The sequence below is a fragment of the Bubalus kerabau genome, chromosome 6 (genome assembly GCF_029407905.1).
Source record: "Bubalus kerabau isolate K-KA32 ecotype Philippines breed swamp buffalo chromosome 6, PCC_UOA_SB_1v2, whole genome shotgun sequence".
NCBI lineage: Eukaryota > Metazoa > Chordata > Mammalia > Artiodactyla > Bovidae > Bubalus > Bubalus kerabau.
The window spans coordinates 39,984,802-40,056,890 of NC_073629.1; the positions used below are offsets into that span (position 1 = coordinate 39,984,802).

The 72,089-nt window shown below is 37.3% G+C and overlaps 1 pseudogene; it reads right to left on the reverse strand.

Annotated features, from left to right (window-relative positions):
• Window positions 1–14,776: 14,776 nt before the first annotated feature.
• LOC129656428 (mitochondrial fission factor-like) lies at window positions 14,777–15,441 on the reverse strand (annotated as a pseudogene).
• Window positions 15,442–72,089: the final 56,648 nt, after the last annotated feature.

Consider the following 72,089-nt stretch of genomic DNA (forward strand, 5'->3'; position numbering starts at 1 on the left):
TAGAAATGAGGAGGCCTATATTACCACTAAGCTATAAGAATGCAGAGGAGGAGGAGCAGAGTGCAGAGGTGTGCTGGTAAATGTGCAAACTAGCTCAAAACAATGCCTGATTTGTAGCAATGGCCTAATTCTGTAGTGTGTAAATGCCCCTACCGTTGCCAATTACAAACTGCTTTACCAACTTCAAACTGTGTGATCACTGAAAGCAGAGTTGGGAAGAGGTGTACACAATCAGCTCTGCTGAGCTAGTATCAGCTAGCTTCAGAACAACACTAGAGATATCTGAGGTACAATCAATAAAAGGTGGACATTGATGGAATGCAGTAGATAATGGAAAAATGCTTGTATATAAATCCAAGATTTCCATTTTGGGGAAGAAAATGTGTCAATATTTTAAAGCTTGTATTTTATTCTCAGATGGCTTTGTTCTCATCTAAAAAGAAACAGCAACAACAGTGATAATGTTTGCAAAAAGAAACCTTTCAAGTAAATATTTGCATTTAAACTGACATCCTCAAAAACATAGTATCTTAGAGACATATAAACAATAACGTGAGGAAGTTTAGTAAAGCACACCTAATTGAAAGTTTAGCTGAGTTGCTTCATAAAATTGCTGCCTTTGCATCTGTTTTGTGTGGCCAACCAGGTCACAGGGCTTGAACTGACACTGGCCCCTCCCAAATAATGGACACAAAGTCACAAGACACAAATGTAAGTTCCTGATATGATTTTCCCAAGATGCCCTTTTAATAAGCACTCTCCTGCCTCCCAGGCTTCCCTCATAGCTCAGTTGGTAAAGAATCTGCCTGCAATGCAGGAGACCCCGGTTTGATTCCTGCATCAGGAAGATCCACTGGAGAAGGGATAGGCTACCCACTACAGTATTCCTGGGCTTCCCTTGTGGCTCAGCTGGTAAAGAATCAGCCTACAATGCAGGAGACCTGGGTTCAATCCCTGGGTTGGGAAGATCTCCTGGAGAAGGGAAAGGATATATACTCCAGTATTCTGGCCTAGAGAATTCCATGGACTGTTATAGTCCATGGGGTGGCAAAGAGTCAGACACAGCTGAGCAACTCTCACTTCACTCCTACCTCCCAGGGCCTTCTCCTAGTCATCCCTTAGGTAAGACTTAGGGAACTCACCAAAACCCCACACATTTTGGTTTGAATTGACAAATCTACCCTTAATCCTGGTGGAATGAGTGGTAAAGAACCCATCTGCCAATGCAGGAAACAGAAGAGATATGGGTTTGATCCCTGTGACAGTAAGATCTCCTGGAGGAGGACATGACAACTCACACTAGTATTCTTGTCTGGAGAATCCCATGGTCAGGGGAGTCTGGTGGGCTACAGTCCAAAGAGTCGGACACAACTGAAGTGACTTAGCATGCACCCTTGACCCAGGAGCTTGAAGGAACTCTACACATAGATCCTAATACAGGTATGTGCCCCAGGTCCTGCCCTCTCTGACTGCACCTTGCCTTGACTGGTTCCTCCAAGTGTATAGAGTACCTCCTCCAGGACTTGCAAGTAATAACCTTCCATTTTACTTTCCCTTTGCTCTCTTTATTGAACCATACAGTCTGTCACTCTTAGGCTCTATTTAATAAATATTAATTTAATAGAGTCACAACATCAGTTGGGAAATGTTTGGTGTTGAGGGTAACAGAATTTAGGCAAACTTCAATGATTCAATTCAGATCAATAATCTCCAAACCATCTACCTCTAGCTATTAAGGGTGTTAGTAAAGGTTAAATACTTTATTCATTCAGGTTTTGAAGATTTTATATAATAATTTACTTTGTGAAACTAAAGCAGAAATAGACTATACAGTATTTTCCAAAATTAAGTTAGAAAAATTTGTTTTTACTATCTATATTGAAGGGCCAGTGTTCTGGGGAATAAAAAGTTGATGCAGGCTATTCTGTTAATTGAATCAACATTCACTATATTACCAATTTCAAAATTCAGTAACTTACTTATTTTAGAGCTTCCCTGGAGGCTCAGCTGATAAAGAATCTGCTTGCAATGCAGGAGACCCAGGTCCTATCCCTGGGTCAGGAAGATCCCTGGAGAAGGAAATGGCAACCCACTCTGGTATCCTTGCCTGGGAAACCTCATGAACAGAGAAGCCTGGCTGGCCACAGTCCATTCAGTTGCAAGAGTCAGACATGACTTAGTGACTAAACAACCACCACTGTTTATTTTTAAATCATGAATAAGTATGGGATTTTATTGAACCAGCCTAGCAAAGTATAAAAGTTTAGATACTGAGTCCATATATTTTCTTGCAGGTCTACACCAAAACCAATTGTTCACTTTGTAATTTGAACTCTGGAAACTGTATATATAATATTACTAGATATCCTAATGCAGATATTGCCGCTACCAAAGGTATCCTCTTCAAGGGATCTTAAGAGATGTCAGTTGTTGAAGGCATTTTCTTTCCATACCATGTTATAAGTGAACTAATAGATTAGTTTTGACAGTATATACATTCAAAAACAAGTGACCAGGTGAAACATATGAAAACTGACTGTTATTGAATCTTAAATGCTATCCTTGACAATTGGATAGTACCTTGTCAAGGACTTCCCTGGTGGCTCAGACAGTAAAGTGTCTGTCTACAACGTGGGAGACCTGGGTTTGATCCCTGGGTTGGGAAGATTCCCTGGAGAAGGAAATGGCAATCTACTCCAGTACTCTTGCCAAGAAAATCCCATGGACGGAGGAGCCTGGTGCAGGCTGCTGTCCATGGGGTCCAAAGAGTCGAACACAACTGAGCAACTTCACTTTGCCTGAAGAAATAATAAATTCATAGAAGGATACGTGCACCCTTTTTTCCAGATGGAAAACAATAAGAGCAAAGAACCAATAATAGTTATGAGGCACAAGCAAAGTAACATTAATATTTCCTCATCTAATTCTATAACACTCTTATGATGAGTTATATGTATTATTACCTCTATTTTTATATGAAGAAATTCAACTTGTGGAACTTAAATACTTGATATATGAATTGATTTCTGTCAGAATGATAAATTTTAATGTTCTTAAGCAGTGTATTCTATGCATATTCTTATCAAAAACAAAAAAATTACTCAGCATTTTTCTCTATATGGAAATGTATATGTTCAATCAAGGATACACATTCTAAGAGGGAAAGCTAACAAATTCTTAATGAATGAATGAATGAGCATTGCAATGTTTCTCAGTGCAAGCAGTATTTTTTGCCTATCCAATCCCAGTCTTTCCTCTTGACACATTCTTTTTTAAAAATGTATTCATTTTTAATTGAAGGATAATTGCTATACAATATTGTGTTGGCTTCTGCCATATATCACCATGAATCAGCCATAGCCATACATATGTTCCCTCTCTCCTGAACCTCCCTCCCAACACATTCCTTTTCATTTCAACTATGTTGTCAATTTTGATAGATAGGTAGATAACCTGTCTATCTCTCATGCTATGATTATTACTTCTTTCTGTTGACTATTATATCTTTCCTATTACTTTTTCTTGTTTTTCTGCTCTTGGCCTTATTTAACATATTCTTTGGGACTGTTAAATGTGGTGTTTTTTCATTTTTCAAAATTATTTAGGGGAAATATACTTTGCAAATATTCAAAATGATAAAATACCATTAACAGTAAATGTGGGCAAATATGTGAACCTAAAGGAAATGGCTCTGCTTTGGGTAAAGCAAAGTGAGGTCAACCATGAACATTATTCCAGAAGAACCTGTTATAATTGTTGAAAGAGGCAAATGTCTCCTAGCTTTATTTATCAGAAATGGAATTATAAGACTGTTTTTTTGACTGCTGGTGTCCACGGATAATTAAAAATGAAACATAGAAAGTCCTTTCACCTAGAAATAATTATTCAAAGCTGACTCAGACTTGAGGAATTATTTGCCTGGTTTATAAAGAAGTTCAGTGTACATATTCTAACACTTATAAAGGTCCCCATTCCTATTACCCAGATAATTAAAGGCAATTCCTGCTATGAAATCTAGAACATATTTGCTTGAGACCAAAATTTCATGATATTAAATGAATTCAACCAAAATTTACTAACTTGCTAAGAAAACTGAAGTTTTAGACTTAAATGGTTATCTTTTAACTAGATATCTATCTTTTAACTATCTTTATGCACAATTTAAAAGAGCACAGTGTTAAAATATTACTTAAATATTTCTGCTGTATTTCCTGTTCCTAAAAGACATGGTCTTCAGTAATTCCTATTTGTACCTCCAACCCATAGTTGATTCCCTATAAATGCTTGCTTGTTAAAGTATTGTATAGTTGAAACGAACATTTATGAGGTTTATGTAAATGAACGGTCAAAAGTATGTGAAGGATACAGATCTTGAAGTGAGAATGCAACAATTAGTACTGTGTTTTCTAGGGGGCACTTTAAATGGCATCAATAGACACTAATAATTTGACTTTTTATCTATGTTTATTGATTTCTGCTGGTAGCAAGTCTAATGGCAGTACAAAGTCATAAAGAGAATTTAGAGTAGGACTTGGAGAGCTATGACACTGTTTAGGAGACTCTCCATTTTAAATAGGCAATTTGTCAGCAACGTGACCTTTAAAATGGCTTTTTTATGTTGTTTTCTTGTTTGCCTTTTTAAGCAATTCACCTAGAAATGGCATATTTTTTTTCAGGAAAAATCTATCTTTTCTTGACTAGAACATTATTCAGGACAACTAATCTTAAGGGTACAAGGAAAACAAGATAATGAAAATAAAAATATGGGAAGCATGTGTTAGATATTACACTGAGAGTTCAGAATTTAGCAACATAGTTACTAAATAATTTTAGTTACATTTAAAATCTCTACTTGGTCTTCAAACAGATAAAATAAACCACACCCTTGATAGGAACTGCATACATAGTTAGTGATAGGATTAATTAAGATTATTCTTAGAATAAAACTCTATTCATTTTCTGAAAATAATATAACAGCAATGTACCACTTTTGAAATGGAGCCAAACCCTATGGGGCATTCCCAGGACAGACTCCACCCCTTCGTGTCTTCAGCCTTCCTTTTGTCTATAGAGAAACTTTAGTCAAAGAATAAATTTAATCAGAGATGTGAGAAAATGCAGACTCAAAGGAAAACAGTCCAACAAGACCAAATAACAGAGGTTGAGTCATTAAATAAAAGGAACTTTTGTTCTTCTTCAAAGACTATAAATAATATTCTGAACTGTTTTATAGGTACTGAAACCCTCACCAGGTGGAAGAAGTTAACCACATGATGACCAAACAGTAGCCATGATATAAGCTGCCACAATTCTGAAAACTGGCCTCGGAGAAATGGAAACAAATTGACCTTGGACCTGAAGGTTAACTGTACTTAAAAGCAATCAAGACAATGTTGATTAGACGACTGTATAATTATTTTCAAGATGACTGTTAGAGCTGACTGCTGGGTCTGCATGTAATCTCTTCCCGCTGCCTATACACCCCTGAAACTCCCCTTTAAAAGCTTTTGCTTTTATACAGGGGAGGTGACCTTTGGATATAAGTCCACCCTCTCCCTCAGCTTTCACCCTCCAGAATAAAGTAAAATTTCCTTTCCACTAACCTTGGCTCTTGAGTATTGGCTTGTGAGTGACCAGCAGTTGGACCTGAGTTTCATTAATACTTTAGCTACATCTTTTCAATATGAACAAAAATTATCTGGTGTTTTTAATGCCTAAAATCATACCCATAGTTTCTATTTTGTCAGTGTGTGGGGCATATTGCCATTAACTAAGCACATAAGCTATTCTGCCTCATTTTGGGGGGTATTCATCATACACATGGCCATGCAAGAGTCTGTGGAAAATGTCTAAGTGTCCAATCCACATTGCCAGTGCACCTCCTCACAAAACATCAAAGACTGTCATTATTCAACACTGTGAAACATGTTACCATGAGAGTGCCTTTTAAAATAGATATTAAAATGGCAATTTGATTTATAAATTAGTCCATGCTTAATAGCTATAGGATAATTCATGCAGTTGTACTAATGAAGTATTCATAACTCTATATAAACACTGCAGAAATGAAAAATCAAGATTATCCTTCATCCATTTTAGGCAGTTGTCTGCAGCCTTTGACATTGCCATTTGGCCTAAGAACATTACTGAGGGGACAATAGAGACACACAAATCTATCTACTTTATCTATGTGCACAGGAAAAGCATTCTGGGTAGAGGTTTCAGTTCAGCACATTCGTTACCTTTTAATTGCTTCTAAATTGCATGGTAACCTGTCATATCAATAGCCAAATGTATTTAACTGAAATCAGCATGGTTTGAGCAACACGTGCTGTGAAAAACTTTTTCCTTCACTTAAATATATGTATGTGTGTCTATTTGAGCATGCTTGTGTGGTTACACCTGCTATTATAAAACCAGGTAGACCTAATAAAAGAGAAAAGCAAATATATTCTAGAAAAAACAATTAAATAATGAACACAGACAAATTCCATCCAAACATTTCTAATGTTATACATGATTAAATATTATATAACCTGGTACAGGTTATATAATAAAAGTTTTGTTCAACAGAAACTATTTACAATGCCAGATGTTCCACATATCAGAAAAAGCATGAAAAGATACTGTGCAGTTAAGCAATGTATTTAAAATTTTAAGCTATATAGAAACATTTCACTAAAAGAAAATATAAATTTGAGTATCTTAGGCTAGGCCACAGTGAGCACAGTATCATAAAAAATTTAGCACCACATCGACCACTGTGAGCACCAAAGTATACAAATTATTCCCTTAGAAGACTTACTAAAAGTTATTTCACAGTCACATGTAGAATATACACACTTCATCCTTACTTCAAAATAGTGCAATCATAAATCTCACATTTCTAAGCTCCCAAAGAAAAATACCATCATTCAGAACCTTAAGTAGAGCTTTCAGTCCATCTTACCAGTTTACAATCTTTCCTATCTCCATTTACACAGTTCTGTAAAACAAAATAAAAATAACACATTTTCTCCTTTCACTTCTTTAGTCTGCTCTTTATCCCAATGAAACTTATTTTCAGAAAAGGGGTTGGGAACAGTGAGAAATGTAAATGCTTCCAAAATGAGAAAAGCCCAGCATAACCAGTTGGTTCAACATCTGACGAGAATACAGTGGTACTGTGATAAACTTGGCTATCGTGGGTACCGTGTAATATGACATTTGGCATCACATGAGGAAGTTTAAATCAGCCTCCCTTCTCTTTAAATATTGATTTAGTGGGGTGTATAGAAGATAAAGCAGAAATAGATGCTTTTCTGGAACTCTCTTGCTTTTTCCATGATCCAGTGGATGTTGGCAATTTGATCTCTGGTTCCTCTGCCTTTTCTAAAACCAGCTTGAACATCAGGAAGTTCACGGTTCACATATTGCTGAAGACTGGCTTGAGAATTTTGAGCATTACTTTACTAGAGTGTGAGATGAGTGCAATTGTGCAGTAGTTTGAGCATTCTTTGGCATTGCCTTTCTTTGGGATTGGAATGAAAACTGACCTTTTCCAGTTCTGTGGTCACTGCTGAGTTTTCCAAATTGCTGGCATATTAAGCTCAGCACTTTCACAGCATCATCTTTTAGGATTTGGAATAGCTCAACTGGAATTCCATCACCTCCACTAGCTTTGTTCACAGTGATGCTTTCTAAGGCCCACTTGACTTCACATTCCAGGATGTCTGGCTCTAGGTCAATGATCACACCATCGTGATTATCTGGGTCGTGAAGATCTTTTTTGTACAGTTCTTCTGTGTATTCTTGCCATCTCTTCTTAATATCTTCTGCTTCTGTTAGGTCCATACCATTTCTGTCCTTTATTGAGCCCATCTTTGCATGAAATGTTCCTTCGGTATCTCTGATTTTCTTGAAGAGATCCCTAGTCTTTCCCATTCTGTTGTTTTCCTCTATTTCTTTGCATTGATCGCTGAAGAAGGCTTTCTTATCTCTTCTTGCTATTCTTTGGAACTCTGCATTCAGATGTTTATATCTTGAGAAATTTGTATGCAGGTCAAGAAGCAACAGTTAGAACTGGACATGGAACAACAGACTAGTTCCAAATAGGAAAAGGAGTTTGTCAAGGCTGTATATTGTCACCCTGTTTATTTAACTTATATGCAGAGTACATCATGAGAAACACTGGACTGGAAGAAACACAAGCTGGAATCAAGACTGCCGGGAGAAATATCAATAACGTCAGATATGCAGATGACACCACCCTTATGGCAGAAAGTGAAGAGAAACTCAAAAGCCTCTTGATGAAAGTGAAAGTGGAGAGTGAAAAAGTTGGCTTAAAGCTCAACATTCAGAAAATGAAGATCATGGCATCTGGTCCCATCTCTTCATGGGAAATAGATGGGGAAACAGTGGAAACAGTGTCAGACTTTATTTTTCTGGGCTCCAAAATCACTACAGATGGTGACTGCAGCCATGAAATTAAAAGACGCTTACTCCTTGGAAGGAAAGTTATGACCAACCTAGATAGCATATGCAAAAGCAGAGACATTACTTTGCCAACAAAGGTTCGTCTAGTCAAGGCTATGGTTTTTCCTGTGGTCATGTATGGATGTGAGAGTTGGACTGTGAAGAAGGCTGAGCGCTGAAGAATTGATGCTTTTGAACTGTGGTGTTGGAGAAGACTCTTGAGAGTCCCTTGGACTGCAAGGAGATCCAACCAGTCCATTCTGAAGGAGATCAGCCCTGGGTCTTCTTTAGAAGGAATGATGCTAAAGCTGAAACCCCAGTACTTTGGCCACCTCATGCGAAGAGTTGACTCATTGGAAAAGACCCTGATGCTGGGAGGGATTGGGGGCAGGAGGAGAAGGGGATGACAGAGGATGAGATGGCTGGATGGCATCACTGACTCGATGGACATGAGTCTGAGTGAACTCCGGGAGTTGGTGATGGAAGGGAGGCCTGGCGTGCTGTGATTCATGGGATTGCAAAGAGTCGGACATGACTGAGCGACTGATCTGATCTGAAATGATAGAAGATAAAAAGTAGTAAGTCCAGAGCATTTAGTTAGAAATGAAGAGAACCATCAGAAGGAACTGTGATCATCAGCTAGTGAAGTGGGAAGAAAAAAGAGAGTGAGATTCTGGAGGTCAAATAAAGATGGACTTCATAAAGTTGGGACTTATGCTGCAGATAAGTCTAACACAGAGACTGGCAATTTATCCTTGAATGTTTCCATATCTAAGTTATATGTGATTTGGCAAAAATCTTTTGGTGGGGTCCTGGAGGCAACAGGGCATTAGGAGTTAATGTGAAGAGGAATGCAGACAATCAGTATAGAGAAATCTTTCAAAGTATTTTTATGTTAAGAGCAGACAGTTTGTACAATGGTTACAGGAGGTTCTGTGTCAAGACATAATTTTTCTTGAAGATGAGGAATATGTTATTTGTAATGGTGATGGCGAGAATAAAATTGTGAGAAAAACTGATGATGTAGAGATAGTCAGATCAGATCAGATCAGTCGCTCAGTTGTGTCCGACTCTTTGCAACCTCATGAATCGCAGCACGCCTGGCTTCCCTGTCCATCACCAACTCCTGGAGTTCACTGAGGCTCATGTCCATTGAGTCAGTGATGCCATCCAGCCATCTCATCCTCTGTCGTCCCCTTCTCCCCTTGCCCCCAATCCCTCCCAGCATCAGAGTCTTTTCCAATGAGTCAACTCTTCACATGAGGTGGCCAAAGTACTGGAGTTTCAGCTTTAGCATCATTCCTTCCAAAGAACACCCAGGGCTGATCTCCTTCAGAATGGACTGGTTGGATCTCCTTGCAGTCCAAGGGACTCTCAAGAGTCTTCTCCAACACCACAGTTCAAAAGCATCAATTCTTCAGTGCTCAGCTTTCTTCACAGTCCAACTCTCATATCCATACATGACCACAGGAAAAACTGTAGCCTTGACTAGACGAACCTTTGTTAGCAAAGTAATGTCTCTGCTTTTGCATATGCTATCTAGGTTGGTCATAACTTTCCTTCCAAGGAGTAAGCGTCTTTTAATTATTAAGAGGGTAAAATTCTAGGAATATTCTTGAGCAGACCAGAAGTGTGCAGATCTAGCACGCAGATAGAAAAGTTCTCAATATTTTGGGACAAGTGATATTTATCAATTGAAAATGAGGACAGGTAGACAATATGAGTTGGTTTTGTTCAGTCACTCAGTTGTGTCTGACTCTTTGTGACCCCACAGACTGCAGAATGAAAGGTTTCCCTGTCCTTCAACATCTCCCAGAGCTTATGCAAACTCATTTCCATTGAGTTGGTGATGCCATCCAACCATCTTGTCCTCTAATGTACCCTTCTCCTCCAGCCTTGAATCTTTCCCAGCATCAGGGTCTTTTCCAATGAGTTTGCTCTTCTCATCAGGTGGCCAAAGTATTGGAGTTTCAGCATCAGTCCTTCCAATGCATATTCAGGATTAATTTCCTTTAGGATTGACAGTTTTGATTTCCTTGCATTCCAAGGGACTCCAAGAGTCTTCTCCAACACCACAGTTCAAAAGCATCAATTTTACAGTGCTCAGCCTTCTTTATCATCCAACAGTCACATCCATACTTGACTACTGAAAAACCATACCTTTGACTATATGGACTTTGTTGGCAAAGTAATGTCTGCTTTTTAATATGCTGTCTTGGTTGGTCATAGTTTTTCTTCCAAGGAGCAAACATCTTTTTATTTTGTGGTTGCAGTCATCATCTGCAGTGATTTTGGAGCCCAAGAATATAAAGTCTGTCACCGCTTCCATTGTTTCTCCAACTATTTGCCATGAAGTGATGGACCCGTTTCCATAATCTTAGTTTTTTGAATGTTGAGTTTTAAGCCAGCTTTTTCACTCTCCTCTTTCACTTTCATCAAGAGGCTCTTTAGTTACTCTTCACTTTCTGCAATAAGGGTGGTGTTATCTGCATATCTGAGCTTATTGATATTTTTCCCGGCAATCGGATTCCAGCTTCTGCTTCATCCAGCCCAGCATTTCTCATGATGTATTATGCATATAAATTAAATAAGTAGGGTGACAATATGCAGCCTTGATGTACTCTTTTCCCAATTTTGGACCAGTCTGTTGTTCCATGTCCAGTTCTGACTGTTGCTTCTTGACCTGCGTACTGGTTTCCTAGGAGGCAGGTAAGGTGGTGTGGTATTCCCATCTCTTTAAGAATTTTCCATAGTTTGTTGTGATCCACACAGGCAAAGGCTTTAGTGTAGTCAGTGAAGCAGATGTAGATGCTTTTCTGGAATTCTCTTACTTTTTATTTAATCCAACAGATGTTGGCAATTTGGTTTCTGGTTCCTCTGCCTTTTTTAAATCCAAATTGAACATCTGGAAATTCTTGGTTCACATACTATTGAAGCCTAGCTTGGAGAATTTTGAGCATTACTTTTCTAGCATGTGAAATGAGTGCAACTGTGCAGTAGTTTGGATATTTTTTGGCATTGCCCTTTGGAATTGGAATGAAAACTGATCTTTTCAAGTCTTGGGCCAAATATGGAAAACTCAGCAATGGCCACAGGACTGGAAAAGATCAAACAGTATGGGTAGAAATGCAAATTGAGATTGCTTATAGGAGAGTGTGGAAATGCTGATTTCTGCTACTTTTCCCAATGTAATAAAAAGCAAAATCATAATTGTGAGGAAGAAGGAAGGCATACTGGATGTTTGAGGGGGAAAGTAAAGAATGGGTCTCTTAGAGAATGAGAGAGTGAAATGTGAAATTTTTTCTTTGACTTTGCCCACTTGGATGGGAAAATGTAACACCATTGCTGGACAAACTTAAGGTTTCACCTGTATTTAACTGCCAAAAATTGAAAATGTGATCAAGTTCTATGATTGTATTTTTTCTGCAGCCAGACTTAGTTTCTAGGGTGTTGAGTGAAAGGTAATAAAGCTGGATTTAATCCGGGATGAGATTTTTTAGATGGTGTAAGGAAACAGATTGTTTATGAGGCAATGACTGAGAAACTGACTAGACCATGAAATCTAAGTTGATGAAGTTCAGTTCATGCATGAACTGAACTGAACTTTTGTGACCCCATGGACTGCAGCATGCCAGGCTTTGCTGTCCATCAGCAACTCCCGGAGCTTGCTCAAGCTCATGTCCATCAAGTCAAAGTTGGCTAAGGAGGGAAAGAAAAGCACAAGGAGTTAACAGGGAGTGAAAAATATAGAGAACACTAACAAGGAGGTTCTAGTGATATCAAGAACTGTGAGAGGATTGTGAGATGGAATGATAGGAAGCTGTTGTCAGAGACTAGAAAACTTGAGAATAAGATCATGGGGTGAGCAGTGAATTAAACTATCAATGACTAGACTATGATTATGAAGTAGGTGACTAAAATAGTGTCTAGGAGAAGGTCATTGTAGAAGATGAGATCAAGAAACTAAAAGGCCATAGAGGGAATATTTAGGTGATTCTGGAAAATACAAAGAAACATGACAAGAATGTCTGCAATTGACAATGTGCCCAATGAAGGAAAAAAGCTTAAAACAGTGAACTCTGGAGGCAAGCTGGGCTCTTGGAGGTCAAGTTCAGTTTCTAAGACATGAGACAAGAAAACATAGCATAGAGGAAAACAAACTGGATTGGAATTCAAGCTGGGGTTTCAGTCCCAGCTCTAAACCAAATAGTTTATGTTCTTGGACAATATATCAATATTTCTGAGTCTCCAGAGTGTGATGTATTACATTGAGGCACTAAATTACATGATTACTAAGCCACCATTCAATGCTAAATACTCTAACTATAGCAACTATTTTTGTAAAATAGAGAAGAAAGAGTTGGTGAAAGAAGGTGAGGCAGGATAAATCCATTTGGAAAAGAGTTAAAATTCTCTCTATAATCTTCTTTATAAGATAGTAAAGAAGCACTGGAACTTTGAGTCCACACCAAGTAATAATTGTAATCACCACAATAAACACTGCTAAAAATTGGTACAATTGACTACATTACAGAACCTCCCTCCTCCCATATATAAAATTAATAATATCAATTTAAAGTGTTCTGTGAGAATTAAATGAGAAAATAATGTCCAGTTGTAGTTTCATGAGAATATTATATCAGCCCTTCTCTCTCCTGCCTACATGATCATTTCCCTCTTCTACAATTAGTTGACACATATTTTATTTTTCCCATTAAAACAAAATAAACAATCTGAAAAGGCTATATTTTATATTATCCCAGCTATAAATATGACCTTATGGAAAAGGTAAAACTATGGAGACAGTAAAAATATCAGTAGTTGCCAAGTGTTAGTGGGGTGTTAGTCATTCAATCGTGTCCAACTCTTTGCAATCCCACGGACTGCAGCCTTTGTCCATGGAATTCTCTATGCAAGAATACTGGAGTGGGTTGCCATTTTTTTTCCCCTCAAGGGATCTTTCTGACCCAGGGATTGAACCTGGTCTCTTGCATTTCAGGCAGATTCTTTAAAAAAAAAAAAAATTATTTATTTTAATTGCAGGATAATTACTTTACAATATTATGATGATTTCTGCCATAGATCAGCATGAATCAGCCATGGGTGTATATGTGTTCCCCCATCCCAAACCTGCCTCTTACCTCCCTCCCCACCCTATCCTTCTGGGTTGTCCCAGAGCCCTGGCTTTGAGTGCCTGGCTTCATACATCAAACTTGCACTGGTCATCTATTTTACATATGGTAATATACATCTTTCAGTGCTATTCTCTCAAATCATCCCACCCTCACCTTCACCAACAGAGTCCAAAAGTCTGTTCTTTACATTGATCTCTCTTGCTGCCCTGCACGTAGGATCGTCATTACCATCTTTACCATCTGAGCCACAGGTATAAACAGACAAAGCACAGAACACTTTCAGGGCAGTGGATGTATTCTGTATGATACTATAATGGTGGAGGCATGTCATTATACATTTGTCCAAACCCATAGAATGTATAGCACCAGGAGTGAATCCTTATATAAACAATGGACTTGGCTGATAATGATGTATCAGTGTTGGTTCACTGATTGTAATAAATGTACCTCTCTTGTGGGTGATGTTGATAGTGAGGGATGTAGATAGTGGGCTATATGGAGAGTGGAGGATGTTGAGAATTGGGGAGGCTGTGCATGTGTGTAGGCTGGGGAAGATATGGGAAATTTGATTAACTTTCACTCAGTTTTGCTGTGAACTTAAAATTGCTCTAAAAATAAAGTTTATAAAAACAAGAAAAAACAAAACCCGACTGATTAACAGTCTTGACAATCTCTTCCCCTTTGATGGATATACAACTCACCTAACATTTTTATTTCTAGCCCAACTTTCTTTTCTATATCTTTACTGAGATAATTTTTTGGTCCTATTTGCACCAAAATTCCTTACACAGTTGTCTATACTTATTGCTTCCAAAAAGTCTCCTCAATTTCTCTTTTAAACCAACTCCTAATGGAGGGATTTTCTTTCTTCTTGAAATTATTTTTTCTAAAAGTCATCAATAGTATTTATGTTTCTAAATCTAATGACTAACGTTTCTATGGTTGCTGACCTAGCAGCAGCATTTAGTACAGTTCTTCATTCTCTTCTTAAAACATTTTATTCTGTGGCTTCCTGAACACCACATTTTCATTGTCTTCCCCTTATCATTTTGGTTGACTATCCTCAGGCTCTTTGCTGATTCTCCCCACCCGCACCTTTTTTTTTTTTTGGTTTGTTTGCAAATTCTTTATATTTCCAGTTGTTGAAACAGTATTTCTGAGGGTTGAGGTTACCTCTAGTGGCAAAATTAGAACCAGATATTAAGCAGCTAGAATGCCACAGTAAATGAATACATAATCAATTCTCTTTTAGCACCTTCTGTGTTCTCTTACAGAAGTTGTAGATGTCTATTTAGTTTATCTGTTGTCTTAAGGAAGCTACATTTACAACAATTATGTCATCTGAAGTTGTTCCATTCCTTCTATCTATATTTGAAATGCTATATGTGGAGTAAGTTCTGATAAGCTATTTTGGCCAAAAGCATTTTCACTCTTAGAGCAGCACTTTATTTTTAGCCCATGCTTTGTATGGATTTTTTTTATTTTGAGGGGTTGGAAAAGATCTTTCTAAATCCAGAAAATCTAATGGTCTTTCAGTTAGCATCTACAAACAAAGTGGTGTTTTTAGTGCCAGAGGTTTAAAGGAAGAGACTGTATAAGGTCAAGGTGTGCCAGTCCTGAAAACGCAATCTCTTCGTTAGTCCCTGCTACAATGGTTCTTGATGCTCTCTGGCACCTGCAACATCACGCTAGCATTTGAAACTCCTTCTTGAAATCATTGTTCCAGGTCAGCATTTGGTGGCGTTACCTTTAATTTTTCCACAAACCTGGTTTGCTCACTAAGATGTTTGGTGTATTCCATTTTATACTGAATTTGATTAATTTCTGCCATCTCAGCTGCAAAGGGAGAAGGGAATGCTTCCCCACGCACTAAATGTGGACCAACTACTGCTTGCTTTTTAGCATTATCTGCTCCTGTGCTTCATATGAAATCCTTTAAACTTGCCTCCATAAGCATGTGCTGGATTTAGAGTTACTTTTGTCCCCTTGGGCCTGGTGGAGGGTCGCCAGCAAGTGCTGCTGCCCACAGGCTCCCACCCACAGGCTCCCAGGCATGGGGGTGGGCGTTGTCAAGGGCTGTTGGCCGAGCACACAGAGGCCCTCCCTAACTTTGAAAACTGAAGTGCCCTGAGGTTCAGTCCATGTGTGTTTTCCCTTCTCTATTTATATTTACAATATTTTATGTTCTTGGTGATCTCATCTAGCCATATGTTTTAAATTTTCTTTGTAGGCTAATGGTTCCTATATTCCTATCCCTTGTCCATTTCCTATTCTTGAGCTTCAGTTATTACAATTATTTCTCATCTCAAAATGTGCCACACTTATAGTTTCCCACATTTCATTTAATGACAAGTCCATTCTTTAAGTGGCTCTAGCTAGAAGTATTGAGATCATCTTTAATTTCATTTTTTTCTCACACTTTATTCAAACCAGTATGAGTCTTTGGATTCCCTTTATAAATATACCTCAAACTGATTCTTCCCATCTATGAAGTTACAGCCTATACCAGAAAACAACCCTGAATATAAGAAAAACTAAAAACTGAACCAACACAATACACACACTACTTTTGTAAGCATCAGAGAACTGTAAGTTAGAATCTGAGGAGGAACGAAGATCCCAAAGAAAAAGGAAAAACTGCACTGCATTCTATCCCTTAAGGAATTTGTCAACTTTAATAGAAGAAGCTGAAAATAGTAGTTCAGATTTGCTAGCAATTGCATAGGTCCAGGAAGTAGAAGCAAAAACCTGTTTGCTACTGCTAAGTCGCTTCAGTCCTGTCTGACTCTGTGTGACCCCATGGACTGCCGCCTACTGGGCTCCTCTGTCCATGGGATTTTCCAGGCAAGAGTACTGGAGTGGGTTGCCATTGTCTTCTCTGAAACCTGTTTAGGACTCAGCAATTAGGGGGTATTTTGGAAGAATCAAGTTATTTGAAAATTCTGGAGGAAACTAGGAGTTAAGGAAAATTGGAAACAAGTTCTTCAGGATGACTGAAATTCAGTCACAAATTATATCAAACCTTGTTGGATCAAGGTTATCTACTCTTCTATAACTACCTGCCAGGAATTCTTAAAAAAATAAATTACATCTTTTTTTGTTTTCTTTTTTAAGGAAGGTAGTAACATCCTGAATCTCTGCAACTTCAAATACAATCTCTGGAATTCAGCCGAAATGTAAGAGACATGCAAAAATAGAAAAGATCCACAAAAGAAACAAACAAAACCAAAAGAAACAAACCAAAAAACAGGAGCAAATAGTCAAATCCAAGAGAAAAAATTGGAGTTATCATACACAGACTTTAAAATTACTGTAATTAATATGTTGGTGATAATATATGACTAGATGGAGAATATCACCAGAGAATAAAATCTGTTCTGAAATATAAAATTCATATTTTAGAACTGAAAATTACAATATTTATGATAAATGACTTCAAATATAGATTTAACCTTATATTTAGCAAATACAAAATTAGTAAACTGGACTTTCCATGAGTAAAAATTTTCAGTGTAAAACACAGAAAAGAATTACAAGAAACACCTAATGTGTGAGACTTGGGTAAAAGTTGTAATGTATGTATAAGGCAATCTTTGAAAGGGATGAGTGAGAGAAGGGGAAGAAAGAAATATGAGAAAAATAGCTGGGAATTTTCATAACTGGCAGAAAAAAAATTAAACTACAAATTAAGGAAGACCTACAAAAGCAAGAAGGAGATATAAAAGGACCTCTGCACCAAGTTACATCATTAAAAACTGCCGAAAACCAGCAACAAACAAAACATCAAAACCAGAGAAAAATAAAAACATAACACTGTTAGGAAGAGTGCTAACTTTTCAATCAGAAGGACAGTAACCAAAAGAAAACAGAATGATTTTTTTCAAAGACTTGAAAGAAAATACCTACCAACCCAGATTTTAAGTCTCTGGAAAATATCCTTCAAAATGATAGCTATGTAAATAAAGACTATTGAAAGACTGTTTGGCCTGTGAACTTAAAGAAAAGAAATATCAAAGGGAATTCCTAAAACAAAACCTAAATGATCTGAAAAAAATTTGGCAATGCAGGAAGAGAGACTAAAGGAGAGGAGATGTTTGGGTAAATAAGAAGTAACATTGGTTATAACAAACACAATGTTTTAAGAGGTTTAAAATATATGCAAAATTAAAATACAGGAATATGATAAGATAACACATAAGAGGGAATGTATGGAATTAAAGATTTCTAAGTCTGGGCAGTGGTAAAATTATAGGTCTAAAGAAGAAGTGAAAGTTGCTCAGCTGTGTCAAACTCTTTGCAATCCCATGAACTGTAGCCTGCCAGGTTCCTCTGTCCATGGAATTCTCAAGAATACTGGAGTGGGTTGCCAATTCCTTCTCCAGGGGGTAGAGGAGACTTTAGTAAATAAATTTGATTTTATAAATTCATTGTTTCTCAAATTTATGTGATCACAACATTTCTTCCATCATTTAACATTACTGAAAATACTGTCAGTGGAATGTACTTGAATAAATACTGATGCTACACTTACCAGGGCTGCTGTAAATCTATAGTCACCAATGCCATTCATGAGAGGGAAAAAATAAATCTCTGAAAAATTATGAAAGATGATGTTCGGGAAAAGCTCTTAGACCAATTTTGCAGGCTTGACTTTATGTAGGGTGGGTGAATCTCTATTCTGTATCCCTTCAGCATAGATATCTTTCTGTGTGATATGAATATTGACCTAATTGCTAATAGACATTGCTGTCTATGCTCTCTTAATTTTTTTTATCCACAAATGCATGTAATTTATGTTAGGTTTATATAAGGTTGCTGGATCACATATGTCTAATTCATTACTCTTTATTGTAGAAGGAAATTTAAATAAAGCTTTCAAAATCAATGTAAGATATTTTGAAAAAAAATGTAGGTCTGTTCTTCCATACATTACAGGCCAAATTTTTATCTGGATATAATTTCCTCTTCACCTAATTCAATTTTTGATTATATGGTTCTTTTAGAGTACGATTATACTAATTACAGAGATTATTCTTGAAAATCAGATTATGCTACTTCCACACTGCCTCAAATTAATATCAGTAATATAGCTATAACAATTTACTCAACAAAGTATTAGTAATTCAGTGTAAATTTCATAAGTAAGGACACAGCATACTTCTATTATTTTAATTATCATGTGCTTCAAGAGGATAAGAGAAAATTCTTAATTTTTTAGTCAACTTTTGAGAAATTAGGCAATTCAATAAGCTACTTAATACTATTCATAAAAAGCAAAACTAAACAAGTGGGACAAGAGCAAATTAAAAATCTGCATAGCAAACGAAACTATCAACAAAATAAAACAGCAACCTACTAAGTGGGTGAAAATATTGGCAAATCATATATCTAACAAGGGGTTGATATCCAAACTATATAAAGAATTTATACAACTCAATAGCAGAAAAGGAGTCTGATTAAAAATAGGTAGAGGACCCGAGTAAATATTTTTCCATAGAAGACATGTAGATGGCAAACAGGTACACGAAAAGATACTCAATCATCTTTTCATTAATGGCATTAATGAAATCATTAATCATCAGAGAAATGCAGATTAAAACCACAATGAGATACCTTCACACATTAGGATGGCTGTTATACAAGAAATAACAAGTATTGATAAGGATGTGAAGAAAAGGGAATTCTTTGTGTGTTGTTGGTGTGAATATAATTTGGTATAGCCACTAGGGAAAACAGTATGGAGAATCCTGGAAAAAATAAAAAGATAAAAAATAGAACTACCATATAATCTAACAATTCTACTTCTGGGTATTTATCCAAAGAAAATGAAAACTCTAACTCTTTGCAGCATTATTTACAATAGCCAAGATATGGAAACAGCCTAAGTAAGTGTCCATGGATGAGTGGATGGATAAAGAAGATGTGTTATATACATACAAAGTAATATAGTCAATCATTAAAAAAGAACAAAATTTTGCCTTTTGGGACAATGCAGATGTTCCTCAAGGTCATTATGCTAAGTGAGATGTCAGAGAAATAAAAATGACAAATACCATATAATCTCTTTCATATGTGGAATATGAAAAAAGAAAGCTCATAAATACACAGAATAGATTGATGGTTGCCAGAGTTGGAAGGTGTGAGAAATGGGTAAAGGGACTCAAAAGATAAAACATAAAAAGTAAAATATAAACAATGACTTGGTCTTCACTGACAGGTTTGCAGGAGCTAATCCAGTATTAAATGAAGGTATAATGAGTGATCCAGAATAAAAGCCAATCTCATTTTTTTTTCAACATTTGCTTTGGAAGATAATGGAGAAAATAAGGATCTCTTTCTTTGACATTCTGAGGCCAGAAAGAATACCAAAATTAACCAACAATAACTGTGTCATCTTTGTAGTCAATTCAGAAAATATTTGCAAGCAAGTATGCAAGCTTCAGAAAATTATCAAGATAGAAATAATACACAGAAAACCATCTTATACCAGTAGAGTAAGGCCAAAGATAGCTGAGTAGGTGAAAAAAGCTACTTTATGATACTATGCCCTAGTCATATACTATCAAGCCCTTAGGGATTGAGATTAAACTCCAGTTAAGACTAAATTAAGACTAAACCCACTACAAAGTCTTCATTTGTTTTTATGTTTCAAATTTAACTTTGAAAAGTAAGATTATTTGGTGATAAACTATCAGGTATAAAGATAATAAAGGACTCAAATCTATCTATCTAATTTGCTTAAAATGGAAAATGCTTTAGTTCTTATATTTTGTATATAGTTCTTGTATTTCGAAAATTTTTATATACTGGTAATATACTTCCTTAAAGAGACTAAAACCACTTACCTAATAAAAACATTGAAAATACAACACTGAAAATTCTGACCTTTCTAGTACCCAGTTACATTCAGGTAAGGATAATTATTAATGTTGTCCTGAATTTTTTGGTTTTGGTGCATTCAATAAGCAATCTTAGTCTCTGAGCAGAAAAACATACCAGTTCAGCAAAATCTATTTTTCCTTGAAAGGTTCTTTGATTTGCTTTCCCACAGATACATGGGAAAAAACTCCAAGGCCATTAATGCTGGCATTAATATACATTAGTCATTGGAGTAGACCATTTCCCAACTGGGCCCCACCACATTTCCAATGGACACGCAATTAATGACTGTCTAATTGACTCATCTGCAAATCTTACAAAGCAATACTTTTGCTAAGTAAATTGAACCTGCCATTGCAAAGTTCCACAAAATTGAGGGCATAATTAACTCTACTGAGGCATACTCGATCTTAGAAGCCCTGGGGATAATCAATAATTAGTTTCATTCTGAAATGGTTCTGTTGCTATATCTGTGGCACAAGGTTTCTAAATTACTTTTGTTTTGATGATGGTTGCTTATTTGGATCAGAACAGAAAAACTGTAGCTAACTCAAGCTTTATAGCATAATAAACTTTCCAAAGTACCTTGAGATTAAAAACAATCAAAGTAAATGAAGCATCAAGTACTATTTATCTTCCAAAATATTAGTGCTTCCAAAAAAAAGGAGGCCAAACAAACAACCACTCTTTATCCATCACATTCAATGTTATATAACAGCAACATTTCATTTTATAAAACAAAGAAAATGAGGAGATCTGATTGGCTGATAAGCATTCTAACTGTGACTTCCTAGAAACTTCATGGTCTAAAATTTATGAGCATCACCTCTTAATTAAGAGTAAGAATTCTGAGCACAGAGACTATAATCAGTACAACTGACTGGGTTCAATATTTATGGGACCCATCAGTTAGCAAAAAGGGTAGAAGGAATTGAACAGTCTGATAGTCTAATAAGAATCCCAAAACCAGAAATTCTAAATGAAGTAAATTCATAAAACTCAAAATATATGCTTAGCATATACTACGTAAATAGGCTTTTAAATACAATTTTCTGGAATTATAACACCCTTTTGCTTTAAAGTTAGAAAAAAAATGTTAAATTATTGAACCAATCTTTCCATTCTAATTCAAGAAGTGATATAAGCAGCTTTATCTGTCTGCTTCCCAGTTTAAGGAAGTGTGCCTTGCCATTTGTACATTAGGTGACATCAGGTACTATTCTAGAGACATATTAAGAATTTATCCTAGATTTAAGTGTGTGTGTGTTCAGACACTCAGTCGCACACAACTCATTATGGCCCCATGGACTGACTGTAGATCACCAGGCTTTTCTGTCCATGGAATTCTCCAGGTAGAAATACTGAAGTCGGTTGCCATTTCCTTCTCCAGGATTTAACTATATGTAATAATAAAGGAAATGTATACAAATTGTTTCCTAAGTCATAACCACTTTCCCCTTTAGTCCTGGTCACAATCTAATGTTAAAACAGAGTATGCACAGAGGTGTGACCAAGATGGTAGAGTAGGAAGACCCTGAGCTCACCCCCTCCTGTGGGAACACCAAAATTCCAACTGTTTACAGGTAAATTATCAATGGGAATGACCTGAAAAGTAGCAGAAAAAATCATCTCTGACTATAGACACACACACACAAAAACAACCAAAACAAGATGAGTAGGGAAGACAGAGGCAGAGTAGTTAAGACTTATGCCCCTGAGGAGGTAACCTTCAACTAGGAGAATGTAGAGGTTCTCTGCAAGAAGCAAGGTGTCCAAGACCACATTAGGCTCCACAGCCTGGGGTTACTATACCAGGAAGCCATATCCCCGGAACATCTGGCTTTGATGGTGAGTGGGTATAGATACAGCAAAGTTGGAGCACTGTAGGAAACAGGGACTCTGCTCTTAAAGAATCTCCACACACTCCAAGTTCCATTTCAAAGACAGTAATTTGAAAGAAGTCTGGGTTAAACCCTATTGGTAGAGCCTCACAGAGGCAGGAGGCAACTGTAACTGCCCCTGGGTATATAGACACGATGGCAGCTATTTCTGGGAGCTCATTCTACCAGGAGAACAATGGTACAGGCATTTGGGGGTCTCATCGAGCTTATTAGTAGTCAGGCTTACCCATCCATGAGTGGGCCAATGCCAGCCTCAACCACCACTCTCCCCAGGTCCCACAGCCAGTCATATCAGAACCCTGGCCCAGCCACTACCGGGCCAGCAGCTACTGAAAAGCAAGGCAGGGCCTGGCAACCAACTGGGCTGGAGACCAGACCCATGTACTCGTGTGCCCACATTTGTTGGCCCTGCCAGAACATAAAGGCCCACACAGCCCACATAGGGGGCACCATTGTAGAAGAGCTGGTGTCTAGAGGGGAGTATGCTGCTGTCTCCCATAAAACATCTCTACATAAGACTGTTGTCCAAGATCAGGAAATGTAACCAAGCTTCTTAAGATGTAGAAGTAAATAAAAACAATTAGGCAAAATGAGGAGATAGAGGAATTAAGTTCAAAATGAAGGAAGAAGATTAAAACCTCAGAAAAAGAATTAAATGAAGTGAAAATAAGCAATCATTCCAATAAAAAATTCAAGGTAATGATCATAAAGATGCTCAATGAACTTGAGAAGAATTAATAAACACAGTGAGAATTTTAACAGAGTTAGAAAATATTATACAGAGAAGAATCAAACTAATGCTTACTATAACTGAAATAGAAAACACATGAGAAAAAAATCAACAGTAGATTAAAGAGGAACAGATGAACAAACTTCAAGATTGTAGTGGGAATTACCCAAGATGATCAACAACAACAACAGAATTTTTAAATATGAAGAGAGTTTATAAGACCTCTATGACAATATCAAGTATACTAATATTCACATTATAGGAGTCCCAGAGGAGAAAAGACAGAGGAGGGGCAAAGACTTTATTTGAATAGTTAGTGTTAGTCACTCAGTGGTGTTTCATTCTTTGTGACCATATGGACTGTAGCCCTCCAGGCTCCTCCATCTATGGGATTCTCCAGGCAAAAATACTGGAGTGGGTTGCCATTCCCTTCTCCAGGGGATCTTTGTGATCTAGGGATTGAACCTGGGTCTCCCACATTGCAGGCAGATTGTTTACCATCTGAGCCACCAAGGGAAGCCTGAATATTATTTGAATAGTATTAGTTAAAGTTTTCCCTAGTCTAGGAAAGGAAACAGACATTCAGATCCAGGAGGAACAGAAAGTCTGAAACAAAATGAACCCAAAGTGGCCATGCCAAGACATATAATAATTTAAAAGGCAAAAAGATAAACAGAAAATCTAAAAGCTAGAGAAAATCTAAAAGCTAGAGAAAATCAACTAGTTACATACAAGTTATGTATGCTCCCATAAGCATAAGCTGACTTTCCAGTAGAAACTTTACAGTCTGGAAGTAAGTGGCACAATATATTCAAAGTGCTAAAAAGAAAAGAAAAAAAAAAAAACAACAACTTACAACCAAGAATGGTCTACCCACCAAGGCTCTCACTCAGCTTTGAAGGACAGATAAAGAGTTTTACATATCATCAAAAGCTAAAAGAATTTAGTACCACTAAGCTGGCTTAATAAGAAATGTTAAAGGAACTTCTCTATATGGGAAAGAAAAGACCACAGCTATAAAGATTACAAAAGGAAAAATCTCATTGACAAAGACAAATGTACAATAAGGTTGATTAAGATCAAGCACCTATAAAGCAAGTAGGTATATAATATTCCATCCAAAAGCAACAAAATAAATGTTCTTTTCAACTGTGCATGAAACATTCTCCAAGATGCATTTAAGAAGATTGAAATCATATTATTTATAACACACATCTTTTCTGATCACAAAGATATGAAAACAGAAATAACAAGAAAAAACTGCAAAAACCACAAACACAAGGAAGCAAAACAATGTACTACTAACTACCAGTGGGTTACAGAAGAAATCAAAGAGGAAATTAAAAAATACTGGGAGACAAATGAAAATGGAAACACAATCATGTAAAATCTGTGGGATACAGCAGTAACAGTTCTAAGATGGTAGTTTATAGCAATACAACCCTACCTCAGGAAAAAGAAAAATTCTCAAGCAATCTAACCTCACACCTATAAGAATTTGAAAAAGAAGAATAAACAAAATCCAAATTAGCATAAGGAAAGAAATAATAAAGATCAGAGCAAAAATAGCAACTAAAAAATCACCAGAAAATATGCATGAATTTAAAAGCTGGTTCTTTGAGAAGATAAACAAAATTGATCAACCTTTAGCTAGATTCCTCAAGAAGAAAAGAGAGAGGGCCCAAATCAATAAAATAAAAAATGAAAGAGAAGTTACAATTGACACGAAATGATCATAAACTTACTACGAACAGTCATATACCAGTAAAGTGGACAACCTAAAAGAAATGGATATGTTCCTAGAAACATAAAATCTACCAAGGCTGAATCAGGAAGAAATAGAAAATATGATCAGATCAATTACCGAAATTGAAATTGAATCACCAATCAAAATATTCCCAACAAAAAATCCAGGGCCATATAATTTCACAGGTGCTTCTATCAAACATTTAAAGAAGAATTAAGACCCATCCTTCTCAAACTATTCCAAAAATATTGAACAGAAAAGAATGCTTCTGAATTTATTCTATGAGGCCGGCATCACTATGATAACAAACAAAATCCAGGATGGTTCAGTATCCACAAATCAATGAGTGTAATGTACCATGTTAACAACTTAAATAAAAGTAAGATCATCTCAGTCAGAAAAAGTTTTTGACAAAATTCAACATATCATAAAAACTCCAATAAAGTGGGTAAAGAGGAAACATACTTCAACATAATAAAAGTCATATATATATCAAATTCATACACTCAACAATAAAAAGCTGAAAGCATTTCCTCTAATATCAGAAAGAAGATAAGATGCTCACTCTTACCATTTTTACTCAATGTAGTACTGGAGTTCTGTGCACATAACAATCAAGAAAGAAAGAAAAGGAATCCAAACTGGAAAGGAAAAGAGTAAAACTTGTCACTGCAGATGACATGATACTATAAAAAGAATATCCTAAAAAGGCCATCAAAAAATTCTAAGAGCTCAATGAATTTATTAAAATGTCAATACAAAATTAATAGAGAAATTTGTTGTGTTTCTATACACTAACAATGAATTGTTAAAAAAAAAAAGAAATTAAGAAAACAATCTCATAAGAAAGAATAAAATACCTAGGAATAACTCTAACTAGGGAGGTAAGACCTATACTCAAAAAAATACAATACATTGATGAAACAAATTACAGATGACACAAACAAATGAATAGATATACTGTGCTCATGGATTACATGAATCAATATTGTTTAAATGACTGTATTACAGAAGGTAATTCTCAGATTTAATGCAATCTCTATCAAAATATCTATGGCATTTTTCATATGACTAGAAGAAATAATTCTAAAATTTGCATGGAAACACAAAAGATCCCAAATAGCCAAAATAATTTTGAGGAGAAGAACAAAAACTATAAGCATTACACATCCTGATTTCAAACTACACTACAAAGTCAGGTACATCAATGAAAGAGAATAAAGAGCCCTGTCTACGGCCATACCACCCTGAACGCGCCCGATCTCGTCTGATCTCGTCTGATCTCGTCTGATCTCGGAAGCTAAGCAGGGTCGGGCCTGGTTAGTACTTGGATGGGAGAATACAGAGCCCAGAAATAAACCCACACCTACATGATTCATTAATCTATTGTAAAAGAGGCAAGAATATAAAATGGGGGAAAAACAGCCTCTTCAGTAAATGGTGTTGTGAAAACTAGCTACACTCAAAAAGAATCAAAATGGTCTTTCTCACACCATATACAAAAATAAACTCAGAATTAATTAAAGACTTAAATGTTAGACCTAAAACTACTAGAAGAAAATGTAGGCAGCGAGCTTTTTGACATCTTAGAAATATTATTTTGGGTTTATCTCCTCAGGCAAGGAAAGAAAAGCAAAAAGAGACTACATCAAACTAAAAAGCTTTTGCACAGCAATGGAAACCGCCTACAAAATGAAAAGGCAGTCTACTGAATGGGAGAAGATATTTTCAAATGGTATATACAAAGAACTCAGACAACTCAATAACAACAACAACAAAAATATTAATAAATAGGCAGAGGATTTGAATAAGCATGAATCTAGAGAAGACATATAGATGGCTAATAGGTATATGAAAAGATGTTCAACAATCTAATCTGGGAAGCACAAATCAAAATGACAATGAGATAGCACCTTACAAAGAATGGCTATCATCAATAAAATTACCATATGACCCAGCAATCCCACTACTGGGCATATACCTGGAGCAAACCACAATTCCAAAAGACACATGTACCCCAGTGTTCATTGCAGCACTATTTACAAAAGCAAGGACATGGAAGCAACCTTGATGCCCATTGACAGATGAATGGATAAAGAAATTGTGGTGCATATATACAATGGAATGCTGCTGCTATTGCTGCTAAGTCACTTCAGTTGTGTCTGACTCTGTGCAACCCCATAGACGGCAGCCCACCAAGCTCCACCGTCCCTGGGATTCTCCAGGCAAGAACACTGAAGTGGGTTGCCATTTCCTTCTTCAATGCATGAAAGTGAAAAGTGAAAGGGAAGTCGCTCAGTTGTGTCCGACTTTTCGTGATCCCATGGACTGCAGCCCACTAGGCTCCTCTGTCCATGGGACTTTCCAGGCAAGAGTACTGGAGTGGGTTGCCATTGCCTTCTCCAACACAATGGAATACTCAGCCATAAAAAAGAACTAATTTGATTCAGTTGAACTGAGGTGAATGAACCTAGAGCCTGTTATATGGAGTGAAATGTCAGAAGAGAAAGACAAATATCATATAGTAATGCACAATATGGAAAGTAGAAAAATGGTGCTGATGGGCTTATTTGTAGGGCAGCAGTAGACACACAGACATAGAGAACAGAATTGTGGACACAGTGGGGGAAGGAGAGGGTGGGATAAAATTGAGAGAGTAGCAATGAAACATATATATTACCATATATAAAATAGATAAATAGTGGGAATTTGCTGTATGACTCAGGGATCTCAACTTGGTGCTCTGTGACAACCTCTAGGGGTAGAATGGGGTGGGAGGTGCGAGGGAGTTTCAAGAGGGAGAGGACATATGTATACCTATTGCTGAATCATGCTGATGTATGGCAGAAACCAACACATCATTGTAATGCATTTATCCTCCATTTAAAAATAATTTTAAAAAAGACAACAAGCAATAAGAGTTGGTGAGGATGTGGAGAAAAAGGTAACACTTGCGTCTTCTTGATTATACTTTAAATTGGACTTCCCTGGTGGCTCAGACGGTAGAACATCTGTCTACAATGCAGGAGACCTGAGTTCCATCCCTGGGTCAGGAAGATCTGCTGGAGAGGGAAATGGCAATCCACTCCAGTACTATTGCCTGGAAAATCCCATGGACAGAGGAGCCTGGTAGGCTACAGTCCATGGGGTTGCAAAGAGTTGGACACGACTGAATGACTTCACTATAAAAAACAGAACGGGAATTCCTCAAAAAATTTAAAACAAAATTGCCATATGATCCAGCAATTCCACTTCTGGTTATTTACTCAATGAAAATAAAAATACTAAATCAAAAATATATATGCACTCCATCTTCATTGTAGCACTTTTTACAATAGCCATTTACACTTACATTGTAAGTGGCCATCAATAAATGAACGGATAAAAAGGAGGTGGTGTGTATGTGTAGGTATATATATGCATATTATGTATATATATTTATATATATACACAGTGTATATACACAATAAACTAATACTCTGGCATAAAAAATTAAATCTTGCTTCTTGCCACAACATATGTAGATCTAGAAAACTTTACACTGAGTGAAATAAATCAGACATTAAAAGGGAAATGATCTCACTTACATGTGGAACTGAAAAAACAAAACAAAATGAAAACAGATTTATAGGTATAGAGAGTAGACCAGTGGTTTTCAGAAGGGAGAGGCATGATGGGGTGACATAAATATGTGAAAGGGATTAAGAGGTACAAACTTCCAATTATACAATAAATAAATCATGAGGATGTAATACACAAAATAAGGTGTATGATTAATACAGTGACAACTTTTTAAGGGGACAGAGAATTACTGGATTTTTCTTATTATCATTTCATATTTTATACAAACGGAGAAGGTGATGACACCCCACTCCAGTACTCTTGCCTGGAAAATCCCATGGATGGAGGAGCCTGGTAGGCTGCAGTCCATGTGGTTGCTAAGAATCGGACACAACTGAGCAACTTCGCTTTCACTTTTCACTTTCATGCGTTGGAGAAGGAAATGGCAACCCACTCCAGTGTTCTTGCCTGGAGAATCCCAGGGACGGGGGAGCCTGGTGGCTGCCGTCTATGGGGTCACACAGAGTCAGACACGACTGAAGTGACTTAGCATAGCATAACATATTTTATACAAAAATCAAATCCTTATGTTGTACAGCTGAAACATAACATTGTGTATTAACTATATTTCACCTGAAAAAAAAAGAGTAAGCACAAATAATCATTTCACCAATATATGCTAATAATAACTAGACCTAAAAATATCTGGACTAAATGTTAGTCCATGGAATTTTCCATACAAGAATATTGGAGTGGGTAGCCATCCCTTCTCTAGAGGATCTTCCCAACCCAGGGATCTAACCCAGGTCTTGTGCATTGCAGGCAGGTTTTTTACTATCTGAGCCACCAGGGAAGCTCTAATGTTAGTGCAACAGATTTAAAAGTATGCACTATATTGATTTTTACTCAATTATGAAAATATATAATTTATAATACTTCCATGTGACTGTCAGAATATTTAAGGGAATAGGGAATATGGGGGGAAAGTTGTATACACCATTCTATGTAGACAAATGTATAGCTTGAAGACAAGACAAGTCATATCAAGGAACAAGGAACATATCATAACATTATCATAACAAGGAACTTTTCTTCTGAATGAATTAAAGAATTAAGTTTCCTGGACTTCCCTAGTGATCTAATGGTTAGGACTCCATTCTTCCACTGCAAGGATGCATGGGTTTGATCTCTGGTCTGGTCAGGGAACTAAAATTTCACAAGTTGCATGGTGTGGCCAACAAAAAAATAATTATTTAATTGTGAAAGTGTTAGTTACTTAGTTGTGTCCAACTCTTTATGACACTGTGGATGTAGCCCAAGAGGCTCTTCTGTCCATGGAATTCTCCAGGCAAGAACACTAGAATGGTTAGCCATTCCCTTCTCCAGGGGATCTTCCCAACCCAGGGATCGAACCCAGGTCTCCTGCATTGCAGGCAGATTCTTTATCATCTAGGCCACCAGGAAAACTCAATTAATTAATTTAAAAGAATTAACAGTAGTGGAGACTCTAGTTAATGACTTCTGAAATTTATCTGGCTATCTAATATTTACATGGTCACAAAATAATCCAGTCTAATTTGGGTTTGTTGACATGCTTGTGTCTTCAGAAACCATGGAACAATGAAATATAAAACAAGCTAAAATTTTCTCTCCATCAATGATGAAGAAAATAATACCTTTAACAATTTACATGAGAAAATATTATAATTTTAGTGTGTGTCTGAAAGTCAAGGGGAGAGAGAACCTGATGTGAAATATGTAAGGAGTCATCTATGCTACTGCTAAGTCACTTCAGTCGTGTCCAACTCTGTGCGACCCCATAGACGGCAGCCCACCAGGCTCCCGTCCTTGGGATTCTCCAGGCAAGAACACTGGAATGGGTTGCCATTTCCTTCTCCAACACATAAAAATGAAATGTGAAAGTGAAGTCGCTCAGTCATGTCCGACTCTTAGCCACCCCATGGAACACAGCCTACCGGGCTCCTCCCTCCATGGGATTTTCCAGGCAAGAGTACTGGAGTGGGGTGCCATTGCCTTCTCAGAAGGAGTCATCTATAGTGGTTAAGAATTATGGCCCTGAAGTCAGACTCCATGAGTTTATGACACAGACTTCATTATTTACTAGTTTGTGTGATCCTGAACAATTTTAATGAATTTTTCTATCATCTTATTTTCCCATTTGTAAAATGGACTTAGGATTAGTAATTAATTACAAATATGATTATTATGAGGGTTGTAGAAGAAAATTCATGTAAATGTATGAAAGAAGAATGCCAACTACTATGCTGATTGTTTGTAAAGATGATGTTTCTAAATTAAATGTTAGTAATAATAACTTAGGGCTTCCCTGGTGGCTCAGTGGTAAGGGATCCACCAGCCAATGCAGAAGATACAAGTTTAATCCCTGGGTTGGGGAAGATACCCTGGAGAAGAAAATGGCAACCTGTTCCAGTATTCTGGCCTGGGAAATCCCATGGACAGAGGAACCTGGTGGGCTACAATCCATGGGTTTGCAAAAGAACTGGACATGACTTAGCAACTAAACAACAATAACAAATAATAACATTTATTGAGAACTTACTAGGTTCTAGAAGCTTTGCATATTTAATTCTCACAACTCTCCATGGGGTATTATTTTACAGATAATGAAAGGGAATCAAAGAGAAATAAAGTCATTAACTTATGATCACATAAATAGCATTGTTGGGTTAAGAGGGTCTAGACTAGAATATTGTATGATTGAGCAATACAACTTGGCATCATAGGAAACCAAAATGGTTGCTGCACCCTGTTCTTAGAAGCTGGAATCTTTAAGCTGCAGAGCCTGGAGAGAGCGCCTACAGCATGGGTAATGAAAGTTATATAGATTCAGGACAAGACACCCTTCATACCTACAGAGAAAAACAGTGCTACTATGTTACCATATCTGGAAAACTGTTTTGTGTTTACATTTACATCTTACAAAAGTAAGTTTTTGCATGCACAGGACAAAATAGACACAAGGATATACAGAATACAGAAAAAGTATCTGTTTCTGCTAATGAAGATCGATCAGCCAATATATTCTCATAAGTGTTCTCATATTTCAAATTGTTAAAAAAATCAACTGCCGATCATTTATGAGTACTTCATTAGATTAAAGTGAGACTTGGTTGACAAAGGTCCATATAGTCAAAGTTATGGTTTTCCATTAGTCATGTACAGATGTGAGAGTTGGACCATGAAGACTGAGCACTGAAGAATTGATGCTTTTGAACTGTGGTGCTGGAGAAGACTCTTAAGAGTCCCTTGGACAGCAAAGAGATCAAACCAGTCAATCCTAAAGGAAATCAACCCTGAATATTTATTGGAAGGACTTATGCTGAAGCTCCAATACTTTGATCACCTGATGCAAAGAGCTGACTCATTAGAAAAGACCTTGATGCTAGGAAAGATTGAAGACAGGAGGGAAAGGAGGCAACAGAGGATGAGATGGTTGGATGGCATCACCAACTCAATGAACATGAGTTTGAGCAAAATCTGGGAGACAGTGAAGGACAGGCAAGCCTTGTGTGCTGCAGTCCATGGAGTTGCAAAGAGTTGGACATGACCTAGTGACTGAACAACAACAACAGCAAATAGTTACAAAAATGTTCTGTGATTAAAAATTAATATAGTGATAAAATATAAGATACTATTATTTTAATTTGTATAAGTTTATAATCCCAGACTTAATTTGGGAGTATTACTGTAAGATCAACTTCCAGGGAGAATGCATTCAGAACCTATAGTTTTCCAATGAACATTTCAAATCTCTCTAAGCAACTGCTTTCATTTTAAATTTCATTTAACTTCCCCCTATCCCACTGTCACTTGTCCTTTCAGCATTTACATGGAGGGCTGAGCATAGCCTTAGAACCAATGTAGAAATAACCAACAGTCCTCTTGGTAGCACTGTTTTCCCATTGGAGATTCACATCTGTGAACATTTTCAATAATTTGTGGTGGTGGTTGGTGATTTAGTCACTAAGTCATGTCCAACTCTTGTGACCCCACGGACTGTAGCCTGCCAGGCTCCTCTATGGGATTCTCCAGGCAAAAGTACTGGAGTGGGTTGCCATTTCCTTCTCCAGGGGCTCTTCCTGACCCAGGGTCTCCTGTATTGCAGGCAGATTATTTTCTGACTGAGTTGTGAGGGAAGCCCCTCATAATTTGTAAATAAACCCTAAATCAAAGAACTTGATGAGGGATAAACTTTTGAGTTCAGTGTTTCTTTAAATAACAAATGTAACTCTTACAGAAAAAGCACTATTGGCTACAATTTCCCAAGTTAACTTTAAATTTCTTAAGCTATTTATATTCTGTGGAAAATGGAAGAAACCCATTTTTATATCAAAATGAAGCAAAGGTGATATGAAGACAACACTATGTTGTGCTTGGAATACAGTATTTTTTGAAGATTAGACTGTGTATTTCACCATAGTCTGTATTTTTCCTTTAAACAACTTTTTTCTGCCACCACTCTATTTTGTGCTGGAGACTTTTAAAGCTAATTAAAGTCATATTGAATGTTTTGGACCAAAACTAAAGAATGATAAATTTTCAGAATGTTTTTGTGTTCAAGGTTTAAAACTTTCCAAGGAGAAAAGTATCACCTCATAAACCCTCTCTATTTGTCCCTCATTTCTAGACTGGCAACATCCAGCACACTAAAGAAAATTGAGATACAAAATCAGAAATTTACACATGTAGACATAATATTTATACTTTTTCTGAAATATTTTCTAAGTCAAAATAAACTTGAACTTTTGCTAAATTTAAGACAGTGGTGATTTAATTTGATAGTGCAACTATTTTAGGAAAACAGATTAAATTTCAGACATCTCAATTGTATCACAGTTCTCTAAATTTCTTCTAAATTAAGTAAAATGATCAAACAAATCATTAGTGTCTCAGGGTGTATTAATAACATAGTAAAAATAAAAATATCATACCCCAAATCTCTACACATCCCCTAAATTAAATCATACTAACTCAGTATTCTGATTCCAGGGAGTAAATAAAATATTTTACATTTTGTCATGACCACACTTTTCTCTTTATGATAGTTATTGAGCTATTTTTTCTTTGAATCTCCAAACTTTATTATTACCCGGCAGTCATTTGTGACTTAGCACTGGAATGGCCAAAGCCATGTTTCAATTCATCTCCTGCTACTACTTACCTGGAGTTGAGGGCAGTCAAGTGTAAGAAGAAAAGTTACCCATCTCACTTAAACTAGCCCCTAGTCATCATTGGCAGCTATCTTGGACTTTTAGCTTCCTATCAGTGCATCTAAGGAAACATTTCTTTCAGTTGACTTTTTTCTTAATACAGATTCTTTCTGCATGAAGCTATAAAAGTGTTGGGGAATCCTCCCACCCCAAAATATTACCTCTATAACTACCTTAAATACCTTGTTCTTTATTTCATAATTAGTCCTTTCTCACCATATATATTACTTGGCAATTATTCCTTTTTTATTTATCTCTTCTTGCTTCAACCATAAGGGTGGGCAATGTGTCATATTTTGCCATTAAATTTCCTAATGGAATTATACCTTGCAGAGTAAATGACTCTGACTCTGTTACATCCTGCTTTAAGACATAAAATATATACTATAAGCATGCAATGAACCACCCTATAAATTTTTTTAGTCTTCTTTCCTCTCTCTGGCACTTTCTGTTCAATTCTTCATTTCCTGTTTCCAAGTACTCATTAATAGAAAAGTAGACTTTAAATTCCTTCTCTCTTTTTCCAAAACTTTTAGTCAATAAGACCCTATTTTAGTCACATTTGTATCACAAGCACATAGAACAAATAATGTTCATTGCAGGCAGATGTGGTTATAAATTTTATATTTAAATTTGAAGCTGCATTTCATGTTCATTATAACCTTTGTGAAAGTGCTGGTTTAGAAGGATGCACAGCACAACTGATTTCATTCCTCCTCCATGTGCTGTTAGCCTGGTGTATTATAGATTCTTAATCCTAAAATCTGTAACAAACTATTCAAACCTGCAAGTTTCTTTTTAGTGTCCAAAATCTAAGACTGGCACCAAATTTACAAAAATAAAGTAAAAAAAAAAAATAAGAGGCCAGAAAAATGTCCTTAAAAATGATGTTCATGTATTTCAGAAACATTTAAATATTCAAAGATTAATTTTAAAGGTACAATATTTCTCATTTCTGCCAGCAAAAAGAACATGTTGATAACTAGTTTAATGATGTTGAAACAAAATCACAGTATCTATATTTTTCAATAATTATCTGCCTGAAGTATCCATGTTATAGAAGACAGTTTCTAGCCAACGAAAATTTAAAAGCTCTAATAAAATTTTCTTTAATTATCATCTTATAAGGCAAATATATTTGATTTTATCGTACATAAATGAGTCTCTCTCTGCTCATTTAAGTCTTCATCATCTTTCAATTTAGAAGTAATATGATATCAGTAGTTCTTCTCTAATGTTGTATTTCAATAAACCTCATATGCTTACTGCCATCAGATTAATTTGTACCAACAGTATAGCCAATTTTAAAAGAGAACTAGAATTAGTGGATTATTTGGAATATTGCCTTAATGTGGTAGGAGGAAAAACATGGAACATTTGAAAATCAATTTGTAAGTTAGAATTCCCCATCATCATTTATTTCTATTTTCGTGTGTGTCTTCTTGAAAGTCTGAAATAAAAATGCTAATGTATTTTTAAAGGTTAATAGTTGCCTAAGTGGTTCATAAAATAGAAACTTAAACATAGCAGCTTGCAAAATTTAATGAGAGGGCAAACACAAGTTCACCTTGTCTTTTTATCTTCCTTAGCTGTGTCGTCTAGAGACCTGTAAAGTGTTGGAAGATGATTATATCAACTGCAGGATTAAGCGACATAGGCCCTGAGCAGATTAAATGGTTCAACATCTATGCACTTAGGGATTTACGTGGCAGAGTGTGTGAGCTTCACTCAGAGGGCAAACACATATTCCTGATGTCTATGCTACCATGAGAATAACTATCAGGTTTGGATTTCCATCCATCATTTTTATATCTGAAGAAAGCCTGCTTCCAACCTAATGAATGCTGTAGAAACTGAAGTCAATGGAGCCACTTGTCTTTATAACCATCAGTCAAGGCACTAAATCCATAAGAACTGAGATCCTATAATGAAACTAAGGGATACATTTTGCTTTATTTTCCATTACTGTGCATGTTTGAGCTTACCAAAATAATTTTATTAATAGTAATAATAGCCCACTTAGCTAAATACAATAACACATGAAAATATCAAAATTATGCCTGAAACACTACATTTTTATTTTAATTTTAATATATTCTGGATTAGTGGTTCTCAATTGGGGATGTGAGCTCCCAACCCCGAACTCAAATAGAAATGCCAGTTTAAAATAAAAATATAGGATGCTTGGTTATGTTTGAATTTCAGATAATTTTCTTTATAACTCTGATCTATGCAATATTTGAGATGTGGTTAAATTTTTAAAAAGCAAACTTTTTTGGTTATATGAAACTAATACTTAAGTTGGTATCTTGCATTTTATCTGGTAACCTTATGGGTCAGAGACGACATTTGACAATGTCCAGAGAGATTTGGGGGCTTTCTTCAGTCAGTAAAGAATCTGCCTGCAATGCAGGAGACCCGGGTTTGATTCCTGGGTCGGGTAGATCTCCTGGAGAAGGAAATGGCAACCCACTCCAGTATTCTTACCTGGAGAATCCCATTGGCAGAGGAGCCTGGTGGGCTACAGTCCAATGGGGTTAGAAGAGTTAGATACAACTTAGTGACTAAACCACCACCAGCAGAGAGACTTTTGTCACAACGGAAGAGGGAGGTGCTGCCGTCATCTTGTGAGTAGAGGCCGTGTGTATGTGGTCAAACACTCAGTTGTGTCCAACTCTTTGTAACCCCATGGTCTGTAGCCAGCCAGGCTCCTCTGTCCGTGAGATTTTTTTAGGCAAGAATACTGGAGTAGGTAGCTATTTCCTACTCCAGGGTAGAGGCCAGGGATACTTCTGAACATCCTCTCATAATAAAGAAAAATCTAGCCCCCAAGCTTCAGGATTGCACACATTGAGAAACCATGCTGTAGATTATAACAGATTTACTGCCTAACCGTTAAGGCTAGTTCTTGCAATATTTGGAGTTTTAGGTTGCTCTGCTTTTAGAGTAGGTTCTAGGTACTTCTGGAAAGCAAGTAGCTGTAAAGATAGTAATCAATAGGTGAGTAATTGTACAGAAAAGAAATAAATCATTGATAGGGATGTTCAGTGAAAGTTGGTGAATTTGGAGAGAAATTGTATCTACTGAGAGCATCTGGCAGCATTGCAGAGTGGTATGGCTGTAGAAGGATTTCCTGGCTAACTAAAAAAATAAGAAATGAATATTATAGGATTATGAAGAGATTACTTTTATTATTAGTTAAACTTCCTTCTGTAAGACTGAGTTAAAATTTTGTTGATGAGAGAGAGAGAAAGGAAGAGAGAGAGAAAGGAAGAGAGAGAGGTTGGGGCTTTGTCAGTTTATATTCACAGACAAACTGAATAAGCACACATCAATGAAAGTAAATACTCAAAACAGAGAATTAGGGTGACATGGCAATTGGTAACATGAAAAATTTCAAAGGATCCAATTAAACTATAAATATGAAAAAGAATTTAGTAGTTTTCTTGTTTAGATCTTTAATTTGCACATTAAAACATGAAGCTCATCAAGGTCAAATGACTCATTTAAGTGTATTCAAAATAAGGATTCAGATGCTTCTTGGAATCCAAGTCAATAGACATACTATTTTAAAGTAACACCAGTAGCACATAAGTAATATTGTTAGGAAAAAGAAATCCTTACTGATCTTTTACAAAATTTTAAATATCAAGCCTTTCTGAAATCTCTACTGATATCTCCCACTACGCTTTTAGTAATGCATTCATTTATATTGTTTCAAGGTATATACACAACTGTATGGAGCATGTTTCCAGGGAATATTAATACATCAACTCAGTGTAGGATGTTCACAATAGTGTCTAGCACAGAATGAGGCCCCACTCATTATACACATCTCTATTTTGTGATTGTTTCATTCACTCTATTAAAATTTTAAGATAACTACATATTTCTCTCAGAAAGACATTTCTTCTTTAGGAACAATACAATTAACAGAGTGAGCCAACTTTTCCCACAAAAAGTGGAACTCAGTAAATATACATATAAGCAAAATCAGCATCCCCAAGATATTTCATCTTAAAATAAAGGCCTAGGATAATGGGAGTCTGAATTATAATAATTAAATACTTATCCTTAAATCCAGGGGGAAAAGTGTCTGTATTTTTTGTGATTTTCATGAAAACACACATATTCTTTTTTTGAAAATATTTATTTCAATTGCCAGAGACACTTGGAGTGTGAAAACAAAACCTCATGTACACCAGGACCCAGAGAAAGGAGCAGTGTCCTCCAGAAGAGCCTGAGCCAGACCTGCTTTTGAGTGTTTGTGTCTCCTGCAGAGGCATGGGTCACAGTGGCCTGCTGCGGGGACAGGTGCTCTGGCTGCAGCAGACCTGGGAGATGCAGCATATGGCATAAGTCTTCTTGAAGGAGATTGTCATTAATTCCACTACAGAGCCATGGAGCAGATGACCCACAAACTGGAGAACAATTATACCAAAGAACTTCTTGCACTGTTGCAAAAGTTCTAGGGCCCAAACAGATATCCCAACCTGTGGAACCAGCAAAGGGACTGAGAACTCCCAGCGAATCTGACTTGGAAGGCCAATGGGATTTGATTACAGAACTGGAGAAACAAACTCTTGGAAGGCACAACAAAACCTCGTGCGCACCAGGACCCAAGAGAAAGGAGCAGTGACCCCACAAGAGACACACAGGCATCTTCAGTGGAGGCATGGATCAACAGTGCACCCCTATCATACTTTGGCCTCAGGCCAAGCTACAGGGAGGGAACACAGACCCACCAATCAGCAGACAATTGGATTAAAGATTTACTGAGCTTGTCCTTGCCCACCAGAGCAAGATTCAGTTTTCCCCACAGTCAGTACCTCCTATCAGGAAGCTTTTACAAGCTACTATCTTTATCCATCACAGGGCCGACAGAATGAAAGCCACAATCATAGAAAACTAACCAAACTGATCACGTGGATCACAACTTTGTGTAACTCAGTGAAACCATGAGCCATGCTGTGTAGCGCCACCCAAGATGGATGAGTCATGGTGGAGAGTTCTGACAAAATGTGGCCCACTGGATAAGGGAATGGCAAACAACTTCAGCACTCTTGCCTTGAGAACACCATGAATAGTATGAAAAGGCAAAAAGATATGACACTGAATGATGAACTCCCCAGGTCATTTGTACATTATGATATTGGAGAAGAGAGGAAAAACAGATCCACAGGAATAAAGAGGCTGACCCAAAGTAGAAACAATACCCAGTTTTGGATGTGTCTGGTGGTGAAAATAGAGTCCAATGCTGTAAAGAACAATATTGCATAGGAACCTGAAATGTTAGGTCCATGAATCAAGGGAAATTTGAAGTGGTCAAACAAGAGATGACAAGAGTGAACATCTACATCTTAGGAATCAGTGAACTAAAATGGACCAGAATGGGCAAAATTAATTCAGATGGCCATTTTATCTACTGCAGGAAAGAATCCCTTAGAAGAAATGGAGTAGCCCTTATAGTCAAAAAAAGAGTTCAAAATGCAGTACTTGGGTGCAGTCTAAAAAATGACAGAATGATCTCTGTTTGTTTGCAAGGCAAACCACTCAATATCACAGTAATCCAAGTCTATGCCCAAATCACTAATGCCGAAGAAGCTGAAGTTGAACGATTCTATGAAGACCTACAAGACCTTCTAGAACTAACACCAGAAAAAGGTGTCCTTTGCATTCCATAGGGGATTGGAATGCAAAAGTAGGACATCAAGAGATACCAGGAATAATAGGCAGGTTTGGCCTTGGAGTACAAAATGAAGCAGGACAAAGACTAACAGCTTTGCTAAGAGAACACACTGGTTATAGCAAACACTCTCTTCCTACAACACAAGAGAAGACTCTACACATAGACATCACCCAGTGGTCAATACCGAAATCAGACTGATTCCATTCTTTGCAGAGAAGCCCTATACAGTTAGAAAAAACAAGGCTGAGAGCTGACTTTGGCTCAGATCATGAACACCTTATTACAAAATTCAGACTTAAGTTGAAGAAAACAGTGTAAACCACTAGGCCATTCAGCTATGACCTAAATCAAATACCTTTTATTATACAGTGAAAGTGAAAAATAGATTCAAGGAATTAGATCTGATAGGGAGAGTGCCTGAAGAACTATTGACAGAAGTTTGTAACATTGTATAGACAGCAGTGATCAAAACCATTCCCAAGAAAAAGAAATCAGTTCAGTTCAGTCAGTCAGTCATTTCTGACTCTTTACAACCCCATGAACCACAGCATGCCAGGCCTCCCTGTCCATCACCAACTCCAGAAGTTCACCCAAACCCATGTCCATTGAGTCGGTGATGCCATCCAACCACATCATCCTCTGTCATCCCCTTCTCTTCCCGCCCTCAATCTTTCCCTGCATCAGGGTCTTTTCAAATGAGTCAACTCTTCGCATCAGGTGGCCAAAGTATCGGAGTTTCAGCTTCAACATCAGTCCTTCCAATGAATACCCAGAATTTATCTCCTTTAGGATGGACTGGTTGGATCTCCTTGCAGTCCAAGGGACTCTCAAGAGTCTTCTCCAACACCACAGTTCAAAAGCATCAATTCTTCGGCACTCAGCTTTCTTTATAGTCCAACTCTGACATTCATACATGACCACTGGAAAAACAGCCTTGACTAGATGGACCTTTGTTGGCAAAGTAATGTCTCTGCTTTTGAATATGCTGTCTAGGTTGGTCATAACTTTCCTTCCAAGGAGTAAGCGTCTTTTAATTTCATGGCTGCAATCACCATCTGCAGTGATTTTGGAGCCCAGAAAAATAAAGTCAGCCACTGTTTCCCCATCTATTTGCAAGAAAAAGAAATGCAAAAAGGCAAAATGGCAGTCTGAGGAGGCCTTACAAATAGCTGAGAAAAGAAGAGAAGCTAAAGGTTAAAGATAAAAGAAAAGATATTCCCATTTGAATGTGGAATTTAAAGAACAGGAAGGAGAGATAAGAAGGCCCTCATTAAGTGATCAATCCAAAGAAATAGAGGAAAACAATAGAATGGGAAAGACTAGAGATCTCCAAGAAAATTTGAGATACAAAGGGAACATTTCATGGAAAAATAAGCACTATAAAGGACAGAAATGGCATGGACTTAATTGAAGCAGAAGCTATTAAGAAGTGGCAAGAATACACAGAAGAACTGTACAAAAATGCTCTTAAAGACTCAGATAACCACGATGGTGTAATCACTCAGCTAGAGCCAGACATCTTCAAGTTTGAAGTCAAGTGGGCCTTAGAAAGCATCCCCGCAAACAAAGCTAGTGGAGGCGATCAAATTCCAGCTGAGCTATTTCAAATCCTAAAAGATGATGCTGTTAAGTGTTGCACCCAATATGCACCAAACTTAAAAAACTCAGCAGTGGCCACAGGAATAGAAATGGTCAGTTTTCATCCCAATCTGAAAGAAGGAAAATGTCAAAGAATGTTCAAAATACTACACAATTGCACTCATTTCACATGCTAGCTAGGTAATGCTCAAAATTCTCCAAACTAGGCTTCAGGAGTATGTGAACCAAGAACTTCCAGATATTCAAGCAAGCTTTAGAAAAGGCAGAGAAACCAGGGATTAAATTGCCAACATCTGTTGGGTCATAGAAAAAGCAAGAGAATTCCAGATAAATGTCTACTTCTGCTTCATTAACTACTTTAAAGCCTTGCACTGTGTGGATCACAACAAGCTGTGGAAAATTCTTAAAAGAGATGGGAATACCAGACCACCTTAACTGCCACCTGAGAAACATGTATGCAGGTCAAGAAACAACACTTAGAACTGGACATTGAACAAAAGACTGTCAAAGTTGGGAAAGGAGTACATCTAGACTGTATATTGTCACCCTGCTTATTTAACTTATATGTAGAGTACATCAAGAGAAATGCTGGGCTGGATGAATCACAAGCTGGAATCAAGATTTCTGGGATAAATATCAATAATCTCAGATATGCGGATGACACCACCCTTATGGCAGAAAGTGAAGAAGAACTAAAGAGCCTCTTGGTGAAGGTGAAAAAGCTGGCTTAAAACTCAACATTCAAAAAAACTGAGATCATGGCATCCAGTCCCATCACTTCATGGTAAATATATGGACAAACAATGGAAACAGTGACAGATGCTTGTGCCTTAGAAGAAAATCTTTAAAAGCAGAGATATTACTCTGCTGAGAAAGTCCATATTGTCAAAACTATGGTTTATCTAGTAGTCAGGTGTGGATGTGAGAGTTGGACCATAAGGAAGTCTGAGTGCCTGAGAATTGATGCTTTTGAACTATGGTGTTGGAGAAGACTGTTGAGAGACCCTTGGATTGCAAGGAGATCAAACCAGTCAAGTCTAAAGGAAATCAATCCTGAATTTTCATTGGAGGAATTGAAGCTGAAGCTGAAACTCCAATATTGTGGCTACCTGATATGAAAAGCCAACTCATTGGAAAAGACTCTGATTCTATGAAAGATTGAAGGCAGTAGGATAAGGAGATGACAGAGGACAAGATGGTTGGATGGCATCACCAACTCAATGGACGTGAGTTTGAGCAAGCTGTGGGAGATGGCGGACAGGGAAGCCTAGCATGCTGCAATCCAAGGGGTTGCAAAGAGTTGAACATGAATGAGTGACTGAGCAACAACAACAAATCTCAATTGCATGTAAATTTATTTGCATTTGAATATTTACAACTGAAGCCCTTGCTTCCTTTGTTGAACGTGAGTATAATGATTAGTGTAACATGAAATCAGTGAAAAGCCCGAATAATTTGCTGATTTTAATAATGGAATTTAACATCTTCCTACTGACTTCCTTGATATATCAGAAATTAGTTTTCAATTGTCTGAGAAGGTAATGAATATCATGGTTTGACTTTTGCTTATAATATAAGGAAGAAAAGAGAGGATCTAGAATTATCCAGTGGAGAGATATATAAACTTTAGAGGAAAAACTTTCATTTAATTACCAAAAGTCTTGCTATCACAATAAAGAAACTGAAAAGTATTCAACATGAAATCCAGACCACGAATATTGAGTCCTTAATAGTGAAATCCAGAAAGGGAACTGGAGAGGCAGAATGAGGGCAGGGGTTGATTTGAGTCACCAAATTGTTTCAAGGAAGAAGAAAATCCCCGGTAATCACTGACAGTTTTAGATTTTAGAAGCAGCCTTGTCTATGAAGAAAGGCTTCAACATCTAAATCCTGTCATATTTTCTCTACTTAAGCAGTACACATCACTATTTTTTCCAATGTGTAGATGCATTACTTAACTATAGTGGCTTTATTATCACTTAGTGTGATTTGCTAGGATGTGAGAGTTACCAAGCTACTGAAATGTGGCTAGTAATTGTGTTATGCTCTGAAGTAGTCAGGACAATCAAAAAGACATTCTGAGCTGCACTGCTTATTTTGAGAAAGTGCTGCTCTCTGCAGGTTATTTCATTTCCCTTGGCTTTATTTTCTCTACCAGCCCCATGGTTATTCAATGAATCACTTTTTACTGAGATATGGCTTCACCACCCATTTCTTCCTATACCATTCACTATCTATAGCAGTCTTATAGACTTTGTTTTTACCTCAAATTTTTCTGTATGCTGACAAAAATACACAAGACTGAAAAATATGGGCAAGTCCAAAGTGATACTAAGGCAATTGGTTAGTCATATCAGAAATAATATAAGATTTCTAATAGATAAAATACAGCGAAATCAATTTCAGAGTAAGGAATTTAAGGTAAAAGACAAAACAACTTTACAAGGTGCCAAGATACATTGTATATAAACAAAAATATGTACATTAAAATTTACTACATATTTGGCAAAATATTTGATAGATGTGTAACCATATATATATATATATATATATATATATATATGGCTAATAGTTGGAGAGGATAGTGAAAAATTTGGCTTAAAGGTCAACATTCAGAAAACTAAGATCATGGCATCTGGTCCCATCACTTCATGGGAAATAGATGGGGAAACAGTGGAAATAGTGTCAGACTTTATTTTTTGGGGCTCCAAAATCACTGCAGATGGTGATTGCAGCCATGAAATTAAAAGATGCTTACTCCTTGGAAGGAAAGTTATGATCAACCTAGATAGCATATTGAAAAGCAGAGACATTACTTTGCCAACAAAGGTCCATCTAGTCAAGGTTATGGTTTTTCCAGTAGTCATGTATGGATGTGAGAGTTTGACTATGAAGAAGGCTGAGAGCTGAAGAATTGATGCTTTTGAACTGTGGTGTTGGAGAAGACTCTTGAGAGTCCCTTGGACTGCCAGGAGATCCAACAAGTCCATTCTAAAGGAGATCAGTCCTAGGTGTTCTTTGGAAGGAATGATGCTAAAGCTGAAACTCCAATACTTTGGCCACCTCATGCAAAGCATTGGAAAGTCTCTGATGTTGGGAGGGACTGGGGGCAGGAGGAGAAGGGGATGACAGAGGATGAGATGGCTGGATGGTATCCCAACTCAATGGACATGAGTTTGGGTAAACTCCGGGAGCTGGTGATGGACAGGGAGGCCTGGCATGCTGCAATTCATGGGGTCGCAAAGAGTCGGACATGACTGAGCGACTGAACTGAACTGAACTGAACTGAATAGTTACATCAATAAATGTTCAACAATCACTAGTAAGATACCAAACAAAACTATAAACAACAACTACACACATATTGCAACATTCAAAATTAAAAATCCGATTATGACATTGTTTGCAAGACTATGGAGAAACTGGAGAAGTGAGACCCCAAAATATGAATATTATAATAACTTTGTCCAAATACATAACTGACTGCATGGGATAGAATCTAAAGAGCCTAAGAAAACAATCTGAGACAAAGAAAAATCCACTTTTAACAAACCAAGGTGCATGGGAATCTGTTGCTTCTAAAATAAGTGCATTTTCCAACTGCATTCACCTTGGGTAGCAAAAAGCTCAAGACTTACAGATTTGAAGCATCAGAAAACCAATTTCAAATCTAGTACAACATCTGAAAATTAGAGGGATCTCTAAAGGTAAGAACTATGGAGTGAGTAATCACCAATGTTATCCAAATTCTCCTCTAAATACTAACATGTAAAGGTACAAGGGAGTCTCCTGGAAGTCAACTTAAAAGAAATTAACAATGTGAAAGTATAAAAATAGAGCAAATTAATATTATGGGTGAGAAAAACTACAGTTTGAATCTAAGCAATTCAACTTCTAGAAAGAAATTCCACAGAGGATCATAAGAAACTTAAGATTTTCTACAATTTATTATCTACAATGTCTAGTTTTAACCTAAATTTATTTTGTTAAAATGTAAACCACATTCAGAAAAAAAAAAATCCATAGCAACACTTTGGGAGAGGGTGTGATATTAGATTGAGCAGGTAGAGTTCAAAAGAGATATCAAAGAGTTAAGTAGATACTTAAAGAATGAGTTGAAAATGTATCAAAAAAGTATACAAACATAAACTAAAACTTAAAACTGATGTTCTAAAGCTAGTAAGTGAAATAATTGAAATGAAAATTTACCAGTTTGGTCAAATTTAGAATGGAGATGGCAGAAAAAACAGACATCTATACAAAAGATTAACAGAAATTACTGAATCCAATGAACAGAGAAGAAAAGGAATAAAGAGAGTTCAGGAGAATCTCATATACATATAAAACAGTATGAAGCAGTTCAACATGCATATAATGAGAAATCCAGATAAAGAAGAAAGAAACAGAAAAAATGAAATAATGGACAAACAGTAACATTAAATATTTGGGTGTGGGGTAAATGGAAACAAAAAGCTACAAGATTTCTATATACTATCTGTATGCTATCTGAAGTAATATAATATTAACTACATATATTGACAAAAGTTAAAGATTTATGTTGTTCTTCCTAGAATGATAATGTAAAGAGACATAGAAAACCTGAATGATAAATAAGTAGAAAATAAATAGACCAATAACTAGTAGGAGATCAAATCAGTAATCAAAAGCCTGCCAACAAAGAAAAATGTAGAGCCCAGTCACTCACAGGTTATTCTACAAAATATTTGAAAATTTATGCCAATAATAGATGAGAAGATGGCTTGATACGGAAGTCAAGGCTTAAAGTCAGGGTCAAAGAGAGGGGATACATTCCTCACCATGAATGAAGCTGAATCACACTCCAGAACAAGTTAGATTACCAATAACAAAGATATTTCAGTGGCTGGGATGAGGTCAGTTCACAGGAAGAGAGATCTTCACATCTGTGCATTGAAAGATGGGGCAGGGAGAAGGTCCTGCCTGCCTACAGAAAGCCTATAGTTGGCAGGAGTACAGGCAGGATCAGATTTAGTTTTTCTCACTTGGCTCTAGCCAGCAAGTATATGGATTTGTTCCCAACCAGAGGGGGAAATGATATTAAATGATAGCATTGCAGTCATAAATGCCAGTTGTAAGACTACAACCCACTACATGTGGACAGCCTGTCATTGAATGATGCTACCAGTATAGGACATGTAGGGAGCTGGAAAACAAGGACCTGCCTTCCTTGGTCCTCCGTTCCCTCATCTAAAATCACGGTAGTTGTATATCACTTTCACAGCACCTTTAAGAAGTGAAGTAATTAAACTACTCCAAACATGTCTAGTTTGAGGTTTCCTCTTCTGTTTTATCAGCACAATGATGAAAAAAGCCAGCTGTCTCAGGCTAAGCTTCATACACTGATAAAAAATTTTTTCTGAGAGCCTCAGCATCTCTATTATAAGTTAGCCCTGGTTGTGATCCAGCTAGAAAATATTAATTCATACTTTAAAAAGAAGAAGAAGAAAGAGAAGGATTCTGTACTTCCCAATTAATTGCAGTTTTCTCAAATCTTGAAATACTGCTACTCCATAAACAAACAAAAGGTGTGACTTGAAGCAGAGGATGTAAATTAGGTCATGTCACTCTGTACATCTGTATTTGGGGGTTTTGGTATAAAACTGAACATAATATTCCCTGATGAGGCAGTGGTTGGCTTACAGAACAGAACACACAGATTTATAAATACCTAATTCAACAAGACTAGGGGGACATCATTATTCATTATAGATGAACTGAGGTCTTTGAGGTGGGGATACTGCTATTCAGAGGGCAAAAAATGCAAAGCCCAAAGACCCAGTGATGTTAGTAATAAAAGCTACTTCTGTAGACCTTTAAACAACTCATCCACGCTAGCAATTTTCATAGAACCTCAGAGTTTTAGAAGGGAGCTTAGATATCATTGAATTCCTCTTCCCCACCTTCTTTCACAGATGAGAAAACTAAAGTTCAAAGAGACTAAGTGGTTTTCACAAGGTGAATCACTCAATATTCTAAGTGGCAAGACACAGAAATGGACTATAAACTGAGTGAGACAGAAAGGGAATGTATTGGTTAAGATAGAGCATTCTTGGGAATGCTCAACTTGGAACTCGGCCAAGCAGACAGAGTGTGAGTGTGTGTGTGCTCAGTCATGTCTGACTCTTTGCAACCCTATGAACTGTAACTTGCCAGGCTCCTCTCTCCCTGGGACTCTCCAGGCAAGAATACTGGGTGGGTTGCCATTTCCCCCTGCAGGGGAGCTTCCTAACCCAGGGATCGAACCCGTGTCTCTTGCATCTCCTGTATCGGCAGGCAGATTCTTTACCACTGCACCATCTGTGAATCAAGGAGACAGAAACAATACAAAACTGTGACCTGAACTGGTTCTGATATAGAAACCACTGCTGCTGTAACCAAATCCTTGGAAGCCATCTTCCTGCCCTTCCCCAAGTGTCACTAGTTCCTGAAACAGGCTGCTGTGGCCAGAACCTAGGGTCACGGCTGCACTCCAGCTTCAAGGCCATCTGAGAAAATCAATAGCTGGTCTTTGGGTATCTTTTACATCAAGAGAACATGTTTGCAAAGACATATTGTTTCTCCCCTCCTGCTCCCCAGCAAAACAAGATGTTGAGAATTTCTCAACTTGGAAATTTCAGACCCAGAAAGGTGTGCAGCCACTGTTCAGTCAAAACTAATAGCAAATGTCAGCTGTGTGAGATTATTCAGTGGGCAAGTGGCAAAACTGGCTCTACCCCAGTTTGAAATTATTTGTTCAAAAAAAAAAAAAAAAAAATATATATATATATATATATACTTAATTTATTGGAGTATAATTGCTTTGAAATGTTGTGTTGCTTTCTGCTGGATAACAACATGAATCAGCTATATGTAGACTTATATCCCTTTGTCTTGAGCCTCCCTCCCACTTCCCCCTTATCCCACACCTCAAAGTCATCACAGAGCACCAAACTGAGCTCCCTGGACTATACAGCAGGTTCCCACTAGCCATCTATTTTACACATAGTAGTGTATATATGTTGGAGAAGGAAATGGCACCCCACTCCAGTACTCTTGCCTGGAAAATCCCATGGATGGAGGGGCCTGGTAGGCTGCAGTCCATGGGGTTGCGAAGAGTCAGACAAGACTAAGCGACTTCACTTTCACTTTTCACTTTCATGCATTGGAGAAGGAAATGGCAACCCACTCCAGTATTCTTGCCTGGAGAATCCCAGGGGCGGGGGAGCCTGGTGGGCTGTCTATGAGGTTGCACAGAATCGGACACGACTGAAATGACTTAGCAGTAGCAGCAGTGTATATATGTCAGTCCCAACTCTCAGTTCACCTTTCATTCCCCTTCCAATCATGTCCACATGTCCATGTTGTTCTATTGAGGTATTGTGTTAGAATCTAGGGACACAAAGTGAACAGAAAGACATGGTTGCTACCCACATGGGCTTTACTGACCAGTGTTAAAGACAGACACTGAATAAATAATCACAAAGATAATATGTAATTGTAAATTAATTTTAAATTGTGACAAATTCTAAGAGGAAAATGTAAAAGCAATAATAAAACATTTATGTAGGAGAACTTGAATTCAGTTCAGAGAAGACTTCTATAGGAAGTAACATTTAAGCTAAGAACAAGTAAGAAGAACCAAAAGGAAGAAGTTAATTAATTGGTTAAAAACAAAGGGACCCTGATGCTGGGAAAGACTGAAGGCAGAAGGAAAAGAGGGCAACAGAGATGAGACAGTTGGATGGCATCACTGATGCAATGGACATGAACTTTGGTAAACTCCAGGAGATGGTGAAGGACAGGGAGGCCTAGCATGCTGCAGTCCATGGGGTTGTAAAGGGTTAGACATGACTGAGTGACTGAACAACAACAAATTTTCAAACTTCCAGAAACTTGAAGAGGAAGGCACTTTCAAACTAATGTTAGGAAACCAGTATTACTCTGATACCAATACTAGACAAAGTCACTAAGAAAATTACAGGCAAATATCCCTGATGCATAGAGATGGAAAAAATCCATAGTAAAATTCTAACAAATTGAATTAAACAACACATTAAAAGAATCATACACCATGAATAACTGGGATTTATCCTTGGATACAAGGGTAGTTCAAAATACACAAATCAGTAAATATATGGCACATAACAAACCATAGGCAACCTGCAGAATATGATGTTGTCACTAGGAGACAAAAAAGACATTAATTCTCCTGATCTGAGCTAATGACAATGATGACCATGCTCTCAATTTCATAGACCATGAAGAGAATTATCTGGCCTCAAGGTGTTCAAAAATTTTGTAAACTCACTTTGTTACCAGAAGTGGCTTATGATATGCAGGGAGTAAAAGTGCCTGGTCCTGCCGAGATACTTCATGATTTATAGAATATATTTTCCAGCCTAAATTTTCTGTAGGCTGTTTCATCTCTTTGTTTAAGTGAGATCAAGATAATTAAATAAACAAAAAGGAGACTAGAGCTCTCATACTTTTGGTTCCCTGTATCAATGCCTTAGTAGTGATGTAAGTCACTCAGTCATATCTGATTCTTTGCGAACCCATGGACTGTAGCCCACCAGGCTCCTCTGTCCATGGAATTCTCTAGGTAAGAATACTGGTGTGGGTTGCCATTTCCTTCTCCAGAGAATCTTCCTGACCATCACATGCATTGAACCCAAGTCTTCTGCATTGCAGGCAGATTCTTTACTATCTGAGCCACCAGGAAAGCCCTAACTAGTTTTAATCCACTGTAAATATATATTGTCTATGTTATCTGTTTCTCTTAAAGAACTTATACAATAAATTATTGAAGTTCTGAGTTACTATAATTTCTCAACTGATTCTTCCTCTTGAACACATAACAAAAGAGGAAATATTTCTTAGATTAAAAGGAAAATACCAGACATAAATTCTTTTTTTCCCTTACACTCCTTCCCCCCTCTGCCTTTTTTAAGTTTACTATTATATAGATAGAATTATTCCTGTGGACGTAAGCATGAATTTTATTTAAAAGGCTTATTTTTAAGTTTCTGGGCCACAAGCAGTAAGAAAAAATAGACATTGTTTACATAAACAACAAACAATAGAAACAGTCATATTGTTGAAAATTTAATAAGAATTTAATAATGTGAATAATAGAAAACTTGAGTAGGGTTGTAATGTGTCAATCTCTCTTCTAGCAAAGTATAAATAGCAACATTATGCAATACTTTCTATCATTATCTCCATTAGATACTTAGAAAATCTGAGAAGAGATTTTAGTTTTAACTTTTCAAATATTAAATAAATTTATAAATTCAGACTAACTCAGTGAAAATTATAGTGGGCTTCTCTGGTGACTCAGATGGTAAAGAATCTGCCTGCAATGCAGGAGACCAGGTTTGATACCTGGGTTGGGGAGATGAAACATGCCTAATAAAATACTAATTGAAAACATAGAATATAAACTATGAAAATATGAGTATATTCATATATATATATGTATCTGTATATATAAACACATTGTATACATAAGCATATGTATATATATATGATATAAAATATGTATTATACATACACACACACACATATATATATATATATATATGTAGAGAGAGCACACTTTGAGAAAGCTGTTCAGAGCAAGTATAAGAGCAAATGTTAACATGTGTTTCCTATTACCATCTTTAGGAGAAGGCAATGGCAACCCACTCGAGTACTCTTGCCTGGGAAATCCCATGGATGGAGGAGCCTGGTAGGCTGCAGTCTGTGGGGTCGCTAAGGGTCGGACATGACTGAGCGACTTCACTTTCACTTTTCACTTTCACCCATTGGAGAAGGAAATGGCAGCTCACTCCAGTGTTCTTGCCTGGAGAATCCCAGGGACAGAGGAACCTGTTGGGTTGCCGTCTATGGGGTCGCACAGAGTCAGACACGACTGAAGTGATTTAGCAGCAATACCATCTTTTAGAGAATTTGATGCAGAGACTTTTTCCACTTGGATCCACTATCTATATCTGTTGAAAAAGACTTTAAATAACTATCCACTTTCAAATCCCCTAGGCTGCAAGCCTATGTGCATCTCTTGTCATTTGTGAACTTTCTTCTTAAAGCTCTTTAAATAGTAGTTTCTGCAATTAACTTTCCTAATATAATAGAGAAAAAACACAGAGAAAATAACAAGATAAAGAAACAAGAAAACAGATGTAACCTAATCTTATGTTAGGTTACATTTATAACACAGCACTTCTTGGTGTCAAACTCTCTCTCTTTTTTGAATTGCAGGGCCTTTGATAATGGGAACTGTATTTGCAGACTATCACATTAATTATTGATGCTTTATAAATAATAAATGAAAGCAATAATATTGAAATAAAGTGTATGAGACTATCTAGTTCTAAACTGATGAGAAACAAGTTTAAAAATTATTCGACCAAACAGGAATATTAGCAGGAAAAAAAAACTGCATAGAAAACTTCAAGTCAAATAATACTGCAAGATTAACTTTTATTTTCATTGAGGCAAAATTGGCATATGGTGAAATAATGGATCCACACTTTACAATTCCATTAGTCTTATTATGTATACCTGTCAACTAAAATCCTTATCAAAACAGAGAATTTTTACATCACCTCATAAAATTCACATTTCCCCATCCAATAAACCCCAGCCCCAATAGGCATCCACTCTACAAATTCTATTTGTTAAATATTCATTTTTCCTTTTCTTGAACTTCACTAAAATGAAACCAAATAGTATGAACTCTTATACTAAATATTTTTTCAGTTTATTAATATTGTCAGAACAGTAGTACATTATTATCATGTTGGCCAAAAAGTTCATTTAGATATTCACATTATGGAAAAACTTGTACAAAATTTTTGGCCAACCCAATATTATAGAATAGTGTTCCACTGAGTAAACATACACCACAATTTGTTCATCCATCTCTTTATGATAGAATTTAGGTATTTTGAAAAGTGTGACTTCTATGTGTAAAGCTGTATAAACATACCTATGCCAGACTTTTTATGGAAATATGCTTTCTCTTGGGTAAATATTTAAATGGAATTACAAGCTCATAGGATAAGCATATGCAAAAGTTTAAGACAGTGTCAAAGAGTATGTTTATTATTGATTTCTAGGAATGCTTTATACATTTTAGTTGCAAGTCTTTCGTCAGTATATATTGTAGTTTTCTGTCTTTTCATTGCATTAACAGTGACTTGTACACCCAGGATTTTCCAGATAATTCTGCTACTGCTGCTGCTAAGTTGCTTCAGTTGTGTCCGACTCTGTGTGACCCCATAGACAGCAGCCCAACAGGCTCCCCCGTCCCTGGGATTCTCCAGGCACGAACACTGGAGTGGGTTGCCGTTTCCTTCTCCAATGCATGAAAGTGAAAAGTGAAAGTAAAGTCGCTCAGTCGTGTCCGACTCTTCGCAACCCCATGGACTGCAGTACACCAGGCTCCACTGTCCATGGGATTTTCCAGACAAGAGTACTGGAGTGGGGTGCCTTGCCTTCTCCGTCCAGATAATTACGTATTCTTAATCATTCCATTTTAACTGCTCTACTAACTTTCAAGTAAATTTAATTTTTGGTGGTTATTCAAAGGATTAAAATAGCCATCATTATCTTTCACAGTCTTCATATAGTTAATATTTTTCATTACAATTAAACATAAGAACTGTATCATGTATTTCCACTTTAGTTCAGTTAAGTTCAGTTGCTCAGTCGTGTCCGACTCTTTGCGACCCCATGAATCGCAGCACGCCAGGCCTCCCTGTCCATCAACATCCCCTGGAGTTCACTCAAACTCACGTCCATCCAGTCGGTGATGCCATCCAGCCATCTCATCCTCTGTCGTCCTCTTCTCCTCCCGCCCCCAATCCCTCCCAGCATCAGAGTCTTTTCCAATGAGTCAACTCTTCGTATGAGGTGGCCAAAGTCTGGCGTTTCATATTTCCACTTAGCAACCCACAATTTTATTCTATTGTTGTCATATATGTCATGTCTACAAATGCTTTAAACCCCAACATACAATGTTATAAACTTGTTTTAAACTGTCAGTTTTCCTATTAAAAAGTCACAGTATGTCTGTACCAACATATTTCATTAGTGTCATTGTTCCCTTGATTTGAATATGCTCTTTATTTCTCGCTTCTTTCAAGGTTTTTCTCTTTTATCTTTAGTTTTAAGCACCTAGGAGAAGGCAATGGCAACCCACTCCAGTACTTAAGCACCTAGACTCAACGTGCTTGTGTATGGTTTTGTGTTTGTCCTTCTTGGGTTTGCTAAGTAAGCTTCTGGCTCTAAGCTGCTTGGCTCATGTTTTTCCCCAAATTGTGAGTGTTTCCAGGTTTTATTTTTTTTCCTGTATGTATGTATGTATGTATGTATATATATATATATGTGTGTGTGTGTGTGTGTTTGTGTGTGTGTGTTTTCACTTATTCTCTTCCCCTTCTGTTTCCAGGACTCAAATATCATAGATGTTATACCAGTTGGTATTGTCCCAGACATTATTTAGACCTTTTTAAGCTCAGATTTGTCTTCTGCCTCCTCCAATCTGGTGTAAAACCTATTAGTTGAAATTTTCATACAAGACTGCACTTTTTAGTTTTTGAATGTCTGCTTTTTTGTTTTTTCCCCATGCATTCCATTTCTCTGAGATTCCCCATTGGAATTGCCAGCTTTTTCTTTAAGCCTTGAACATAATTTAGCTGATTTAAAGCTCTTGTCTGCTAATCCAATATCTAAGTCATCTCTAAGCATGTTTCACTTTTTCTTAAATATAAGAATTTCCTTTCCTTCCCATTTCAAATATTTCTGTGACACTGAACGTTTTGGTGTGGTGTGCATACTCAGTCATGTCTGACTCTTTGCAACCCCATGGACTGTAGCCTGCCAGGCTCCTCTGTCCATGAAATTTTCCAGGCAAGAATACTGGAGTGGGTTGCCATTACTTACTCAAGGGGATCTTCTCTACCTAAGGACTGAACCCACATCTCCTTCAACTTCTGCAGGAGGCAGGAGGATTCTTTACCACTGTGCTCCCTGGGAAGCCCTGAATTTTTTAGAATGAAACCTAACATTTTAGAGATTTTTCAATTATGGCATCTTCTTCTGAAGTGTATTTTTATTCTAGTAGGCAGTAAAGTTAATGTTAACTTTCAGTTTTTGATTGTATCAGTTATTAGGAATCCCAAGATATTTACCAAGCTCTTCTGAGGAGCTCAAATTCCAAATTCTGCTTCCTTTGATGGCAAAAGTGGAAATTTCTGCCTTTTTTTTTTTTTTAATGTCCCAAATGTTTTTCTACCAGGTTCTTTAGAGTTTCTCCCACTCACATGTAGGTATGTAGTTCAGAGGTCATTCAAGTATTTGAGATGCCTTTATCTGCAGATATTTGGTGCTCCACTTCTGTGGTTTCCTCCTTACATTATTCCTCACTTTTCAATTTCTAGCCACCCAGACAATCTCAAAGTTTATTTTCTGACACTTCAAGCTAAAAAGATTGTGCTTTATTGCTTGAGTTCTAGTTACCCAATTGCTTGCAGACAAGACAATGCTTTCAGGAAGAAAGCTACATAAAAGTAATATCACCCAGTATGGTTTTCTTTAAGGATTGTATTCTTTTCAACTTCTACCTGTTTTTCTCTACTCTCTGTTGCCTTCAAGCAAAATTTTCACTATAGTTTATAACTTTTATTCATGGAAAAATCTATATGAAACAATCTGTCTCCATTGCCAGAAATGGATCTCCATAGGATTTACTTTTTACTGTTTATTTCAATAACTCAGTATCTCTTCCACTTGTATTTAACTCTGTTCTCAATTGTGTTATTTTTGTGAGTGTGGTTTATTCATTATTCAGATGTTCAGCATAGTTGAACTTATCCTTGAAATGACACGGTATACTGAATTAAGTTCACTTGCTGATTTCTGAGCTTCCCTGGTGGCTCAGACAGTAAAAGAATCTGCCTGCAATGCAAGAGACCTGGGTTTAATCCCTGGGTCGGGAAGATCCCCTGGAGAAGGGAATGGCTACTCACTCCAGCCTTCTTGCCTAGAGAATTCCACGGACAGAAGAGCCTGGCAGGCTATAGTCCACGGGGTCACAGAGTTGGAGATGACTGAGCAACTTTCACATTCAAGAAAGTGATTATTTAAGAAGGCCTACTTTAATACATTTTCACTGATTTTCAGAATTATTTCTAGTAACTAAAGGTATGATATTAAGCTGTTTGGAATTAAAATATCTGATATACATTTTATGCTGTGTGATGGATTTTTAATAAATTAGGGGTTATACTAGTTTCACGTTAAGAATGTCTAATTGAAAGTATTTCTATAGCATTAAAAAACTATCAGCTAATAATATAATTTATCTGATTTTAGAAGTCAGACTCACAGTTCACTGTTTAATTAATACTTCTGATGGTTAATTCTCAGGAATATGAACAATAAACATCTTTAATATTCTAGAAACAAAATATTGAAGATCACCAGCAGTTGAATTTTTGCACAGAGCAAAGTCTTATTAATAATCTCTAGCTGGATACATGATCCTTAATTGATGATATATTTTACTTTCTTTGCAATTGAATTAATCATGGATAGGAGAAAATGAATTCACTGAGTTTGATTCTAGTGCATGGCAGCAGAAATGAAAGGAGTAAAATGTCTTTCACTGTTTTCAATCTTCCATGCTCAGCAGAAAACCAGGATTCCCATGCTCTCTACTATTAAGGTAAACATAAACCCTAGAGACTTGGAATTTCCAGACAATCCAAAAGCTATTCAGTTTAACATAGTCAATCATCTATATTAAATAATTTGGTTTATTTCACTTAATTCTCCTAAAATGTAACTTCCCTCGTATTATGTGACTTATTCCACAATGCATCTAAAGATTCTGGTATGTTTATGCACATGAATAAAAGAATTCAAGATGAATGGCTATTATCCCTTTCTACTTTCCCTCTAACCTACCCAATTATGAAGAAAACTAATCTGTTTTTAGGCTCAGCTATCACAAACCCAGGACCAAGAAAGTCCAGTGTATAGTACAGATTAGTGAAAACCAGGAATAATTTTCTTCCGTTTGACCAAGGGTGAATCCATAGGACTGTTCCTATGGACCTCATTTAATCTTGAAGACAAAGCTTGTTTTCCACATCTTCCACATTAAAAGGCCAATCCAAACAACCACCTCTTACTATAAACCACAAATTTTCATTGTAAATACTGGAGTATTTTTTCACTATAAATACTGGAGTTCTGCAAAATATACCAGAGATTTTCTCATAACTGTATTCCTATGCCTAGTTCCTACCAGTTCTCAGTGAGAAGGGAAGTGAAAAAGTGAAACTTGCTGTCGTTTACGACTCTTTGTGATGCCATGGACTATACAGTCAATGGGACTCTCCAGGCCAGAAAACTGGAGTGGGTAGCCATTCCCTTCTCCAGGAAGTCTCCCCAATCCAGGGATCAAACCCAGGTCTCCCACATTGCAGGCAGATTCTTTACCAGCTGAGCCACCAGGGAAGCCTAGTTCTCAATCCACCAAGACACTAACTCCTATTTCCAGTGTTACCAGCACACAATTTGCTTCTTAGCAAGAACCAATACTATGTTAAAGATCTTGATACTTCCAGCTCATCCTCACTTCCATCTCTATCCACTGGAGTTTATTAAGACAACCTGGATTATAATGCTAGTTCTCTATAAATTAATTTGCAGACTTCTAAGATCCTCTTCTCTTGTAATAAGCCATTCAGCTTAATTAAATTCTCCAGACCATGTATGACATTAGCTTCTCTTCTTCCTTTTGGGAGCTCTTGTGATTGATGCTTTTTTGCACACATTTTATGCTAGGAATTGTACTAGGTACTTTATATGTTATCTCAGTTAATTCCCAAACAACTTTATGAGGCTGGTACAATAGTCTACTCATGTATCAAATGAGGGCATAGAGGTCACAGAAGTTAAATATAATGTCTGAAGTCAAGTAAAGTGATGTTGTTCAGTCGTGTCCATCTCTTTGTGATCCCATGGACTGTAACCTACCAGGCTCCTTTGTTCATGGAATTTTCCAGGCAAGAGTACTGGAGTGGGTTGCCATTTCCTTCTCCAGGGGGATCTTCCTGACCCAGGGATTGAACCCAGGTCTTCCATATTGCGGGCAGATACTTTTACCCTCAGAGCCACGAGGGAAGCCCAAGAATATTATGTCTAATTATACTCAAATATGAAATAGTTGTTAAGATTTGAGCCCAGTCTGTCTCATTCTAAAACTTATCTTCCCCCTATGTCATGAGACCTCTTATAACTCTTGTACCACACAGTAAGTATTAGATCTTGATACCATGTTAGCCAGAAACATGAGGTAAAGAAGTGAGCTTTATGGAAGAGAGACACCACCAGATGTTAACAATAGCATACAGAGTTTAGTAAGTCAAACATGATAAAATAAATGTGTCAAGGTTGATAAAAGCATATATATTTTTTATTTAGACAGACCTATATTTAAATCCTGACACTTATTAGCTATTTGTCTTTGGTTAAGTTGCTTAATTAAAAAATTTTTTTTGGTATGCTTGTTATTTTGTTTTTAATTTAGTGAAAACCACATCATCTACCTTACAGAATTTCTGTGAACTAAAAATGCAAGTTTAAATTAGGTAGAGCAAGTAGAGAAATTAAGAGATCTCTTGATATATATATTTTTTAATCCTAGGGAGAGACATCAAGGATTATTAGGCAGTTAAAGTGCAATACTATCCCAAAGACCTGTGTGCTGAGGACTCAATTATATGCCTTACAGAAGAAGCACTAATATAAAACTGCCTAATTTACTCTTATTTTTTCTGAGAGAATAAGAAAACAAATATAAATCTTGTTAAGTAACTAATGATTACAGTGAAAATCTGTAATTTTGATCTAAAAATGTTCCTTTATTGTTTATAACTGTGATATGGGGGTGGCCATGGAGAAAAAGCCAAACTGGCATTCTATCTGGCACAATTTTCATGAGCCAAAGTTTATACACCTGGAAGTGAATATCTTCCTCAGAACATTGGAACTGAAGCATGAGAACCTCTTTAATCTCTATGGTAGAAAAATTATGAAGTATAGGACATTCTAGTGACCACATCTCCAGTCATATGGAGGATGCCAGTATGAGAAAACTCAACTAACACGTGGAAAGGAGAATGTGATCCAATACTCAGTTCTGAATTCTTTTTCTTGATTTGTAAACAGTTACGATGCAATTCATCATTTCATTCTTCTGGGAACTTAACTTTTAGACACCATATATTCCTGGTATTCCTCCTTCAACTCCAGATGTTCTTTTGTGAGTATGCCTTCTGTTTTCCCTGTATATCTTCCATGTTTTAAACACCGATGCCCCAGGACTCAGTTCTAATGCATTTTTTCCTCTCAATTTATATGGTTTTTCCAGTGGTCATGTATGGATGTGAGAGTTGGACTGTGAAGAAAGCTGAGCGCCGAAGAATTGATGCTTTTGAACTGTGTTGGAGAAGAATCTTGAGAGTCCCTTGGACTGCAAGGAGATCCAACCAGTCCATTCTGAAGGAGATCAGCCCTGGGATTTCTTTGGAAGGACTGATGCTAAAGCTGAAACTCCAGTACTTTGGCCACCTCATGCGAAGAGTTGACTCATTGGAAAAGACTCTGATGCTGGGAAGGATTGGGGGCAGGAGGAGAAGGGGACGACAGAGGATGAGATGGCTGGATGGCATCACTGACTCGATGGACGTGAGTCTCAGTGAACTCCGGGAGTTGGCAATGGACAGGGAGGCCTGGCGTGCTGCGATTCATGGGGTTGTAAAGAGTCGGACATGACTAAGCGACTGAACTGAACTGTATTCATGCCTTTGATAATCTCATATTGTCACTTTAAATAGTATATGTTGATGACTTCCTAGTTTAAACATCTGACTTTACACTTGTGTATCATATTGTTTACTCACCACAATTACTTTAAAAGCATATCAAACTTAACATGAATAGAGCTAGATTCCATGATCTCTCCTCCACTCCAAATTGGTTCATCTGTACTTTTCTGGATCAGAGTCAATTACAACCCTACTTTTCCAATTCCTCAAACCAAAAGCCTAAGAATTAACTATGATTCATTTTTTAAAAAATCTTATACCCTATCTACTTTAACAGTAAAATATATTAGTTCTATAGTCAACATATAACCAAGCTCCAATCATTTAACACCTATATTATGACTCTTGTCCAGTTGTCTGTCTCCTCAATTAATTCAGGAATTTATGACATGGCTCTGACATTCCCTGTTTTGGCCTAGTCCCCATAGTTTAGTCATGTGTGCCTGCTAAGTCACTTCAGTGATGGCCGACTTTTTGCAGACCCCATGAACTGTAGCCTCTCAGGCTCCTCTGTCCATGGGACTCTCCCAGGGAGAGTACTGGTGTACATTGCCATTTCTTCCTCCAGGGCTCTTCCTGACTCAGGGATCAAACCTGAATTTCTTATGTTTCCTGCATAGGGAGGTGGGTTATTCACCACTAGTGCCACCTGGGAAACCCTTATAGTTTAGAGTTAAGCATAAACCAGATAATTGCATTCTTTGTTACAATGACTTTCCATCTCACTTAGAGAAAAGGCCTGTCTAGTCACTCTGTCTTAGTAACACCAGTCTTGATATTCTGGCATTTGAGAGAAGAACTGAGGGGAGTGAGGGAAAAAAGACATCCTGTTACCTGCCAGAACAGCTTTCAAGGCAAATGCAAAGATCTTGAGATAAAATCATGTCTTTTTGCTTAGAAGTCAATAAGACCATGGAATCTGGACTCACATAAACCTAGTGTTCAAATTCTGTCTCTGTAACTTACCAATTCTGTGACCTTAGGCAAAATTATAGAAATGGCAATTGGTAGGAAGTCAAAATGACACAGAATGCTATTTCTGAATTCACTTATTTTATAAATATTATTGAGCACCTTTCCATGAGCCTATTGTAAACCAAATGTTCTAGACACTAAGCATAAAGCAGTGAATTAAGGAATAAAAGTTAGTGTCAATCATGTAGCACATTACAGTGATGGGGGAGAGACATTAAACACATTAAATGAGTAACGGAGGACAAGGAAGGCTGAACAGTGTGAGTGGCGTTTGTTGCATATTGGCAGTTAAAGACGGGAGTAATATTTGAACTCAGGCTTACATGAGTCCAAATTTTATGTTTTTCATAACCTTGTAATATTGACCTTTCAGTCTTGATATCCCTTGTATCTTTAAGAATGTCCACAACATACTAAGACAGTGGTTGGTCAAAAACTTGCTTGTTAAATAGAGTTGCCTCCTGCCATGATTGCATTGAGAAGTACAAATACAGGAAGGATTTGAGATGGAAGAAGGAACTTGGAGAGTCACCTTTACTGAATGAGCAGGTGTAGTAATGACACTGGCATTTCCCAGAGGAAAGTAAAGGAAATCTAGTCAGTTTTTGATTTGTTTTTTAATGAATAAATGAGATCATTCTCTACAGAAATGATTTTTGTTTCCTTTCCATGAGTTTGGTTACCAAGGAGTCTTGATTAAAAGATAAATGAAGATGCCTCATGTTGGTAAACCAATTTTTAAAAAAGTAACATCTTAAATTTTATTTTCAGGAACATTTATCAGAGCACCATGGTGGTAACTTTAAAGAAAATGAAATATTTTATCCCACAATCCTGTTTATTAAAAAAAAGTTTACATTTTTATATTTAAAATGGACTTAGTATATGGTATTTGTATTTATGGTTATAGTCCTAGAATATAAAACATTTTGTATTCTGCTTTTATTATTCTACTTTATGGTTGGTTAGTGGGTACAAAATAATCCATTGACTAATGGTATCATAGTAACAGCTGCAGTTTTTTTTTTTTTTTTAAGATTTAGGTATCTTTCTCAGTGACAATTCTCCTTTGTCTACTTTATCATAATTCTAAATTTATATTGCTCAACCTGGCTGCAGGGAGTTTGAAAACACAAAACTATGCAGAAACCACTACCAGAGAGTTTGATTAAACTGCTTTGGGTAGAACTAAAGCATTTAGTTCTTGAAGTACTTGTATACAGGCAGAATTGAGAACCCCCATGTTAATGAGTGAATAGCCTATTTAATACACTAACCTCACAGTGCCCTGACTTCCTTGCCTCCATTCTACCTACACCTCATTATTAACACTTCGTACCAACTACATAATCCTGACCACAATTCTATAATCTAACAGCACTTAACTCATTATTCCCATTACAACTTGTTCATATAATCTCAATAAGGGATGCTAATTAGGGGAGAAATCTGGATGCAAATCCATCTCCCTGTGTACTTCTTTTGCATATGACTTTTTAACATGCAATTTCACAGTTTTCATTAAACAAAGCCACCAGGTATAACATGCATTTTCTTCCACTTTAGAATAACTGATTTTCATTTTTTCCTTATTTATTACCTGCAATTTCTACATGGCCAATACTTGCATTTGACATTGTCAATTAACTCACACAGTTTAGTGGACAGTATTTTCCCCTGATAGCATCCAAGACATGATATGTGCACAAGAAGAGTTTCGTAAACTGTTTCCCATTATGAAGGCAGTCAAAAGTGTCTCTGCATGACCATGAAAGCAAAAATTACCTCAGTCACATCCAACTATTTGTGACCACATGGACTATTGCCCACTCAGTCTCCTCTGTCCATGGCATTCTCCAGGTAAGATACTGGAGAGGGTTACCATTTCCTACTCTAGGGGATCTTCCCAACCCAGGGATTGAACCCTGGTCTCCTGCACTGAAGGTGGACTCTTCAATGTCTGGGCCACCAGGGAAGTCCAAGTATAATTAAGTTGTTTAACGCAAATGACTGTAATCTCACTATTTTGAGTCCTCTTCCATTATGTCACATACACAAATTTAATTTTGCCCAGTTCTTTTCCTTGTGATATTAATTCTGTGGGACAGCTTACCTTTTAAAAATATTAACAATAATGATAATTTTTCTTTTTTGTTTTTTTTCTATCTGTGAGATGACAGATGTTAACTAAGCTTATTATGGTAATCACTTCATGATATGATTATGATTATTCTGTACACTTAAATTTATATAGTGGTGTATGTCAATTATATATCAATAAAACTTAAGTAAATACATTATAATTACAATTAAGTTTTAAATTATTATTTAAATAATGAGCAAAACCTGGACTTAATAATACACATGTTGATTAAAACCATATTGATCCAACTTTGAACAAAGCAGAAGACATAAGTCACTTCTGAATAAAGTCAATTGTTTAGAACATTTAGATAACTTCATGTAATCTTGCTAAATCAAAACCAATATTCTACTGTAATGAGGAATTTAACAAGAGAATCTAAATGGCATGAAAACTAAATTTAGATTCTATGATTGTAATTTTTAGATTTCATAATTTTAGTGAGATTTTTAACTTTTCAGTAGCATCAAAACATCCCTTAAGCTGTTACTTTAGAGAAATAATTCACTGAGATAAAAAAGAATTTTTTCCCTTAATGCTAAATTATATAACATCCCTACTCATTCTATGAAGTAACCAAATCCAGCACTTGTATAAGAAAAAGACATATATAAGTCCCTCCGGAAACTATTAGAGTCTCCTTACCAGTTAAATGAATTGTGTGGATTCAATTACTCTACTAGTCACATTTCATGAATGCTCTATCAATATCCCTCACTCAGTGACATTTTGGGATTTTAGGAACTTGGATAAAGGGAAAAAATAAGAGTAATAGTCTAGAGCTACAAAACTGGTATCTAACCCATATGATATTTATCTTTCTATTTATATATTATAGAGAAAATTTGTGTTTTCTTAAAGATTTCCATACAATATGGATGTATGCATATGTCCAAACTCAAATTATATATGTTAGACATGTAGGGATTTTTAAAAATACCACTTATACCTCAATAAGAGCAGCTCCTGGGTGGCAGATCAGCTCCAGGGCAGCCAGTGGCAGCGGGGAGGCTAGGATGACTTCTGCTCCTGAGAGTCTTACAACATCAGCTCCAGCCCTCCCCAGACACACTTTCTAGCCTTTCCAGCAGGGCCTTTCCCTCAATACCTGGCTGCACACTGACCAACACCTGATGGCCAATAAAGGTTTAAATGTTCAATGAGGGCTAACAGTGGGACATCCAGGGCACCGGGCATATCATCCAGCTACATTGAGCAGATGAAGGGCATGTCCTAGAGTTAGGGCCTGACAAAATGTGGTCCACAGGAGAAGGGACTGGCAAACCACTTTAGTATTCTTGCCTTGAGGACCCCATAAACAGTGTGAAAATGCAAAAAGATATGACACAGAAAGATGAACTCCCCAGGTCAGTGGATGCCCAATATACTACTGGGGAAGAGTGGAGAAATAGCTACAGAAAGAATGAAGAGGCTAAGCCAAAGCAGAAACAATGCCCAGCTGTAGTTGTATCTTGTGGAGAAAGTAAAATCTTATGCTATAAAGAACAATATTGCATAATAATCTGGAATATTAAGTTCGAGTATCGAGGTAAATTGAATATGGCCAAACAGGAGATGACAAGAGTGAACATTAACATTTTAGGAGTCAGTGAACTAAAATGGACAGGAATGGGAAAATTTAATTCAGATGACCATTATAACTACTATTGTGAACAAGAATCCCTTAGAAAAAATGGAGTAATGCTCATAGTCAACAAAAGAATCTGAAATGTAGTACTTGGTTGCAATCTCAAAAATGACAGAATGATCTCAATTCATATCCAAGGCAAGCCATTCAGCATCACACTACTCCAAGTCTATGCCCCAAACAGTAATGCTGAATAAGCTGAAGTTGAAAGGATCTATGAAGCCCTATAAGATCTTCTAGAACTAAAACACAAAAAAGATGTTCTTTTCATCATAGGGGACTGGAATGCAAAAGGAAGTCAAGAGATACCTGGAATAACAGCCAAGTTTGGCCTTGGAGTGCAAAATTACGCAGGACAAAGGTTAATAGAATTTTGACAGGAGAATGCACTGGTCACAGTAAACACCCAGTTCCAACAGCACAAGAGACAATTCTACACATGGACATCATCAGATGATCAGTACTGAAATCCAGTTGATTATACTCTTTGCTTCCCTGGTGGCCAGCTGGTAAAGAATCTGCCTGCAATGTGGGAGACCTGGGTTCAATCCCTGGGTTGGGAGGATCCAATGGAGAATGGAAAGGCTACCCACTGCAGTTACTCTGACCTGGAGAAATCCATGGACTGTATTGTCCATGGGTCACAAAGAGCTGGACATGAATGAGTGACTTTCACTCATTCACTCATATTCTTTGCAGCCAACTGGGAGAAACTATACAGTCAGCAATAACAAGACCTGGAGCTGACTGTAGCTCAGATCATCAGCTCCAAAATTCAGATTTAATTTGAAGAAAGTACATAAAACTACTAGACCATTCATATATGACCTAAATCAAATCCCTCATGATTATACAGTGGAGGTAACGAATAGATTCAAGGGACTAGATCTGGTAGACAGAGTGCGTGAAGACGACAGACAGGTTTGTAACATTTTACAGGAGGTGGTGACCAAAACCATCCCCAAGAAAAAGAAATGCAAGAAGGCAAAGTGGTTGTCTGAGCAGGCCTTACAAATAGCTGAGAAAAGAAGAGAAGTGAAAGGCAAAGGAGAAAAGGAAAGATATTTCCAATGAATGCAGAATTCCAGAGAATAGCAAGGAGAGATAAGAAAGCCTTCTTAAGTGAAAATGCAAATAAATAGAGGAAAACAACAGAATGGGAAAGATTAGAGATCTCTTCAAGAAAACTGGAGATACCAAGCGAACATTTCATGCAGATAGAGGCACAATAAAAGAGAAAAATGGCAAGTAACTAACAGAAGCAGAAGAGATTAAGAAGAGGTGGTAAGAATACACAGAAGAACTGTACAAAAAGGCTCTTAATGACCCAGATCACCATGGGGGTGTGGTCACTCACCAAGAGCCAGACATCCTGGGGTGCGAAGTTAAGTGGGCCTTAGGAATCATCACTATGAACAAAGCTAGTCGAGGAGATGGAATTCTGCTGAGCTATTTCATATCCCAAAGATGATACTGTCAAAGTGCTGCACTCAATATGCCAACAAATTTGGAAAACTCAGCAGTGGCCACAGGACTGGAAAAGGTCAGTTTTCATTCCAATCCCAGAGAAGGCCAATGCCAAAGAATGTTCAAATGATCATACAATTGCACTCATCTCACATGCCAGCAAGAATTATGCTCAACATCCTTCAAGCTAGGCTTCAGCAGTACGGGAACTGAGAACTTCCACGTGTACAAGTTGGATTTAGAAAATGCAGAGGAATTAGAGATCAAATTGCGAGCATATGCTGAATCATAGAAAAAGCAAGGGAATTCCAAGCAAACATCTACTTCTGTTTCATTGAGTATGCTAAAGCCTTTGGCTGTGTGTATTACAACAAACTGTGGAAAATTCTTAATGAGATGGGAATACCAGACCACCTTACCTGCCTCCTGAGAAACCCTGTATGTAGGTCAAGAAGCAACAGCTAGACTGGAGATGGAACAATGGACTGGTTCCAAATTCAGAAAGGAGAACATCAAGGCTATATATTGTCAACCTGTTTATTTAATTTATATGCAGAGTGCATTATGTGAAATGCTGGGCTTGATGAATCACAAGCTTGAATAAAGATATCCGGGAGAAATATCAATAGCCTCAGATACGCAGATGATACCACCCTAATGGCAGAAAGTGAAGAGGAACTAAAGAGCCTCTTGATGAAGGTGAAAGAGGAGAGTGAAGAAGGTGTCTTAAAATGCAACATTCAAAAAACTAAGATCATGGTGCCTGGTCCTATCCCTTCTTGGCAAATAGATGGGGAAAATGTGGAAATAGTATCAGGTTTCATTTTCATGGGCTCCAAAATCATTATAGATGGTAACTGCAGCCACAATATTAAAAGATGCTTGCTCCTTGGAAGAATAGCAATGCCAAACCTAGACAGTGTTTTCCTTTGCCAACAAAGATCAACCTACACCACATATTAAAAAGTAGAGACATTACTTTGCCAACAAAAGTCCATCTAGTCAAAGCTATGGTTTTTCCAGTAGTCATATATGGATGTAAGAGTTGGACCATAAAGAAAACTGCTAAGCTAAGTCGCTTCAGATGTGTTCGACTCTGTGTGACCCCATAGATGGCAGCCCACGAGGCTCCCCCATCCCTGGGATTCTCCAGGCAAGAACACTGGAGTGGGTTGCCATTTCCTTCTCCAATGCATGAAAGTGAAAAGTGAAAGTGAAGTCGCTCAGTCGTGTCCGACTCTTCGCGACCCTTTGGACTGCAGCCTACCAGGCTCCTCCATCCATGGGATTTTCCAGGCAAGAGTACTCGAGTGGGGTGCTTTCTCCAAAAGAAAACTGAGCACTGAAGAATTGATGCTTTTGAACTGTGGTGTTGGAAAAGACACTTGAGAGTCCCTTGGACTGCAAGGAGATCAAACCAGTCAATCCTAAAGGAAATTGACCCTGAATATTCATTGAAATGTCTGGTGCTGAAGCTCCAATATTTTGGCCACCTGATGCTAAGAGCTGACTCATTGGAAAAGACCTGATGCTGGGAAAGATTGAGGGTAAGAGGAGAAGGGGGCGACAGAGGATGAGATGGTTGGATGGCATCACTGACTCAATGAACATGATTTTGAGCAAACTCCAGGAAAAAGTGAAGGACAGGGATGCCTGGCATGCTGCAGTCCGTGGAGTCACAAAGAGTCAGACACGACTTAACTACAGAACAACAACAGCAATGATACCTCAATAAAATTATTAAAAAAATTTTTTAAACATTAAAGATACTACATAAATTTCAGTAATAATAATGTAGTAGTAGTAATAACATGGTATTAGTATAATTGATAAAAATTCATTGTCTGTAAATTCATCTTATAACCCAGTTTTTTTTTACTCCTATCAGTAAGACATATAGTCCTTGTCTGCTGCTAGTGCTGCTGCTGCTAAGTCACTTCAGTCGTGTCCAACTCTGTGCGACCCCATAGACGGCAGCCCACCAGGCTCCCCGTCCCTGGGATTCTCCAGGCAAGAACACTGGAGTGGGTTGCCATTTCCTTCTCCAACACATGAAAGTGAAAAGTGAAAGTGAAGTCGCTCAGTCATGTCCGACTCTCAGAGACCCCATGGACTGCAGCCTACCAGGCTCCTCTGTCCATGGGATTTTCCAGGCAAGAGTACTAGAGTGGGGTGCCATTGCCTTCTCTGATAGTCCTTGTCTAAGTGACTCTAACTTTCCTCCCAGTGCCTACTCACTTCTAATATTCAAATCACTAGGCATAAAGTAGGTACTTGCACGAGTATCTGACAGAGCTAGGACTGCAGAAACAGGGCAGCCATAGCCATGCGCATAAATATGGATATGCACATAGTGGTCAAGATAGAGTGAGGAGCTGGAAGACAAGGTCAGCACATTTGAGACAGGGAACTGGTTCTCCTTCTGTTGTCATACCCTAGTGAAAAAATCTTGAGTCTGAAATTATATATTTTAACCTGGCCTTCTTCTAGATGTGAATAACTGTTTGCGGAAGTTAGAAGGTTTGAATTTTTCATTATTTAGAAATACAGGGTGTAAGCCTTTATTGGCACTCTTCCCCTGAGCTCTGCAAACACAGATCTCAATTCTGATTATCTGTAATTGGAGAGTCACAGCCCAGGTTGTAAATATTGAAGTGATGATGTTGTATGTTTCACTGGGAGAACGAATGAAAACAGAAACTGAGGAACAGTGAGGTGAATGTCCAGAATTCATCAAAAGTGTCTGAGTCATCAGCAAAAGTGCAGGCATCATTTGACTTAAAATGCTACACTGAATGTACCAAATAATCTATTTTCACTCTCCTTAAGAAAATCTGCTGCTTTTTAAATAGACATATTTTGTAATTTTAATGATTTAAATTTGTTACGTGTGATTTTTTTCCCACAAGTTACTAAGAGTCTATCATCAAATTAAAATTTATTTTTTAAAAGTTCCACATGTGGAGGCATTCATGGGAGAGGGAAAGATCAATTGAGGAGAGTGGTGAACTGAAATCCTTCCTACAAGTGATTGAAATTCTGCTCCACACTCACTCTGTGGAGGTAAATTTTTGCTATGAACGTTTGGTTTTGAAATGTTTTTCCTTGTGTTTAAAACATTTATTAAAAAGTTGTTTATCCTCAATAAAATGTATAGGTTATGTCTGTAACTACAGGCTAGATACAGCTATAAGGCTGGGAAAAAAGTGTTGGGATTCTGCCAACGTTCCCTAAATTCATGTGTTCATAAACTGACTTCTGGAAAATAGGAAATTAATACATCCAGGCTTAAGAGAAATGAGGAAGCCAAGTTCTTCAAACATAACATAGACCAAGCGGGCCCAGTTTTATTTTGTGTACTTGGTTCCCCCTTCCTCTTCTATTGGCCCGAGCTCTCCTGCACCAGGCAGCTGTAGTCTCCTGGATTCTGCCCAGGACTTTGCCCTTTGTTGTGGACCATTCCCATTCCCCAAACATTTCTCAGAGTTTGTGTTAATTGCTACACATAGTTCTTAGAGCCAGCAAACATTTGATACTCTTCTGAACATCTCAAATTTTTAAATTTAAAAACAGAGTCTGTAGTCTGTATGAGCTTACCCTCATATTCAAAATCAGAAATCATTATTTTTTTTCCCCAGAACATCTCAATAGCTTAATCTGGCCCTGAGGTTCACTCTGTTGTCTGCCCCTACTGCTGATTTCCTTCTTCATTATACTGAACACTAGGAACATTTATGTAACAAGTGGGAAATGAATGCTGTCCATTTAATCTCTTTGTATCACGTTGTGGTTCATTTGCTTATCACCAGGGAGGGTGGCTGAACTGAGCTACCACCATTAAATCCCCAAAATGTTGCTAAATAATTAAACAATGCTATTCTGAGAACTGTTTAGGTATATTTAAGAAGTGTTACTATCTTCATTGCCTTATTTCTGAAATGAACCCCTTGTGAATTAGATATATACAAAGTGGATTTATCAAGTGTTATATTCTTGAAGATGAGCTACAAATTGGGTTTTAAATTTTCTATTAATGAACAGAAGGTAGAAAATATCATTCTGAAACATAGAAAAAGTATCCTCTAAAAATACCTAACACCCAGTCTCCAGTTTCTGCAGTGATTTTTTAACATCCAAAACAAAGCAAGAATATCTACCATTCCTCATGAAGTACTAACACCAGTATGTAAGATGACTTCCCAAGCAAAAATGGTAATGGTTCAATTACCCTGCTAGTAGCTTCTTAAGACTCAATTTTCAGATTCTTCAAGCTGGTATAGCAGTGCCATTGTGTGCTTCTTTCCTACCTCTAGGAGAAGGCAATGGCATCCCACTCCAGGACTCTTGCCTGGAAAATCCCATGGATGGAGGACCCTGGTAGGCTGCAGTCCATGGGGTTGCAAAGAGTCAGACATGACTGAGTGACTTCACTTTCACTTTCCTACCTCTGGACCTTGGAATTTTCATGGCCTCTACTTCATTCCCCAAGTGGAGCAAAGAAAGTCCTTTTAAAGCTAGATAAACATGTGATCTTTTCACAAATTAGGAGAATGCGTCCTTTTTTCCTTCAACTCTGCTCGTCTATTAATGTCTTTCTTCAATAAATACTACATGATTATCTATAAGCACTGTTCTAGACACACAAGCAAACAAAGTAAAAACCCCTGGCCTCATGGAGTTTACATTCCAAATGGAAGGTTAGCAGCGGAGGTGGGAATGAAATGCATAACAAACCCATAAGTGAAATATACAGTTCATCAGATGGTAAGAATATTGCTAAAAACATGGCAAAGAAAAGTATAAAGTACTATTGTGGGTAAGGCTAAAATTTGAAATATTGTGGTCAGGAAAGGCCTTGTTGAGATTGTAACATTTTAAAGAGTAAGTGAAAATCGAAAGGTGAAGAATATAGCTATTGAAGCTCAGAGATGAAAAGTAAGATCACAGAAGCAAGTAGGAGCCAGACAGGGTAGACCATTGTAACAACTTTGGTACTCATCTTGATAAAGAAGTCAATGGATGATTTTGAGCAAGGAGTGGCTTTGTTACTGAGTCAAACTTAGGTCTGCTCACCGGTCTGTGTAATAAAGTCAATCTACCAACACTTAATTGTGGTGTAAGAAAGTGCAGCATTTATTGCAGGGCATCAAGCAAAAAGTCAACTGCAGCTAATGCTCAAAAAAATTAAACTCCTAGATGAGCTTCAGGGAGGCATTTTTAAAGGCAAGGTGAGGGAGTGGAGTCACAGGGTTTGTGATCAGCTTGTGCACAATTCTCTGATTGGTGGTTGTTGAGGTAACAGGGAGGTGTCACAGGAATTAAAAGATCAATCTTCTGTATCCAGGAAGGGAGCTATGTGCTCATGGTCATCAGGTAATTTATTTCATTTGGGGGTGGTGTTTTGCATATGTAAAGCAACTCATGAAATCAGCATCAGATACTATTATCTGGGTACTTCACTAGGGAGCTACAGCTGAGGATATGGGGGAGGGAGGTCTCTCTAGGGAAGGCCCCATAGGGTCCTGCTTGGTTACAACTTGATTTTATGTGTATTTCAAATGAATCATATGGGTTGCTGCTTTGAAAACAAGCTAATGTAAGAGGCAAGATAGACACATAGAGACTAGATGAGATGTTACCAAGATAATCAAAGTGGGAGGCCACTTGCCTTGGATCAAGTGATAGCAATGGAAGAGTAGGATATAGTCTAGCTGATGTGATAAATGGATGAATTGTATATGGGGTGGGCACGAAGGAGATCATTTGGCAGATTTGGGGTAAAAGAAATGGGGGAAATGGAGTTTCCATAAACCAAATTGAGCAAAATTGCATGGGGAACAGGTGGTACTGGGAGAAAAATTCAGTAACCCAAAATCTGTGCTTCACAGGTGGTGCAGTAGTAAGGAGGCTGCCTGCCAGTGCAGGAGATGCATGAGATGTGGGTTTGATCCCTGGGCCAGGAAGATCCCATGGCATAGGAAATGGCAACCCACTCCAGTATTCTTGCCTGGAAAATGCCATGGACACAGAAGACTCGTGGGCTACAGTCCATGGGTTTGCAAGGAGTCGGATACAACTGAGCAACTGAGCACAGCACAGCATATAGTAGGGGAATGTTATACTTGAAATGCCTATTGGTCATGCAAGTAGAGATGCCAAATAGGCAGCAAAAATCACAATGTGAAGTTCAGGAGAAAAGATCTGCTCTCTCTATATAATTTGAGAATTCTCAATATGCGGATGTTATATGTAGTTATGAAACTGGATAAGATCACCAGGAAAGGGTGTAAGACAGAATTTTCTTGCTAGCCTTCAAACAGAAAAGTTTAACTCTAGCAAGGAAATGAAGGGGAAAAAAAAAAAAAAAAAAAACTGGAAAAGAGATACTAGGAAAGAGCCACAATACAGAATATAGACTCTCAAGCAGAGTGTTTGAAGTGCTTCAAAATAGGGTGTTTTCAATGCTGCTGAGAGATCAAATAAATGAGGACTTCAAAGTGACCATAGGATTGAATACCACGGAGATTGATGAGCCTGTCAAAAACTGTTTACATGTAGCAATGGGAGCAAAAACCTAATTAAAGTGGTTGCAAGAAAGAATGAGACGGCTTCCATGGTGGCTCAGTGGTAAAGAATCTGCCTGCCAATGTTGGAGACATATGTTCGATCCCTGGTCTGGAAAGAACGCACAGGCCTCAGAGCAACTAAGCCCACACAACACAACTAATTAGAGCCTGTGCTTTAGAATCTTCAAGCCACTACTACTGAGCCCATTTGCCACAAATACTGAAGACACACACTTTAGAGCCCATGCTCCACAATAAGATAAACCACCATGATAAGAAGTCTGTGTGATGCAACTACAGAGAAGTCTCCACTCAACACAACTAGAGAAAAGCCTGTGCAACACTGAAGACCCAGCACAACCAAAAATAAATAAATAAATAAATAGATTTTTAAAAAAGAAATAATGGCAGGGGGTGGGCGG